Source organism: Adiantum capillus-veneris, chromosome 5 (assembly GCF_014529385.1).
Source record: "Adiantum capillus-veneris isolate H3 chromosome 5, ASM1452938v2, whole genome shotgun sequence".
Taxonomy (NCBI): Eukaryota; Viridiplantae; Streptophyta; class Polypodiopsida; order Polypodiales; family Pteridaceae; genus Adiantum; species Adiantum capillus-veneris.
Window position 1 is genome coordinate 20004466 of NC_140935.1, and position 72089 is coordinate 20076554.

The 72089-nt window shown below is 41.0% G+C and overlaps 2 protein-coding genes across 5 annotated transcripts; both read left to right on the plus strand.

Moving 5' to 3' along the window:
* The first annotated feature begins 13850 nt into the window (after positions 1-13850).
* LOC147456969 (uncharacterized) lies at positions 13851-17192 on the plus strand. 4 transcript variants are annotated; one of them, XM_086512031.1, is made up of 4 exons: positions 13851-13917; positions 15681-15687; positions 15825-15902; positions 17057-17192. In XM_086512031.1, exons 1-4 carry the CDS (start codon positions 13851-13853, stop codon positions 17118-17120), a joined length of 216 nt encoding a protein of 71 aa, XP_086368157.1. In that variant the 3' UTR covers positions 17121-17192. The 4 variants fall into 4 exon arrangements, 1 of the variants encoding a protein (XP_086368157.1); XR_015188060.1 differs by lacking the exon at positions 13851-13917 and having other exon boundaries at positions 15048-15687; positions 15830-15902; positions 17057-17120; XR_015188061.1 differs by lacking the exons at positions 13851-13917; positions 15681-15687 and adding an exon at positions 15048-15680 and having other exon boundaries at positions 17057-17101.
* LOC147456970 (uncharacterized) lies at positions 17171-22590 on the plus strand. Its single transcript, XM_086512032.1, has 8 exons — positions 17171-17781; positions 17860-18052; positions 20299-20555; positions 20664-20938; positions 21039-21101; positions 21282-21695; positions 21763-21884; positions 21978-22590. Exons 1-8 carry the CDS (start codon positions 17372-17374, stop codon positions 22074-22076), a joined length of 1833 nt encoding a protein of 610 aa, XP_086368158.1. The 5' UTR covers positions 17171-17371; the 3' UTR covers positions 22077-22590.
* Positions 22591-72089: the final 49499 nt, after the last annotated feature.

Consider the following 72089-nt stretch of genomic DNA (forward strand, 5'->3'; position numbering starts at 1 on the left):
TTGGCACTCCTCTTGAGATAATATCAGATAGAGGACCAGGTTTTAGAGGCGATCTGGTGGGAGAACTGATGAAAAAGTTAGGCATCACACGCCGACATTCCACACCATACTATCCACAGTGCAATGGTCTGGTAGAGAAGGTAAACGGAATGATTTGCAAAATCATCACAAAGCAGGTGAACAATCACACAGGAGACTCGGATAAACATCTCATGGCAGCTCTTTGGGCCTACCAAACGACGTTCCAAACATCACTAGGTTTCACCCCTTTCCATCTAGTATTTATGGTAAGGAGGCAATTCTACCCACTGAGGTACAGATAGCCAGCTTACGAGTCTTGGCTAGCCAGATACAACGCCCAATTTTAAATCTCCGAAATCACATTCTAAATCTGGAGAGGCTCCAACTAGATAGGGAAGAAGCAATCAATCACTATGCAGTGCAGGCAGAACGACGCCGGCTTACTTTCAATCAAGGGCTTAAAGAGAAGGGCCTAGAAAAAGGTATGTTAGTGCTGAGATATGACAACAAATTTGACACCAGGAAGGACAAGAAATTTCAACCCATATGGGAAGGACCATTCATCGTCAAGAAACACTATGACAACGGCAGCTATAAGCTAATGGAAGCAGATGGGAGAATTCACAAGACTAGAGTCAATGGATGGAGACTGAAAAGGTATTTTCTTAGGTTTGATCCAGAGTTCATGCTAGACATTCCAGAAGAGGGAGAACCCTCTAACTCCACAACTAAAGATGCAGAGGAAGGGCTAGAAGCATGAATGCCTCTAGCCAGATGGAAAGGCTAATGATGGTCGGTTTTTGAAACCGTGATCGTAAGAACCACACCCTAAGGAAGGGAAGGCTTGTTACCAAAAGAAGAAAAAAAAAAAAGAAAAAAAAGAAAAGCTCTTACCATTCACCATACCCCCCCTCTAAGGTTAACCACTAGCGGGGCGCCGCCAGTTTGGCCACACATCTTTCCATTATCTCTAGGAGACGAACCCCTCTCTCTCCTACTGCCCGACCCTGCCAATATTCTCTCCCTCTCCTACTCTGCCGCTGCATCACTCGGCCCGATTGGCGCATTGGTGCCTCTGTCATTTATCCCTGCAAAGGTCCTTTGACACTTTCCTATCATTCCAAGAACAAAGAGCATGTTCAGGTGCAAGTCCATAGCCACTTTGATGACATGGCATTCAAATACTAGATCGACAGATGATGTGATGTGGGTACCTGCTAACTCTCGTGCATGGAAGCACATAGAGGAAAGTTGGCCTACATTTAAGAAAGAGCCTTGATGTATCCGCTTTGGTCTGGCAATGGACGGAGTAAACCCATTCGGATTACGGAGTTTGTCATGGAGCACGTGGCCTATTTGTCTGGTTAGCTATAATCTTCCACATGGCTCGCTATCAACAAGAAGGGCCATTTGTTGTTGTCATTGATCATCCTAGTAAAGTAAAAAGCAAAGAACATGGACGTCTATCTGGCACCACTTATAAAAGAGCTCCAAATCTTGTGGACAGGAATCGGTGTGGTTGATATGTCCCAACCAATTGGACAATGGAATGTACATGTGCAAGGCATTCTCATGTGGACCATGCACAATTGGCCAGGCTTCGGTGAATGCTCAGGTAAGTGATTTTAAAACCCTGACACACATATGATTCATGGCTATGCAAACGCTTTTATATTCTAAATTTGTGATGTTTCAGGCTTGAGTTACTCAGGCAATCATGCATGTCCAAAATGTGGTCCTCGACTTGGCTTCCGCCGCTCGGAGCATTTGAGCAAGACAGGTTACGAGGAGCAGGGTAGATTTTTGCCTGAAGGACATGAGCTACATGGACCAAACATATGCAAACATGACATGGATACATTGAAAGTGAGCAATTGGAAAAACATGTGGCTGGAGAGGGGAGATTGGATGCCACCTGGAATGAAAAGACTTTCTATTTTCCATGAACTCCCGTACTGGAGTGACCTTCTAATTAATCATTTTCTCAACCCAATGCACATCTTCAAAAATGTGGGGGAGATCATATGGAAAACCATCACTGGAAAGAGGGAGAACAAGGCCCAAAGAGATGACTTACAGGCTGTGGGTCAAATGCCAGAGATGTGGCCTCGACTTAAACCCAATGAAAATTTTGCTATACCAAAAGGTCCATGGGTTTTGAGTCATGCAGAAGAGCAACAAGTGAAGAAGACTATATCTTCATTCAAGACTCCCACACAGTGCATGCAATATTTGAAAATGTATTTTATGAGAGATGACAATCTCATTGGTTTTAAGTCCCACGATTGGCACAAATCTTTATAGTTCATCTACAAAATCAGTGAGTTGGTACGCTGTATCAATTCAAAAGAGATAAGAGTAGACAACATCGATGCAGTACGCTTAAATGCTATTGAAGCAGTGTGCATGGTGGAGAAGTACTTTCCAACAAACATTCTTACCATCCAAATGCATGTACTTGTGCATGTGGTCAATGAATTTGCAGTTGCTGGGGTGGTCCATAGCAGGTGGATGTTCTTCTTGGAGAGATTTATGAAGACTTTAAAGGGGTTTGCTCATCAAAGGGCTCGACTCGAGGGTAGCATGGCCGAAGGATGGCTTGTACAAGAGTCTCTTGTCCTCGTCAGTGAATTTTTGGTCTCAATTGATCTAGAGATGCCCCGAATGTGGACTAGAGGTCGATGTCAAGGTGACAGGGGATGAGGCGCATGGACAAGGCATCATTAGGAAGATGGACATCACAATGCAAGAAAAGGTTATGAGATTTTGCCTTCTCAACTCATACATCATGCAAAAGTGTCTAGAGAGGTACAAAGGGGAAAAGCAACAACGCTTGACAAATCGCCTTCAATTCAAGTGCAACCGTGCCACTAGAAACCTTCCTTTTCCAGATCATCTTCAAAAACTTCTTGAATTTCCAAAATTGGGCGGTAGTTAGATGCGACACTCTCAAAGGCAAAGAGGAATGGAGTGTTGATTATTGAAGAGGAAGAGGAGATGTCAAGTGGTTGAGATTGGCATGTATATGTCACAACTTCATGTCCAAAGCTCCAATGAAGATTAGTTTGCTTTAATAACTTTTAGTCTGTTTCAATTTTGTGGTTGCAGTATCACAAATATGGAGCTTTGTGGTCGCATGGAAAACACTTCAGAGCGCAATGGATTGATGAACAAAGGGTCACTTTCAACAGTGGTGTTAGGGCAAGCTTCATCCAAGAAAGTAGGAGTAGTGCCAGGGATGAGAATACAGAGACTAGCCAGCTTGAATACTTTGGCTACATCCAAGACATCTTGAAGATTAGCTTTAGAAAGTTTGATATGTTTACCTTTGATGTGAAGTGGTTCAAACTTATTACCAACGGCCCTAATGCAACTGTGCGTAAAGACAAGAGTGAATTGATTCAAGTGAACTATAGGTGGGTGTGGATAGATGTGCGGGATACATTTGTACTTTTGCAGCATTGTGAACAAGTCGTGTTCATACATGATCCACTATGGACAAAAAGTGATGAGAATGATCTGTCTAAACCCTGCTGGCTCTATGTCGTTCAAGTTGCTCCACATAGCAAGCAAGTGTGTGAAGGATTGGACGTTGAGGTCAAAGAGGTGATTCATGAACAAAGCGCAGGACCGACTCCAACTTTAAGTTTAGATTTTGAGGTGGATGTCAACAGTGAGCAATTGTCTGAACCTAGAGATGAGGTTTCAAACATTGGCGACTGATGCAGAGAGGGACAAAGAAGTAGAGTTCGATGACGAAGATGTAGAAGTACAGATTGAGATAGACATGTTTGGTGCATCAGATCTCATAGAGGATGAGAGATTAACTAATGTTTTTTGCTAGGAACTCTTTTGTAAAACTCTTTTTATTAGTCTACAATACAATTTAGATGTTGGTATTTGTGTAGCAGTTTTGTTGATTTGTTATTTGTATTGATTAAGCATTTCTTTTGTAAACTAACGTATTTTGTGGGTGTTGTTTGTGTATGATTAGCCATGGCCGATGACAATGAGCCATACTCTCCTAGTTTTAGTTTTCTTGTCACTCCAATCAGCATGTCACCCGAGAAGATGGGCTTGTTTTTATCTCAATTCACACCAGAGCAGATTGTGATGGCATAGCACCATTGGGTAGCAGGTCCGTCTAGACCTACTACGGACGACCCTACGCCCGGGACTAGTGTGGTCCCTACATCGAGCAGCCCCACACCTCAGTCTAGTGTGCCCCCTACACCTAGGACTCGTCTGTCCCCTACACCGATGGGTAGTTCAAGAGGTGGTGGTTACTGTGGTAGTGATTCTACCGATGCGTCCACACCACCAAGAGAGAGTCCACCACTCTCTTCAGTAGATAGTTCACAAATCGGCACACCACGTACACCTTGGGGATCACATGAGCATGATCCTAGCAAGGTGTACAAGAGCAGGGATGGGATTGTTGTGGCAGATAGGGTTAAAAAGCCCATGAGACCAGAGGATTCAACACCTCTGTACCATTTAGTTTTGTCACTGTGTGAAGGAGGTTTGGGATAACCTTGATATTGAAAGAAAGAATTACATCATTGAGGCCATTCAGAGAGAGTACAGGCCAGAAGAGGGGTACGATCCAGTCTCGAACAACTAGATTTTGAGCGTGGCAAAGTCCACAATGTCACATCATCGGTCAAAGGTGAGAGACAGGTACAATGACGGCAGTCCCAAGCCGGCATGATTGGATGCAGAGGAGTGGGTGGGGATTGCACAAGAGACACAAGACAATCCTTAGAGATTTCAACAGCAGAGAGATACAGCCAGAGCACGTTTGGAGTCTGTTGGAGCGTCACATCTTGAGAGTGGAGGCTACGATATGCTTTGACATGAGTTTGTAAGTATTATACGTATGCTGTAAATTATTGATAATATATATGCTATTTGAAGATTTATCTAATGATTCAACCATAATTTTGCAGGAAGTTGCCGTGAACTGCGTTACGCCGAGAGAAGAAGTAAGGGTACAAGCATGGACTTGTGGCCCTTTTGACCCAGCTGCAGTAGGAGGGAGAGGATGTTGATTGGGAGGCATTACCATGAGGGTATTCTCACTCAGTGATTGTTTGCATATGTATAGCTTTGTAGTGCTTATGTTTATGGTTTATGCTTATGTTTATGGTATGGAACAGATGTTATGGTTAAGGTTTGACAGTCAACTTAAGATTATGGTTTTGCTATGATGGTATGGAAATCATGGTTATGGTTATGGTTATGGTTATGGTTATGGTTATGGTTGTGAAATGATGTTATGTCAATCATGTGATGGTTATGGTTTTGATATGATGGTATAGAAATCATGTGATGGTTATGGTTATGGTTATGGTTATGGTTATGGTTGTGCAATGATGGTATGATTGTTATGGTTATGGTATGACAAACAAATTATGGTAATAGTTATGATATGGCAAACACGTTATGTTAATGGTTTTACAATTTATGACTCATGGTTTAATTATGGTTATAAAATTTTTATGCCGTTATGTCATGATCAAGCTTTTGATTTTGTGGTTATGTTATTCTTACAATTTTGCTAATCTGTAAACACCCACTCTTTAGCGTCAAACTTGTAGGTGAAGTGAGGTTGCTTGTGCACTCTTCCTTTGGGTAGAGAGGGTTGTTTTTTTTTGCTGCATGTAGTTCCCATCCCTCTCTGGCCAAAAAAAGATTTGTAGGAGAGACCAAAAGGAGAGATGGTTACATCTCAATAGGGGTCCAAAAGGAGATGGTCTATCAAAGAGAAATATGCAATAAGCGCTTCTATACTTACCTTAGCAGGGGACCAAGAGGAGAGATGTTTATATCTCAATAGGGGTCCAAAAGGAGATAGCTTATCAAAGAGCAATGTGCATCTAATGGAGCTTGAAAGACCTTAGGGCTAGCTTCATTAAAGACCTCCAATGGTTAGTGTAAAAAGTCCTTTGACCTTAGGCAAGCTAGGACTGAGCTTGAGGTGGGAACCCAACCTAAACCTACCTTTGACCTTAGGCAAGCTAGGACTGAGCTTGAGGTCGGAACCCGACCTAAACTTGCCTTTGACCTTAGGCAAGCTAAGACTGAGCTTGAGGTGGGAAATCCACCTAAGGTGCTTGTCATGCTAGATGACTAAGGTGCTTGAGTTACTTGTCATGCTAGATGACTAAGGTACTTGAGTTACTTGTCATACTTAATGAGGAAGGTGCTTGAGAAGCTTCCTATGCATGGGGGGTAAGGTGCTTGAGTCAAAAAGAGACCCTAAAAACTTAATGAGGAAGCTGCTTGAGAAGCTTCCTATGCATGGGGGGTAAGGTTCTTGAGTCAAAAAGAGACCCTACAAACTTAATGAGGAAGTTTATTGAGAAGCTTCCTATGCATGGGGGTAAGGTGCTTGAGTCAAAAAGAGACCCTGCAAACTTAATGAGGAAGTTGTTTGAGAAGCTTCCTATGCATGAAAGTCCCAAAGTTAGGGGAGTCTTTGACCTAACCTTCCACTCACCCAAAGGGAACCCATTTTCTAAAAGGGCACATGGGACACATGTCAAACTCTCCCTATGCTTAACCACATGGTATGCTTGAATGCTATTGGTTGGGCTAAAGAGGGGTCCAATGAGCTTCTAGTTCCATCCAACAAATATCTAGATATTTTCAAGCTCTCTCTCTCTAAGTGGTAAGGAGGACACTTGTCCAAAGACTACCCATGTACTTGAATGCATACTACATGTGCTTGGATAGGGGGGAGAGGGGTCCAATGAGATTGAAACATGTGTAAAAGCTACAACTCACACCAAGCAAGAAAGGGGGGTGCTGGGGGGATATACACCACACACACACACTCATTTTGTGGATTCATTCTTACTTGGTGAAAGTTGAGGAACTCCACCTCCTTCTCCAAGCTTGTGAGAAGTGAGAGCCTACACCAACACTCTTGGCTATGGAATGCAAATCCAACAAAGATCCATGCTTCACTACTTAAGCTTGCCATCTTCTCCATCTTCATTACTATGCTATTATGTATGCTAGCAAGAAGAGTAATGATAAGTGAGGAACTATTTTTTTCTTCTATGAATTGTTTCTTCTTCCTCTTCCCTATCCTCATTCCCCGTGATCTCTCTCCACCTTCGAAGGTGTTTGAGGCCTTGGGATTGAGGCTTGGGATAGTCAATGCTTTGTACAAAGTTTATGTTATGCTTGTGATGCATGAAGCTTTCCATCTTCATTGCATCACCTAGGTCACAAGGAACACAAAGGTTGTATTGTACCAAGTCTCTCTTGGTGGGAGAAACTATAATACAAATGCCTATTGGAGGGGGGACCAACTTCGTATGAATCCGGTCCTCAAATATTGTCATGTTCCTGTAAAATCTCTCTCTTGCAAAAGTATTGTTCATGCCAAGTTAACCAAGTACCATGTTTATGTTGGTACCATCAATTAAGTTCACCCGCTATGCTCACAAAGTAATCTCACAAAAGTGCTTCACCTAATTTTCTATTTTCGCTACTCTCAAAGTTCATAGGCCATTTCCATTACATTGGTATCAGAGCATTTGGTTTCTCTTTTCTTGCTTAAGAAGAGAGATCCTTAAGTAGCCTATTATTGGTTGATTTTGTTTATATTAGGGTAAGTGGGACTGGGATCTATTATCAGTTTTGTTGAGCCCACTATGTGGGATATGGTGCACACCTCGGGAGCTTTGGACTTAATAATGGAGTCTTTTTTTACTTGCCTACGGCTTTACCATTATTGAGCCATAAGAAGTCCGAAAGGAGCTATCCCTCAGCAACTTTGCTATGTTAGACTGACTCCACTACTCTCTATAATTAACCAATTCAAGCCGTGGGTGTAGATACTTAAGTGCCTATTTTCAAAGGCTAAGAGGAGTAGCAACTAAGGTTTTGAGTTGCCAAAGCATACACTAAGTAAACACATAAGTTTAATTAACATGGCTGACAATAACCAAGAGAGTAGAATGAACATTGATAATTTTGATTTTGCACATGAAGGTGCTAATGATGATTCCCCCATGTTTGTTAATTACCTTGTTACTAGGTTTCAACAAGCTATGGGCAACCCCGCTTTGCAAGCCGAAGTTACTCGACAACTTCGTGCTTATGGGATTTCCTTTCCTCTCCAAGAGGAAAGAGAGCTTAGGAGGCCTCTTGATGAGACCTTCAAAAGAAGACTCTCTTCCATACGAGAGGAGGAATCCAAAGATCAAGAAAATAATGAATCCCTAAATTCCTCCGAAGATGTGGCTCCACAAAGATGGTGGTCTAAACGATTGCCAACTCCTCCCAAGAGGAAACGGTTAACCCATAGTCCTTCTCCTCGTCACTCCAAAAGGGAAGAGAGGAAACAAAGGAAGAAAAGGGCAAGAAAGAGGTCATCCTCTCCTTCTTCTTCACCTTCCTCCTCTACCGATGAAAGCTATGGCTATTCTCTTTGAGAATACAAGAGGGGAGGACATCATAAATCTTACCCTGCATGGCAAAGGTCACAAAAGCTAAAGAAGTTCAAAGAGGGAGAAAAGAGTATCTCTTTTCTCACCTATGATGGCACCTTTGGTGCTACCGACAAAGTATTAGCCTTCATCCAACAATTCAATGTGGCCTTTGGAGACAAGGACTTCACGGAGTCCTCCAAGCTATGCACTTCCAAAAATTGGCTCATCAATGGTGAGCTAGCCTTCGTGGCAACAATGAAGCCCCAAAGACATGGAAAACTCTACGAGTTTCCATCATGAAGCAATTCCTTGCAAGTGATGCAAAGGACAAAGTGCTTACCAAATGGTGAAGTTTAAAGATTCTCTCTTATGAGTCTATCCACAAATATGTGGACATGTTTTGGGATTTACATCTCAAAACTACTATCGTTCAAAAGATAGACTTTGTCGAGAAAAAGCAACAATTTTGTGTGTGATTACTCAAAGAGATGGCCGAGTATGTCAACTCTCAACGGCCTAGTTCTATCACCGAAGTAATCCACCACACCGTGGTTGCTTCGCCCATCAATTTCCAACAAGGTGCTAGAAGGAATGTCAAGCCCATGGAAAATAAAGACAAAAGTGATTTCAAGAGGAAAACCCCGGGGCAGTCACTTATCAAAAGACCCCTATATCACGTGCGTTCAAGAGGTAATTAATAATACCCCAATATACATACTATACTTACACTGTGAGCCTATTTAAAAAAACCCCACCCCCCTCTGTATGTATACATTTTGGTCTTTTAATAATCCTCTCCGGTTAACTCACGTGATATCATACACATTCTAAAAAGTGACCGCCCCGGGAGGAAAACCAATGCCCAAAATTCTTACCAAGGCTATTCCAACAACAACAACAATCGGTCCAAGGAGAAGGGAATTTACAAAGGTAAATATAAACTCTCTCCTAAAGAGCTAGGATCTTTTTGTAAGGACCACAAATGTTTTAAGTGTGGGGAGCAAGGCCATGGTTATCATCCTTGCCCCATGAGAATTGCCCGCAATGAGACTCCTAGAGCCTCTATGTTTGAAGCTCCAAAAGAGGATGCTCATTGCCAAGGATTTGTCCTTTCCTATGCTTAAGGAAAGATGCAAGAGCACGATGCCTTTATTTTGTTTGACCCTAGTTCAATTCACAACTTCATATGCACGGAGTTGACCACTAAGCTAGGCATACAAGCCCACAAGATAGGAGATGCATTGAAATCCAATGGAGCTATCAAGGGACAAGACGTCTCAGTTGCTTCTTTCATTGGAAAATTAAGGCTTCATGTCCAAAGCTATGTGGACAAAAAGGATTTATTCATCTTCCTCGTTATCATTGGGGCACCATGGTTTAACCTCATGGCTTCCAACATGAAGTTCCATGAAAGGAGAATCTACTTCACCTACAGGGAAGAGATCATATACATAGATGCTAATGAGTCGGGGAACACCATATCCTTGCAATAAATGGAATCAAGAGGAATTAGATTTGTCTAATTTCCTAAATGGATCCCAAGATGTTTTCATTGATGACATCCCTAGTGAGATACCTCTAAAATGCGGGATGATGATCATGCAATTGAGCTCCTACAAAGAAGCTCACTGCCTAACAAGGCTCCTTATTGAGTTTCACAAGATCAACAAGAGGAGATCATGAGGCAAGTGCATGAATTGGTGGAAAAAGGGATGGTGAGGTCTAGCTCCTCTCCATTTTGTTCACCATTGCTTTAGTGCAAAAGAAAGATGACACATATCCCATCTGTGTCGACTATAGTGCACTAGATAATATTACTATCAAAAATATATTCCCCGTGCCCCGCGGGTAGAAGATCTATTTGATAATTTACAAGTTTTGGCCTGACAAATGCTCAAGACAGGGGGCTATCGTTTAAGGAGCATTGCATGAGCGAGAGAAATCGAGGGATGGCACAAATCAAAGTGAAATTGAAATATATATGGATTTTGTCCTTGGAACACCTTAGATGAGAGAGCCACTTCTCACTACTAAGTAAGTCTAGATGCAATAATTTTTATAAGCAAAATCTTGCTATCTCAATGTTTTTCCTATTCGTCCTGTATACTTTTTTGGGGGGAGATAAAGAGACGTGCACGTATACACAACATTGTAGTCTCGCTGATATAAAAAGGCAAGCACCCTCAAAACATTCCAATGCTAACTTTAAGGATCGATCTAGTCCTGCAAATGATCCTTCAAATGTGGTGATTGTTATAAACAAAAGCTTGTTACTTCAGTGCCTTTTGTTTTCACTCTATCTAATCTTTTTTTTTGGGGCGGGGGGGGGGGGGGGGTGAGAGAGAGAGAGAGAGAGAGAGAGAGAGAGAGAGAGAGATTTACCCATGTACACAACATTGTAGTCTCGTTGATATAAAAATTCAAGGATCTGCAAAAGATTCCAATGCTAAGTATAAGACTCTAGTCCGCCAAATAAACTTACAAATCGATCGTCCTCAAAAAACTAAGTAGATAGACATGTCAAAAGCACTACACGATGATAAATACAAAAAGAGAAAATCTCAAGGAGCTATAATGCGTCTTCCATGCAAGGCTTGAAATAGCTCTATGTTTGATAGTGCAGCCTGATGCATAAATTGATGAACGCTTGCATCTAAACCAAGATTTCTCAAAAGAATGTAGTAGATGTGCTTGCAAGGTATGCAAACGCAAGACTTTGCATCACGTTTGACGAAGTCCTCAGAGGTGCATCGTGGAAACTGGCTGATAGTAACAGAGTATGAGATTCCTTGCACCTTAGACCCCTCTGTCTCCAAGAAGAAAACATGCACTTCATTTGGGAGTATTATGCTCTCTCAAAGGACAACTGCCTGCATTGTGTTTGCCAATTTTATCTTCTCCTTGAAATCTTTAGTGAGTTTGCTTTTCCATTTCACCATTCAACCATCCCTCTTTTGTGGTCTTGCTGCACTTGGGGGAGGTTGGATACGAGATCTTTGCTCAATTGAACCACCTTGTGAGTTATCACCTAGCACAAAACCTGCCCTTCGAAGGGAAGATGCCTCTTCAATAGAAAGAGATGTCCCTAAGGTGATGGGCCAGACTCCAGGTGAAGGATGGGAGGAGAAACAATAGATCCATGTACATTCCAAGAATGTTGTACGTTGGAATTGCAAAACCATATAAATTGTTCATGTGTACCACCTGGAAATTTTGTTCTACCCTTGAACCAAGGTGCTGGAACACCAGACAATGTAGCTCGTCCTTGCACATTAATCTCAAGTCCACATCTCTCACCTACAATCACAACAAATTAGTTTATACTCATCATTTAAAACCTTGAAAGCCTTTGCCTTACCTGTCTTTGGAATCAACCCAAAGCAACTCACTTTGGATTTGGAAGATGTTCTCCATATAGCCCAATTGAAATCTGCCACTTCACACTCATTGTTCAAGAGATTTGAATCCTAGCCATTGAGGAATGGACCTAGTGGTTGTAAAGGTACCATACTCAGGTCTATGGCTATCTGTTTCATGAATTGGAGTTGAAGCATCAAGATTCCTTTTCTGACGCACACTAGTGTTCTTTGTAGGCCGCCTCATGTACTAAGAGGAGGCCAAACCTGCTTCATCCATTGCAAATGCAGTCAAATCGATCACTTTCTTCTCCAAGGCTCGACTTCCATGGCCTCCCATTAATCTATATGCTATTTGTTTCAAGTTTGGACCAGTTCCCTGATATCTTCCTTCCATAAATAACTTGTACTTTGCACTTTGTTGCACAACTAATCATAGGTCTACTGCAGTGGCCTCACATTAGGAAAGAAATGGACTCATTTTTGGGCCTTTCAACTCTAGTGAGAGAATGCTCTTTAGACAATAGGAAGAAGGCTAATGTTACGTTGAAAAAACATTTTTTCTCATTTTGAAAATGTCCATGAAAACCATTTTGGTGAAATTGTCACTATCATCATAAAAGTAAGGCGCTCGATAATGACATCTGGCACAAGCGCCGAACGCCTTTTTATGACCCGTTGTTGCTATCCTATAAAGTGAAGTACTTGTACTTGTGCATCTCGCACAAGTATCAATCACCTTTTCATGAAGTACTTGCAATTTAAGTTCAAACAGATTGTACTTGATAGTGATTGATAGGTACTATTTAAGACTATGAAGGAGTCCGAACCAAGCGAATAGAGGCGCTTGAGGGGTCTCTGGGACCTCTATTCGCTTGGTTTTGACCTTATGTGGCCCTAGGATTAAGATATAGCACTTTTTAAGCCCACGGATGCATCCGGAACGTCCAAAAACCATATGATAGATCTTTAAAACGCTGAAATCTGACGTCTCTAGCTCAAGATATAGCATTTTTAAGCCTAGGGCCTCATGAGGTCAGTACCAAGCGAATAGAGGCCCTTGAGGGGTCTCAAGGGCCTCTATTCGCTTGGTACTGACCTCATGAGGCCCTAGGCTTAAAAATGCTATATCTTGAGCTAGAGACGTCAGATTTCAGCGTTTTAAAGAGCTATCATATGGTTTTTGGACGTTGCGGTTGCATCCGTGGCATTATTTTTGTATTTTGAAAACAACTCTTATGTGTTTTCTCTCATTGCACATCACATCACTCATTAAGATTCACAAACATGGAATTTTCTATACACTTAAGTTGGGCTCTCGAAAAGCATTTTGTACGAGCATGCATTTAAGTGATTGAGCAAACTTTTACGTATGTACTATGAGAAATAGAATTCCAAAAAAAAACTTTGGCATTTTTCATAATTACCTCTCTCTATGCTGAGTTGGCGTTTCTTACAGGGCCCAAAATTGAATCCAAGTTTCTCCTAATGTATAAAGAAACATACTTCTTTGCTCCATGTGCCACCCTCAAGCTTGGATTCAGATAGATTGGTTGAGGAACAAACCCTAGATCACCATGCTGAGTGAGAAACTGATCAGCCCAATGTGATGCTCGTGCATCTCACCATGCCAGCCATAGCTGCAAACTTTGTAGTTGTCCCTCAATCACATGATTGTGTGTCCAATAGGCTTGTATGGATTCCTGGAATCGTTCCCTTTCTATCTCAGTAGAGGTTGTTTGCCACTCTCTACACAAATACTTGTGTAAGTATTTGTGGTTGACTATCATCATCAAGTTGATGGGGAAATAGAACACTTTGTATGAATGGATAAAGACATCTTTGTTTTAGTCTTATAATTGCATCCAAGCCACAATCCCCTTGAACAAAATCCTTTCTTGTAGCTTGAATTGACCTTCTCACTTGTGCTTTTTGAGAAAGGGGGGTTACTTGCTCCAATACTTCATGCAAGTTAGTCTCTGTGAGAGTTTTGCTAGACTCATTCTGATTCTTCACAAATAGATCCATGATGATGTCTCTTGCAACTGACACTTCAATCTGTTTGCAAGAGGTAGAAGGATCAATGCTTGCCCGTAAGGACACTTTCTCTTTTATAGCCTCCTCCATCTTTTGAGATGATCTCTTACCAACAGGATGATGATGAAATCCCATGTGGATGACACATCTGGTAGTGTTTTTTTCTCATGGAATGCAGTAGTATATGAATGCTTCACAAGTTTTTATGCATTCAGGTGCTCACCACAATGTTTACAAACAAGATGTTTAGTTATTGAGTTTAGTGGCCCAACAGGTGGTGCCATTTGAAGCTTACCTTTCCATTGAGTCTCATTCACAACTCCATACCTGTCTACAAAAGCACAATCAATATTGTAGCAGCGCAAGTACCCACAACACTTGCTAAGTCTCACCATTCCTCTAAATGCATCAATAGAGCAAGTCTTGTATGTTTTCCAAACATGTCCATCAAGTCTTTGTTCCATTCCCCTCATGGTAGAACCATCTTTGCATGGTGGTAGCTCAAATATGCAATAGCCATTATAGTCAGTTGGAAGCTCTTCAATTTTATGAGTAGCTTCTGCTGAGGAGAATGCAACATGAAGGGAACTCAAAAGGGGTAATTTCTCTAGGCTTGTAAGGATACTGACCTCCATCTCTTCTTTAGGAGCTTCCAAGATTCATATTTTATAATAACCACCATTGTGGTCTTGGAGGCGGAACCCATCAGTTCCATCGTCACGTAGAACCAATGGTTGAGACACAACCAAGTCATTAGAGGATGTCAACTCTGAAAGAACCACTTGTTGATCATTCAATTGAAAATATTCTCTTAAAGCAGTCAAGGAAACCTCACAAAACTTAGTGTCATATCAAATGGGAAGAATTCTCTCATTGAAGCTGATGACAATGGAAGAAGGCATTGCGCAGAAAGACGAGAAGAAAAGAAAAAGACATTGTTAAGTCTGCTTTAAATACTTGCATATTTATAGTTTATGAAAACTTTAATGAAAGTTAAGTGATATGAATCTTCCTTCTTCACGGCGTATCTTGAGCCAGATTTTTTAGTTGTCAAAATAGTGGGACATCATTATTTATTGAAGAGCCAAATTCATGACACGGACAATTTAGCATTGAAGTGTGACACCTCAACACGGACACCTCTAGACTTGTGTTTCCAAACGCAACTAGTCTAGGTCAGGTGAGGCTCCGAAGCGAAAGTTCTCTGCGCATGCCTTGATGCGCTAACCAAGAGAGTGAGAGAGAGAGAGACTGCGTTGATGCCCTGATGCGCTAACTTGATGAGAGAGAAAGAAAGAAAGAAAGAGAGAGAGAGAGAGAGAGAGAGAGAGAGAGAGAGAGAGAGAGAATGCGCTCATGCATGTAGTTGCTAAAAATGCTGCATACAATTGCTCTTCTGCCATGCAGTTGCTAAATGTGCTGATTTACACTGCTGAAAACGCTATTGAATGCACTACTGAATGTTGATACCCTTGCTGAATGCTGCTCTTTTGCTGATACCCGTGCTGAATTCCCTATTTAAAGCGTTGTTGAATGTGTTGCTGATACTCTACTGAAAACGCTGCAGAAAACGAGGTTTAAGCTGACGAACAAAGTGTGAATGTATATTTGTATGTGAAAGTAACAGAGGATTTGAATGTATATTTGTGAATGTAGATGTGTTTGCTGAATTCCAACAAAGGTGTTTGATGAAAATGCTATGTATGTGCAAGTAACAGAGGACTTGAATATGTATTTGCGAATGTAGATGTCCTGCTGAATGCTCTGATGAAAGATTCCCATTTTGGATTCAATTGGATTGACAAGGATTGACAAAAAGGTGTAAGGTCAGAAAGCTCTATAATGTTTTTAGCACGGAGAGAGAGAGAGAGAGAGAGAGAGAGAGAGAGAGAGAGAAGTTAAATGAAAATAGGCATCAACTAATCATGCAAGAGAAGTTAAATGAAAATAATCATGTTTTCAGAGCAGCTTTGGAGCGTCTTTCAAGAAATTTCAAAGCAACTTTGGAGCGTTTTGCAGCAATTTCAGCTCCATCAAACAAGTAAGCCGCTGATTTTTATTTTTTGATTTGACAATGTGAATGCTGGGTATGGCTATATATGTGTTATTTTAGTGGTTTTCCTAGTTTATTTGGTTTATTTTGCTACTTATTAACTCAAAATTATACTTCAAATTACCCAAGAATAGGATAGCAAAAGTATATTGATCTTTTGTTAAGCAAGTTTCTTTGTCTAGTTTGGGAATGATGGATGCACTCACATGTAGATTTAACTCTATGCACACTTGTCCCAAGCACACTAATTCATCTTTGTTCACCAGGCTATTTTCCACAGCGTTTCCAAATGCTTCAGAAAACACCCCAGTGAGGAGGGGGCTTGGCTTGGCTGTAGGTCACCAAGCTATTTTCCACAGTGTTTCCAAACGCTTCTTAAAGCACCTCGGTGAGGAGGGGGGCTGGCTGTAGGTCACCAAGCTATTTTCCACAGTGTTTCCAAATGCTTCAAAAAACACCTCGGTGAGGAGGGGGTTTGGTTGTAGGTCACCAAGCTATTTTCCACAGCATTTCCAAATGCTTCAGAAAACACCTTGGTGAGGAGGGGGCCTGGCTGTAGGTCACCAAGCAATTTTCCATAGCGTTTCCAAACACTTCAAAAAACACCCCGGTGAGGAGGGGGTGAGGAGAAGACCTGGCTGTAGGTCACCAAGCTATTTTCCACAGTGTTTTCAAATGCTTTAGAAAGTACCCCGGTGAGGAGGGGGCCTGGCTGCAAGTTTCCAAATGTCTAAGTCGACAGCAAGGAGAAATACTTGTTCCTACTTTGTTGTTTATTCACTTATTTTTTGGAGTGAACGCTCATCTATTGCTTTAGTTGTGATATGAAAGTGCGTTATTTACCTCAATTTTAACAAATAATTAACTTTGCATGGGATTTGAATGGGCGATGATCATAAATGTCAATACTTCACCCTTATGTTTTTTATAGCATTTCCAAACGCTGTGAGAAACATAGCGGTGAGGATGCAATCTTCACCGCTATGTTTTTGACAGCGTTTCAAAAAGCTGTCTAAAACACAACGGTGAGTAAGTAGTCCTCATCATTATGGTTATGATAGGGTTTCCAAAAGCTGTCAATAGTGTATCATGAATGTATATGTTTCAAAAAAGTGATCTTATTTTATGTCTTTGAATAGCAGAGATCAATGGGTAGAAGTGGTAAGCATAAAACCACTAAGCCTTCAACATCCGAATAGATCTTAACAAAAATGTTAAGAAGAGGCAAGCCACTACAAGTGAAGTGATAGAGGTGAGAGCGGTCGAATTAATCCCTCTTCATCTTTGGAGAAAGAATTACCCGAGAGGAGACTCTTGAAACCATAGAAGATGATGATGATGATGGAAACAATGTACTTGTATCAAGTGATATTCAGTTAGCTACTGGTGGTGATGTTATTGACCGTTGCAGGGTATTGGCGGCAGAAAAATGCCCTCGTATATCCCTTTGTAGGTTTATGCCTTATGCCAAAGTGAGGGGCCTTCGAAAAGATGTCATATCACTGAAAACTGCATTCTCAAGTGAAAATGATATGCCGGAGAAAGGAACATTTATAGTCTCTACTCACCTTTGTAATGGAGAAGAAACCTTTGTCACAGATGATGTACGGTCTTTGTGGGATCCAATGTGGCTTGAGGTGGATATAGAGTTTGAGAAGGAAGTCTCATCTAAAAAAGAACTCAAGTTTATGTCAAAGAAAATGTTCTATGTATGGGAAGGGAATCATCGAACAAAATCTTGGATGGAGGTCATAGCCGAACTCTTTAAGGAGGACAAAGGAAGGCATGTGAGGGTGATGTGCACTCTCATAGATCCCAAAAAGGTTCCTGAGATAGCACTTCTTGCTTGTCTACAACAAATGAATGTGTAAGTATCTCTTTTTTGAATGCTCTTTTGAGTTGATTAAAAATATGTTTTCTTAATTTCTCTTCGATTTTTCTTTAGGTTGAATGAGCATGCAGTAATCAAACCATTGCTTAGGGATGTGCTTATAAACACTAGCAATATTTGTGAGAGTGATACAAAGCAATATATTGATTCTCTAAAGGCAAGTGAGATAGAACTAGTGACAAGTGGGAGAAACAAGGAGTCTTGGTTTCCATTTTCAAGAGGATACTTGGCAAGGCTTGTGTATCAGGTATTTTGTAACATTTAATGGCCTAAAAACTTATGTGTAGCGGAAATTAGCATGAACATAGTGGGCATTTCATTAGAATAGATTCCTAATGAGAAATTACAAGAGTGCTTGGGTGGAGAGAGCAACAAAAAGCATAACACCTAATTAGATAGCATGAACAATACTTTCAAAAGAAAGAGAAATTAAGCTATTGACAACAGTTGAGGATCGGATTTGCATGGAGCCGGTCCCCCCTCCAAAAGGCTTTGTATTATGGTTTCTCCCATCAAGATAGACATTGTACAATATAATTCTTTGTGTTCCTTCAAGACTAGCTAGTGCAATGAAGATGAAAGCTTCATGCACTAAGCAAAACACTTAGCAAACACAACATCAATTATCCCCGGTCGCAGACCCAAGACCTCACACACCTTCGAAGATGGTGAGAGCTAGCAGGGTATGAGAGTAGATTGAGAGGAAAAAGGAGTATCTTACAAGAAAGATGTACATCTCCTCACATAATCACTCATATTAGCATAGCTTAGCTTTGTAATTAGCTTGGTAGAGGAGATGAGCATGTATTGAAGCTTGGCTCTTGGTTGGATTTGCATCCACATGCCAAGAGTGTGTCGATGTAGGCTTCTACCTCACAAGCTTGGAGTAGGTGATGAGCTCTCCATTAAAGCTTGGGAAGAGATAGTCTTCTTTACTTCACACATAGACTGTGTGTGAGTGTGTGTGATAATGCCTTGCAAAAATCAGCCCCCTCTCTCTCTTGGGCGAGCCCTCTTGCTATTTGCTCTCCCTCTACCCTCATTGGGCCTTCCCATATCAAGCCAATGATTATTAAGCAGCATAAGTGATAGCCTTCTGACATGTGTCCCCCTTTCCCCTTTTGTGAGAGCTTTAGGTAATTTAATAATTCAACTAAACTCTTATTGGACCCCTTTGCCTCCTGGCCAATAGGAATCAGGCAAGCCATTGGGCTGCTGAATGCTCATTGGACCCCTTGGGAGACTGTCCAATAGTCATCTAGGAGACTTAATTCTAATTGGTTCTTTTATTAACTGTTTTAAATTAATTAAACTAAATTTACTCTAGCCTAATTCTCATTGGTCCACCTTCAAGGCCATCCAATACGAATTGGGTACACCTTGTGGGCATCTGGCCTAGGGAGCTGACATGTGTCCCTCATTCCCTTTGTGTAAAGGGAGCTTGTGTGTGTGTGTGTGTGTGTGTGTGTGTGTGTGTGGCTTTCTCTTTCATCCTCTACAAGCTAGGCTCGCCCCCTCCGATGTAGGGATGTGTAAAGACTTTAGGGACACACGCAAAGCATCGAATTCCCTTAAAGTTGACCTTTGGACACAACCTTTGAATTTTGGAACCTTAGCATTTTGGAAGTCCTAATGGGCTAAACCTTAGGGTCTTTTTACCCCATTGTTGCACATGGCTCTTTTGCAGATGGCCCCCCCTTTGGATCCCTATTTTCCCTCCTTTGGATCCCTAATGTGGCCGGTCTGCTAGCTTAACCAATATTCTAGCTTTTTCTCCCCTGGCACATCCCCATATTAAATGATCAGTTTAACATGAGAAAATCATTTAGGAGAATTAGATATTGATTATTATGACATATTTTATATCGTTTTCTTCTGTAAATAATGAAGCATACAATAATTGATCTTCACAAATTTGTTCTTTTTCTAAAGGTTGAACATAACAAGGATGTAGCATCAGCTATGGAAACAATTGAGAGGACTATGCCAGAAGCACAAAGGCTAGATGAACTAAGAAAAGAGAATTCAAAGATTTAGAAGCGAATTTTAGATAGGATTGGCAAGGTTTGTCAACTTTTATCATTAGATTGGTAAGATTTGCTTTTGCTTGTTATTAGTTACATGGTAATAGAATACATGGCACAGGTTTTGCTTTGTTTGCATCCCAAATTGGATGAGCAATGGAAGAAAACTTTGTTTGATCTTTAATTTGAGGGTAAAGATTCTTATATCACATTGGAGAAGCTTAGAATGCTTGTAATAGCAGAGATACAAGTTGAAAAGAGAGTGAGATTTCTAAATCTACTAGAGGCTCCTAGAATCACAAGGGAGCAATATCTGATACCTACAAGAGAAGCTGATTTTAAAGGGTAATTGCATTTCATAATTTTAGTAGATTGGTGATCGTGTAAGAGTACTTTATTTTGTTCTTAAGCTTTACACAATTCAATGTTCTTTTTTACAGTTGGTTGAGGAGAAATATTTTTGGATAAGGTTGAAAGCATGGCATCATCTTTGTTAGAGTCTTTGCTTGAGAGTGTGGAGGAACCACTAGTAATGCCTAATGATCCTACATCGCAAAAGTATTTGGAAAGAGTGAAGTTGGAAGCTCGCAAGCATATGTTTCAGGTTTCAGGAAGTAGGGAAGCAAAGGGAGATATCAAGTCTATCAAAGGTAGTGCTCTCCATGGAGACCCAAAGGAGAGCAAGTCTATGGATCTTGAAAAGGCAGGTCAAAAAATTGTTTTTAGGTAATTTTGTCAAAATATCATTATTGTATTTTTGGAGTTTGTGCAAATCTTATTTTCTTCTGGAGTGATGTACACTTCTCTTAGGTACTTCAAATACCTTGTGTCTAGAAAGTTGCTTCTTGAAATACCCTCCGCTTGCAAAGCTTGGTGTAAATTGGGCAATTCTTCTCTTTGTATGTATCCCATCACCATGCATGGCTTGAGTGAATGGGAAGTAGAAAATTGTCCTTGGTGGATAGATTTTCCTCCTGGCTGTCGTTTGGAGGAAGAAATGAAGCTGTATAATTTACATGCCACTAAGAAAGTCATGGGTTTGACTCATGAAGTGCAAAACGAGTCTACAAAAAGAGGACCTAAGCGCGATACAAATAGCTCTTCAATAGGTTTGTTTTTAATTGATATCTAGCAAACATATGTATTTATGGTGATGTGCTATTGGTTTTCGTTATTAATTTTATTGATTTTCTTTACGTATTCATGTAGAGAACAATGAGAAAGGCAAGGATGTAGAGAGTTTACAAAAGATTCAAGAGGAGGATACATGTGGTAAGTTGTGTTGAAATTCTTTTGTTTGTTAGTATTTTTGTTCACATAAGGTAATATCATAATATGTGAAATCTTGATATGGATAATTTGCAAGACACAAGTCTTGTTAAAGAGGTGGTTACATAAATAGGTGTTGCTTACACATACACATCATTGTGTTGTAATTTGAATAATTTGCAGGTGACATAAGCATTGCAAAAGAGGTGGTGACATACATTCGTTGTGGACCTTCCAAAATAGAGCCTCATAAGGTGGCAGTTGTTTCTTTGATTTTTGGATGTTGTGTCGGTGTCTACATCGAGATGGGTAGAGACTTTGAGAAAGGACAAAGAAATGAATCTTATGGAAAGTTGCATGAGTTTTTTTGTTTGCATGCCGGTATGAATCATGATTACCATCATGAAGAAAGAACTGTCAAGTGGGCTGCAGAACTTGTCTTTATAGACTTTCCTATAGGCATGGTGGGGATAAATGTTGGAGAGGATCTTCCTAGTTGGGATGTGTTGCGGAAGGAGCATGTTCTCTATGGGATCTCTATCGCAGCTGCTAGTCTTGACAATATTGGATGGCTTGTTATGATCAGCCCATTGCAAGGTACTCACTTTGCATAAGCTCTTTTTAATGTGTGTATGTTTTATTCTTATGTTTGGTGTGTTTGTAGGTCCATGTCTTTCTTGGATAGAGAAGCATGCATATTGTCAAGGTCTAATGGTTGCAAGGAGAGTGGTGATTGGAAGCAAGATTCCTTATGGAGGCTACATACAAATGGAGAACATCCACAATGTGAGTGTTTGTAGTAGCTTTGTGAGTGAAAAGCTCAAATTAGTATGTTGAATGGCTATGGATCAATATGTTCTACTTGAATTTGTATTGTAGGTGCGTTGCAGCATTCTCTTGTTTGTCCATAGAGTGGGCTTCTCTCCATCTTTGTTTATTGAGAATAGAAAAGATCTATTCAAAGCTCACTCATTGTGAAATGAAGAAGATTTTTGGGCTCATTATATGCCAGAGAGTAAGAAGACCCAACATCTGCACTCTTCTTGCTTGATTCATGGTGCCGTTCAAAAGAGCATGGGCTTTATGGGATGCATAATTTTCACTTGTTGTGCTCCAAGTGGATTGGTGATCGAGGTGGGGTGTGGCACAGCTCCAGTGTCACATGCTGAAATGATTTTAGGATATACATGCTTTGCCTTTGACAATGATGAAACTATCATTAAAGATGTGGTGGAGCCTGCTATGTTAACTAGAGAGAAGAGGCCAAGTGGATCAAAAGCTATAGAGCAACGAGGAGGGGGACAAGAGTTTGTAGTCAAGACAGTTAGAAATCCTTTAATGGAGGATGACTAGTAAGTTTTTCTCTTTGAACATCAGTAGCCTATAATAACATCTCTATGAACTATGACTTGCATGAGATGGCCCTTAGATTTAAGCTTTTTGTGCTCTCTTGATTTTCATGTCAAGTGATTATGATGTCTAGTTTTGATGATCTACTATCACTTTGTCTAAAAGAACTATGTATGTTATCACTAATCTTTGAATAACTTTTTTTTTTGGGAGTACACTTTTAGTATGCTTCCTTGTTATGCAGAATTGGAGGCTCAAGCAATGGTGGATCATGAGTCATGTGATAATGATTTTGAGGTCGTCCGAAGAAATAAACAAAAGAAATGTGATTTTATAGATGACAAGTGTGAGGAGGGTGACTGATCATTTGTTGTTTGGTAGTTTTATATAAAGTTTCCTAACATTAACTTGACACATGATTTTGATAAATTTTTAGTGGATTTTACTTCTTTTTTTTTGTTAGGAAACTTTGTAGTATTTTATCCTTATCATTTGGTTTAAATAAGTGGAAGTGAGTTGTTGTTACTTTTCATGACATAAACAAGTAATTCACTTATGACTTTAAGTTCTTTTGTGAGCAAAATATACTAGTGAGCTAAGGTCAAAAAGCTTTTCACATGTAAATGCTTGTGTGAGGTTTAGATTAGGGGGATCTTCAAATCTCGCTAGTCAAAAACATTCTATGGAATAAATCTCCAAAGATGGTATTATTGCTAATAAAAACATAAGTGCTTGGTATTTGTTCCTTAGTTTGGATGCTTTATTGGGTTTCCTTTTTCTCTAGTAGAGAATTTTGGTCTGGCTACTTAATTAGGTTTCTTTTTTATCATTTTTTAAAAAGAGGTATTATAAGAGTTCATGCAAGGTGCTTTATGCTTGTTCTTTGGACCAAACATGGAGAGATGCGTTGTTATTTTTCATAATATTCTCATGCAATTATGGCTTCAAGTCCTTTGTCAACAAAATACTTACTAAGCTAAATATAGTAGGAAATTTTTGTTTGGTTACAAGCACTTGTGGAGCATGAGTCATGCTCCACTAGTGCGATAATGATTTTAAGGTCATCCGAAGAAATAAATGAAAGAAATGTGATTTATAGATGACGAGTGTGAGGAGGGTGAATGATCACTCATTGTTTGGTAGTCTTGTATAAAGGTAAAGAAGATTTAACTTGACATGTTTTTGGTAATTTTGTAGTGGATTTTACTTTGGTTTTTATATTAGGCAACTTTGTAGTATTTCATGCTTATCATTTGATTTAAACAAGGTGAGTTCTTGTTACTTTTCATGCCATGGACAAGTAATTCACTTATGACTTTAAGTTCTTACTAGTTCTAAGCAGAGGTTGCCTTAAGTGAAATATCATGTTCTTTGCTCGTATTCCATTGCTCACTTCAAGTCTCTCGCTCACTTTTTGTCACTCGATAAGTGGAAGCACCCCTCTAGACGCATTCAAACTCATGATGGGCAAAAATCTTCAAGCCATTCAAATTCTCTTGAGGAGTACAAGCGACACCTCTAGGTAATCTTTCAAGTTGTGAGAGAGAATAAGTTTTTCATTAAACAAAAGAAAAGTGAATTTTTCATATGAAAGACTCAATATTAGGTCACATTATCTCTAACGATGGCACCCGTATGGATCCAACAAAGTTTTAGATAATAAAAAGATGGCGTAATCCAAGGAATCTAAAAGAGGTACAAAGCTCATAGGTATGTGTGCATACTATAGATGCTTCATAGAAAAAAATTCATTAATAGCAGGCCCATTACATGACTTAACAAAAAAGAACGTTAGGTATTCATGGACTGCAAAAGTGCAAGAAGCTTGTGAAGAAGCTTAAGGAGAATCTTATCCCTCAACGTGTGCTCACTACTAGATCTCTCAAAGCCATTTGAGGTCCAATGTGATGCTTGTGGTAATTGACTTGGAACTATTTTGCTTCAAGAAGGGCATGCCATAGCATATAAGAGTCAAAGACTCAACTTCGATAAGTGAGTATTGGGCAAATACGAAAAAGAGCTACTAGCTATTCTATATGCCCTAAACACGTGGAAACACTATCTCTTGGGGACTCCATTCATCCTACAAATGGATCACAAAGCCTCAAGAACTTCATGAAGCAAACCAAGCTCTCCGACAAACAAATGAGGTGGGTAAATTTTCTTTTGCAATTTAAATTTCATATTGCTCACATTGTTGGCAAGCACAATCAAGTGATCAATGCGCTTTCACAATGACCAAGGGTGAATGTGGTGTCTATAGCAATACAACAATCTATCTTTTATAATAGATGAGTATGCTACGGACCAAGACTTTAGGTAGTAATTACGGCCTTTGCATTAGGAAAAAAAAAGAACCATTCACCTTGAAGGATGGTTATCTTCCAAACAGCAATAGGCTATGTGTTAATCACCCATTCGATAAGAAAGTCATGTATGAATCCCATATTTCTCCTTATGCGGGGCAAAGAGGGATTCCATAGTCTACTCTTCGAGGAGTAGAAATGCATTTCTGCTGGTCTACCATGAAAAGTAAACATACAAGGGTATGTTTCAAAATGCGTGGTATACCAAAAGTTAAAATTTGATTGAGGGAAGCAACTTGGATTGTTTCAGTCAACAGGCCTAACAAGAAAACACACTCTATGCCTATCAAAAAGACTATTAAGGCACATCAAATGGCAACCCTCTTCAGATCTCAAATTTTCAAGCATCATGGCTTTCCAACACCCATAGTGTCGGACAAAGATCCTAGAATGTTCAGTAATTTCTAGAAGGGTCTCTTTGAGAATCTAGGAAGTAGATTAAATTTCTCTTTAGGCCTATCATCCACAAACGGATGACCAAAGTGAAATAATTAATCTAACAATTCTTGATATACTAAAAGGCTATCTCATGGAAGTAGATCAATGTTCTCAATGATAGAAGTACCTACCTCTTATAGAGTATGCATACAATGATATTGTACATACTTCTATGGGGAAAGTACTGTTTGAGGTTAAAGAAGGAAGATACAAAAGTCCCTTACTACTTAAAGTACATGGGAAGATCTTCGCTGCTGATGAATATAGTGGAGACCTACAAGAATCTTTTCCAAAGATTAAAGGGGTTATATCCATCTCACAGGAAAGGCAAAAAGGGTTGCTGCTAATAAGCACAAAAGAGCCTTAGCCTTTAAGGAAAATGATTGTGTCTTGCTAAAGTTCCTCAAGGCTCATATGAGGCATACTACGGGCAAGAGTCCTACGGACCACCAAGAGTATGATGCTAAAAAAAAAAAGATACTATGTTCCTTATAATTATTAAGCCAGTCAATGAGATGGCTTATCAATTGAAGTTGCCCAACCATTGGCTCATGCACAATATTTTCCATGAGAACCTACATAAGCCTTACAAAGGAGCTCCATCAAAATAAGCAATAGTTGCAAACCCTCCAAAAATTGAAGATCAAGAAGAAGTACTTCAATCTAAGTCCATTCTATGACATGAAGACAAGGTATTAAGAAACGGTAAGATTATCTGACGATATCTTATTCAGTTAAAGAATTATCCTTTTAAAAATGCTAAATGGATGCAAGGAACCTAGCTTAAGGATAATATGAACCTTGTCAATGCTTACAATGCTGCACTAGAGTAAGCATATGAAAATGCATTTTAAATGAGAAATGTTTTGTCTTATAAGACTAGTTCTCTTTTTATTCTGCATAAATTTAAAAGTATGCATGCTTAGAATCATGTTTGTGGTGACGACGTCCCCCAAACACCAAGTAGAACTTGTCACTCTACTTTGAAAGTATGATATGGACTAAAGAGCATACATTCTTGCGGCAGCTACATCTCCCAAGCACCAAATGGACTGGTCATTCATCTTGGAATGATGTCGTAGGGTAAAAAGGGATCCTCTACTCGCTAAGAAACATGGACTAATGACTAGGCTTTATCTTCTCTACCTCATAGTCGAGGACGACTATGATTTCAAGAGAGAGGTAATGTCATAAAATATAATATCTAACTTTACCAAATGATTTTCTCATATTAAACTGATCATTTAATGTGGGAGAATAAATGGGAACAAGAGTTAGAATAGACACACGTGCTTCTAGACTTATCTCAACACGGGACAAAAAGGAGAGATGGTTACATCTCAATAGGGGTCCAAAACGAGATGGTCTATCAAAGAGCAATGTGTAATAAGCACTTCTAGACTTACTTCAGCAGGGGACCAAGAGGAGAGATGTTTACACCTCAATGGGGGTCCAAAAGGAGGTAGTCTATCAAAGAGTAATGCGCATCTAATGGAGCTTAAACGACCTTAAGGTTAGCTTCATTAAAGACCTCCAATGTTTAGTGTTAAAAGTCCTTTGACATTAGGCTTGAGGTGGGAACCCAACCTAAAATTACCTTTGACCTTAGGCAAGCTAGGGTTGAGCTTGAGGTGGGAACCCAACCTAAACTTGCCTTTGACCTTAAGCAAGCAGAGCTTGAGGTGGGAACTCCACCTAAGGTGCTTGTCATCCTAGATGACTAAGGTACTTGAGGTACTTGTCATACTTAATGAGGAAGGTGCTTGAGAAGCTTCCTATGCATGGGCGGTAAGGTGCTTGAGTCACAAAGAGACCCTACAAACTTAATGAGTAAGTTGCTTGAGAAGCTTCCTATGCATGGGATGTAAGGTGCTTGAGTCAAAAAGAGACCCTACAAACGTAATGAAGAAGTTTCTTGAGAAGCTTCCTATGCATGGGGGGTAAGGTGCTTGAGTCAAAAAGAGACCCTACAAACTTATTGAGGAAGTTGCTTGAGAAGCTTCCTATGCATGGGGGGTAAGGTGCGTGAGTCAAAAAGAGACCCTACAAACTTAATGAGGAAGTTGCTTGAGAAGCTTCCTATCCATGAAAGTCCCAAAGTTAGGGGAATCTTTGACCTAACCTTCCACTCACCCAAAAGGCACCAATTTTTTAAAAGGGCACATGGGACATGTGTCAAACTATTCCTATGCTTAACCACATGGTGTGCTTGAATGCTATTGGTTGGACTAAAGCGGGGTCCAGTGAGCTTCTAGTTCCATCCAACAAATATCTAGATATTTTCAAGCTCTCTCTCTCTAAGTGGTAAGGAGGACACTTGTCCAAAGACTACCCATGTACTTGAACGCATGCTGCATGTGATTGGCTAGGGGGGAGAGGGGTCCCATGAGCTTCAAACATGTGTAAATGCTACAACTCACCCCAAGCAAGCAAGGGGCGTGATAGGGGGATATACACCACACTCACACACTCATTTGTGGATTCATTCTCACTTGGTGAAAGTTGAGGAACTCCACCTCCTTCTCCAAGCTTGTGAGAAGTGAGAGCCTACACCAACACTCTTGGCTATGGAATGCAAATCCAACCAAGAGCCATGCTTCAATGCTTAAGCTTGCCATCTTCTCCATCTTCATTACTATGCTATTATGTATGCTAGCAAGAAGAGTAATGATAAGTGAGGAACTATTTCTTTCTTCTATGGAATGTTTCTTCTTCCTCTTCCCTATCCTCATACCCCGCTAGCTCTCTCCACCTTCGAAGGTCTTTGAGGCCTTGGGACTGAGGGTTGGGATAGTCACTGCTTTCTACAAAGTTTATATTATTCTTGTTATGCATGAAGCTTTCCATCTTCATTGCATCACTTAGGTCATAAGAAACACAAAGATTGTATTGTACCAAGTCTCTCTTGATGGGAGAAACTATAATACAAATGCCTATTGGAGGGGGGACCGGCTTCGTATGAATCCGGTCCTCAACTATTGTCATGTTCTCTAAACTCTCTCTCTTGAAAAAGTATTTTTCATGCCAAGTTAGCTAAGTACCATGTTTATGTTGATACCATCAATTAAGTTCACCCGCTATGCTCACAAAGTAATCTCACAAAAGTGCTTCACCTAATTTCCTAATTCCGCTACTCTCAAAGTTCATAGGCCATTTCCATTACATAGTGTGTATTGAGGGAAGAGGGAGCTTCCCTTTCGTGTGGTGATGGCGAACCCCCATGGGGCGATGTTCTGGTTGTGCGCAGTGGTGCGGTGGCGGAGATAGGCCTGTTTTGGAAGAGGCCGGCGAGAAGGGGCGCCAGTGCCACACGCGCCCACTTGCGGGAGGTTGGTGGTGCAGTAAATGACATGGCAGGGGCCTGTTCCCGATCGCTGTTCCCGATCCGGCCCTTGAAGGGCACGTTTTGAAGGTAAAAGGGGGGAGGGCAATAGCAACATCGCTAATGCCCCCCTCCCCGGTGCATGGTTAAGGGGGCAGTCCCATGGAAAGAGGGAGAAAGAGCCCTAGGACTGCCCAGTGAAAGGGACAAGTAGGCAGTTTCTAGGCCAGCCAAGCAAAGGCAAAGGGCGAGGTGGAAGCCGGACCAAAAGTGAAGGAGGTGAGAGAAGAGAGAGAGAGAGAGAGAGAGAGAGAGAGAGAGAGAGAGAGAGAGAGAGAGAGAGAGAGAGAGAGAGAGAGAGAGAGAGGGCAGGACCTAGGAACCGAACAGAGGTGGTCAAATGTGAGGCCGAAGGGACAGTGCAAAGTTTGAGTAGCCCAAAGGGGTAAAAAATAAAAAAACGAAACGAAAAAAAAATCCTAGGGGGAAATAGCGACATCGCTAATGCCCCCCCCCCCCCCCCTCCCCAAGTGCAAAAGAGAGAGAAATTGAGCAGATGAACCAAGGCAGCTACCCCTTCCAAGAGATACCAAATGTGGATGCCAGATGGTCAAATGTGAGGGCAGTTTTCAAAATTGAAGACCCCCCTATAAAAGTCAAATTTTAATCAAATTAGGGGCTTTTTTGTGCCATTTGAAGCCTGGAAAGTGGAACTCTACGCCAGAGGAGTGTGCCTATCAAATCCCTTTGTATTTTTCTCGTGAAAATGGCCATGGTGATGGTGTTGCTAGCCTGTATACATGCTTTGTGAAGTGCAATCAAGCCACTATTGCCCCGTCTTGTTGTTGTTTCCCCTTCCCCCCTTCTCTTTCTCCTGCTCTGGTGTTTCCCCTCGGTGTCGGTTGCGTGGATGCGTGTGCCCCCCCCAGACCGACAGTGTTTTGTGTGAGAGAGTGAGATTGAGTGATTGTGTGTGTGTGTGTGTGTGTGTGTGTAAGGGTGGAGACAGACTGTGGCAGTAGGTGTGCATTGTGTGGTGGATTTGTGGAGTGTGTGAGCCTTGGGAATTGAGCAGGCGGTGGTCTGCTAGTGTGAAGTGTGTTTTCGAAGGTGTTTTCCGAGAGGATAGGGGTGTTGTGGATACCATGAGCTATAGAGAGGCCTTTGTTGTTGTGTCGGGCGTGTTCCCCCATTCCCCCTCTCCGATGTGAATCTACCTATCAAGCACCTATTGCAACTACTAAAGAGATTAAAGCCATGAAGATGGAGCTAGAGTAGGAAAACTTGCAACGACAACTCCTCATGACCGCATTTCTTGCAAGTAGATCCCAAAGAGAACAAGAAATCAAAGAGATTCAAGAGCAATTGGCCAAGTCTAAATCAACCCTCTCTACCCAATTGGAGATGCACACAAAGGAATTTCAAGCCAAATCATTGGAAATCAGTGCTCTCCACTCAAAGCAATAGTACCAATCATTCAAACATAGTAGCTAGTTGAATTTGAAAGCACTGACATGCCCCCACTGGACCTTCTAAGTACATCATCCAGGGAGATATTCTGGATACTGAAGAAGAAAAATAATCTACAAATGCCAGGGATGAGCTCATGATCTGTATAGAAGACATGCTAGAGAGGTCCCAGAAGGAGTACATGAAATACGAGTTGAAAGTGCTTCTGATTCTCAAGCCCATATGAGCATGTTAAGAAATTTTCCCATAAGATGGTGTACCTACCTTTGATGAAACGAGAAGCACTACTATAATAAAGAAAGCTACTGCCAACTTTGGAGCCAAATTCAAAAGGTGATTATGAAGATGTGCCAATCACAGCTGAGTCGGTACTACTCATCCTAGAGAGCCAGCCAATGTGGATACACAAATGATTTGAGAAAAGGACCGAGGATGAGACGACATACCAAAATTCTCCCCAGCATCTAAGGATCAACACAACATACTACCCAATCCCAAGACATTGATCTTGGGAGACATACTATACATGGAGGAAGAGAAGGCCATTTGTTCTAAACTATCCAATTATTTCGAAGCCTCTCCACAACCATAAACTAATGGAGGCATACATGGTGCATACTCTAAAAGTAGTGATCAATATGATGAGAGATGTGCCCGATTAGACCCACCAAGTGGCCCGCAAAATAGTAAAGATTATACTCACATGCATAGAGGCCTTTGAAGAGATTGACAAGGTAGAACACCCATGGGAGATGTTCCTCAAAGGCACTGAGGGCATCAACTAGAACATGAGACTGAAGCCCCCTCAAAGAACATCATTATGGGAATGTATGCATGGCTGATGCGCCTCCCATCCCACTACATGTAGAATTTTAAATAGGCCTTCAAGATCGGGTTTTTTGAGATGGATTCCACCATCATCAACCTCCTTGCCAAAGATATACAGGCCAAGCATGTTGCATATCAGAGTACACTGCTCAACTACATGTTCAAATATTTGTCCATCAAATTTGACATCATTGCCAAAGCCGTCAAGTTCAACTAGATCACGAAGACACTCAAAAGACAATAATTTGACTATTGAAGACTTGCACGAGATTGTGCAACGGCTAGAAAGGGGGAGTGTTTGGTTGATGCAATTGACAGGCACCCTCCTAGATGACCACACCTTGTCCAAGCCCCAAATTTTGATGTAATTCATCCTATTTTGTAAAAGAGTCCATGTAATTTTGAGCCTAATATTGTATACATTGAGTTGTAATATTTTGTCATGAGCCCAAAGCAATGTGGGCCAACCATAGGCCATTTGAAAATGTTGAGTATGGACCCTAATTCACCCCTTGTAATTTTTATTGTCAAAAATGCACATTTGTAAGGCCCCTGTTATGAGGAGAAGCCATCGTGCGTGAGAAAAAAAACAAAACGGCGCGTGCGGATGATGGGGGAGATCTACCTCCCCCCTTTTTTGTCAAATCAATGAACCTGGTGAAGGATTGAAATGGCTGGTTGATTGGCCGATTGGCCGTGGGAGGTAGTCAATGGCAGGGGGGCCGATCGAAAGTGCTTGAATTAATTTTTCCACTTGAATTCTCTAGTATAGGTAGTAGCTGCACATAGGTAGTATTATATCAGGTATAATGTTGTATGTGAATCCCCAAGGTGTGTACGCTCCAAAAGGAAATCTTTTGGTACTCTTGGAGCACCAATATAAGCTCAAATATAGTTTACTATCACCAAAGCAAGCACCATAGGAATAGTATATACAAACTCTTCAACCACCAATATATACTCATGGATATCCTAAAATACTTGGAACCATGAAGAATACCTTCACCCTGGGTATAAGCTAGCATGAGGTCAAACAAGTACTTCAAGTATACATAAAAGAAAACAAAGGTGCATTGGGCCAAAGTGCATAGACTAGGTACTTCAACACTATCAATTTTTTTACATGTACCTTGTAGAAATATATTATCTTGAAGGTTACCTAGAGTACCTACATAAAGATGCTAGTAATACTACCATGTCAAAGGGGTTGGTGCTCAAAAGCACCAATGTAAACTCATAAGTTCTATTAGGGTCCTCTTGGACAACCAATGTACATTTAAGGTAGTTCAAAACCACGTTTGTAAACTCATAGGTTCTTTACAACCATGACAATACATACTAGTAGGTTCTCTTGGGGTACTTGGAAGCTTCAAAAGTACCTTGATATTAGGCAGAGACTAGCATGAGACCAACATGTATTTCCATGATACAAACTCTAGGTATATAGGTACTTTAAATGCACTCTTTGAGTTACTTATTAAAGGATAAATTTCAAGGACTTATATACTTTGCAAAAACTGGTACTTCATAAAGTACCATTTATAGTGGCTCAGGTACTTTACTACCTAACAAAAGGTTTAGAAAAGTACCATGTTAGGTAGCGTGTTCAAGTTGCAATGACTTTAACCTTGTCTTCACTACATGTTTTGTTGAAATTTACTTTTCATTGGATAGGTGGATCTTTATAGGAGAGTCAAAATGCAATATTCACACATCAAGATCTCTGTCAAATGTTTGAGGGAGTGAAGCTTTAGTTTGTTCGCAAGTTGAAGGATAAGTACACTTGTTGCTTCATTGCTCACATACAGATGATATACCTCAAGGATGCATTCAACCATATGAAACAAAGCAAGACAGGAGTGCACATTGAAGGGTGTGGCTACAAGTGTGATGTATGCCTCACAAAAGAGGTCCTAGAGAATTGTGGAGCGGTTGGGTACATCCACAATAGCATCAATAAATTGGCTGAGATGGTATTATGTCCGGAGCTAGATGATTCTATGTTTCATAAGTTGTCTTGCTTGAAGGGAAAATGTGATCAATGTGGATGGATCATAGCGGTTAGTGCTCTCTCTAAAAGAAGAATATGAAAATGCATTCCAAGTTTCAATAAAGGTGTTTGAAGACATTGCTTCAACCCATCAAGAGGGCAAGAAGCACAATGATCTACTGGTCAAGTAAATGGGATTCAAGGATTTTATATCCTTCCTTAAAAATCATCTAACCACCTATATCAAACACAAATTTCTTCCCAGGTGGAAATCTTAGCAATTCAAAGATTACATTCAAAGGTTTCCTAGAGACTTGGTAGTTTGTGTTATAGACTTTGTTGAGGAAATGAAATCTAATCAATGCATTGGTACTCTTCACAAGTCACAATCTTGGTGTAAATCACCTATGTTTGGGATGAGGCTGATAGGTGTTAAAGTATTTACCATTTTACATCTCTGATGATAAAGAGAATGACACATTATTTTTGCAGCATTGCACATGATTGCATGAAATTGCATAGTGTGTGGCTACAAGAGCAAGGATTCAACTCCTTGAAGCGGCACTGTGTTTGGTCAAATGCATGTGCTTCTCAAATCAATGCATCCATTCCATTTTTCTTTGTGTCAAGGTATCCTAGCTTCTTTGATTTGATTAACATGATTTCAAGTTTTTTGTTTTTTCCTAGCCTTTGAGACGGGTCATTAATCTAGCTACTACTCTTTGGCTGGCATTGAAATTTTATGGCATTTCTTTACATCGATCCATGACAAAGGAGATCATGATGGACTGATGCAATTCCCAAATGGCTTTGACACATGAGTATTTATAACCTCTTGCATGGCACATGAAGTGTGCCAAGGATGTGATTTGTCTCTTGAAACACAAATTTTATGATGAAAACACCTAGTCAGAGGTGACTTGAATTTTGTGGGACATCAAAGCGGCTGATGTGACAAGCAAAAGGAAATGGAATTTTAAGTGAGTGAACGGCCACACTCATTGTAATGGAATATGGCTATATCATTGGCTATAGCGGAAATTGAAATAACAAGAGTGAGCATTTCCTTTAAGAGATTTCTTAAAGAGCATAAGAAGAGTAATTGATTCAAGGTAGCAAGATGAACATTACACCTAATTAGCATGGCATGAACAATACTTGTAAAAGCAAGAGAGAGAGAGAGAGAGAGAGAGAGAGAGAGAGAGAGAGAAGGTTAGAGAAATTGACAATAGTTGAGGACCGGCTTTATGTGGATCCGGTCCCCCTCCAAAAGGCTTTTGTATTATATAATTCCCCATAAAGAGAGACTTGGTACAATACAAGATTATGTTCCTTGAGACCTCATTGATTCAATGAAGATGGTAGAATTCATACACCAAAATTGTTCGCTTAATTAACTTGCAAAAGAGTTAACATAACCCCGGCCTCAATCCCAAGACCTCAAACACCTTCAAAGTTGGCAAGAGCTAGCAAGGAGTGAGGGAAGAGGAATAAGAAGTAACATACAAGAAATAAATAGACTCCTAACTCGTATTACTCTTGTAGATTAAGAAAGCATAGTAGCATAGTAATGAAGATGAAGAAGATGGAAAGCTTTCACTTTGGAGCATGGCTCTAGGCTGGATTTGCATTCTATAGCCAAGAGTTGTTGGTGTAGACTCTCAACTTCTCAAGCTTGGAGAAGGAAATGGAGTTCTTGCAGAACACACTATGAGAATGAGAGTGTGTGTGAGTGTGTGAGAGAGAGTATATGGTCAAGCACACCCCCTCCTTGCTTTGGGTTGACCCCTCCTTGTAGCTCATGCTTGAAGCTTATTGGATCATGTCAAGCCTAGCCAATCACAAGCCTAGGTCATTTCAATCTATAGAGGTAGCCTTTGGACAAGTGTCCTCCTTTCCCTTTTGAGAGAGAGGACTTGAATAAATATTGAACAATAAAATTAACAAACTAAATTTTCATTGGACCCCTTTAGAGGCCAACCAATAGGCTTTAGGCACCTTATGAGGGCAACATGGGGAGGAGCTTGACATGTGTCCTTGTTGCCTCTTTTGTCTTGGGCTTGCCTTGAGTGATTGTGTGTGTGTTCTCTCTCATGCCCCTACTTGTAGGTCTCTCCCCCCCTTGTGTAGGGATCTAGGTTGACTTTGGATAACCTCGCCCCTTAAGCACCTTAACCATGAAGCCCCTCAAGAACCTTAGTCATAAAGCACCTTAGTCATAAATCATGACAAGCACCTCAAGAACCTTAGTGATAAATCATGACAAGCACCTCAAGCACCTTAGTCATCAAGCATGACAAGCACCTAAAGCACCTTAGCGATAAATCATGACAAGCACCTCAAGCACCCTAGTCATCAAGAATGACAAGCACCCCAGTCAGCTCAAGCACAACAAGCACCTCAAGCATATGCTTAGCTTGTCTAAGGTCTAACATACCCTAAGGTCTAAAATACCCTAAGGGCTTAGGTCTAAGGACTTTTAACACCAACCATTGGAGGTCTTTGATGAAGCTAACCCTAAGGTCTTTTAAACGCTATTATCTAGTCATTTCTCTTTGATAAACCATCTTCCTTTTGGACCTGTTGCCTTCTCTCAATTTCATGTGCTGAGATAGACCTAAAAGCACATGTCTATATTCTAACTCTTGTTCCCGTTTATTTTTTCACATTAATAAATGATTAGTTCAATTTGAAAAAATCACTTGGGTTAGTTAGATATTAGATTTTATGACATTACCTCTCTCTTGGAATCATAGTCGTCCTTGACTTGTATAAGGTAGAGAAGATAAAGTCTTAGTCATTAGTCTATCTTTTGTAGCGGGTAGAGGATCCCTTTTTACCCTATGACATCATTCCATAATGGATGACTAATCCATTGGGTGCTTGGGAGACTTAACTGCCACAAGCATGTCGCTCTTTTGTCCATATCATACTTCCCAAAGTAGAGTGACAAATTTCTACTTGGTGTTTGGGAGATATCGTCATCATAAACATGATGGTAAGTATGCATACTACTCAAATTTGTGCACAATATAAAGAGAGACCTAGTATTACAAGAAAAAGCATTGATCATTTAAAAGAAACATTTACATTTGCTTACTCTAGTGTAGCATTGTATGAAAAGATCTTTGTAGGTCTCGGCTATACTCATCGGCAACGAAGATCTTCCAATGTACCTTAAGTAGAAAGGGATTATATATATAAATCCAAAACTCAAGTCTCAGGTGCCCACACACCTCTTCTTATTTATAAACAAAGTTTGGGTGCCCATACACCATAACAAGCTACCCATACAACTGGGCGACTCCCCTAGGATAAAAACAAGATCCTAACATTAAAGACACAATGACATGAGTGGAGTAGAGACTCCATACTCACGGAGGTAGCCGACTGCTCTGAAGCCACATAGATTTCATTACTGTCCATCTGAGAGAACAATATCAAAATGTCAGGGGTGATCTTGAGACAAGCTGTCCTAAAGATGGTCAACTAGTTCTTTCCTTATTCAACCAGTCTAAACAAATCATTTCTTTTTTATTCCTTCTTAAACAGATAGGCCTTCCCTCAATGATTTCAAAAAGTGCTTTCCTGTAATAGTATGGAAAGTTTTATTGTATGCATACTCTACAAGTGGTAGATACTTCTCTCATTAGTAGATCTACTTCTGTAACATAAGTCTTTAGTAGATGGAGAATCGTAAGGTTAGCTATTTCACTTTGGCCATCCGTTTGTGGGTGATAGACTGAAGATAAATTCAACCTTGTAGCTATCTAGATGCCTTTCCAAAAATTACTGGTCATTCTAGGATCTCTATCTAACATGATGGATGTTGGCAATCCATGGTGTTTCAAAATATGAGAGATGAAAAGGGTTTCCATTTCGTGTGCCTTAATAGTCTTTTTGACAGGAATAAAGTGTGCTTGCTTGCTAAACATGTCACCTATTGTCCATATTATCGTATTCCCATGGATAGACTTAGGTAATCCAGAGATAAAATCCATGGATATACTCTCCCACGATGAATTAGGGATTGGCAATGGCTGGAGTAATCCAGGTTGCTTCCCTCTATCATACTTTTTCTTTTGGCATACCACACATTTTGAAACATACTCTTATATATCCAATTTCATGGTGGGCCAATAAAAATATGTTTCTACTCCTCATAGAGTAGGTTGAGTCCCTCTATGCACCACATAGGGAGGAGCATTATTCATACATCACTTTCTCATGAAAGGAGTAAGTACCACATAGCATGTTTCCATGGAGAAGACAAGCATCCTACAAGGTGAATGGTTCCTCTTTATTCCCTAAGGCAAGGGTTGACATTATGTTCTTAAAATCAGGGTCAGTACCATACTTATCTACCGTGGAAGATAGATCATTGTGAGTTGCTATAGACACAGCATTTTCCCTTGGTCGTCGTGATAATGCATAAACCACTTAATTATTCTTACCTGTAATATGAGCAATATGAAAATTGAATTGCGAAAGGAAATTTTCCCACCTCACTTGTTTTTCAAAAAGCTTGATTTGCTTCATGAAGTACTTGAGACTTTGGTAGTGTGTTAGTAAGATGAATGGACTCCCTAAAACAGATAGTGTTTCCATGTGTCTAGGACATATAGAACAACTAGTAGCTCTTTTTTGTATATGTCCAATACTCGTTCATCGTTATTGAGTCTTCAAATTTCATATGCTATGGCATGCCATTCTTGAAGCAAGACTGCTACAAGGCAATCTCCACAAGCATCACATTGGACCTCAAATGGCATTGAGAGGTCAGGTAGTGTAAGCACTAGTTGGGAGGTAAGATTTTATTTAAGCTTGTCAAAATAATTTTTCTCTTTAGTAGTCCATGAATACTTAACGTTCTTCTTTGTTAAAGCATGTAATGGTCCTACTAGTTGAAAGAAGTTTTCTATGAAGCGTCTAGAGCATGTGCACATACCAATAAAGCTTTGTAACTCATGTAGTTTCTTTGGGTTAGGCCATTCTTTTATTACCTCTAACTTTGATGGATCCATACGGATACTATCTTGAAAGATAATGTGACCTAAGTATTGAATCTCTTGAAGGAAAAATTCACTCGTTCTTTGGTTAATGAAAAGTTTATTCTCCCTCAAATCTTGAAAGATTACCTTTAGATGTTGCTTATGCTCCTCGAGAGAATTGGAGTAGATGATGATATCATCAAAGAATACTCCAATGAATTTATGGTAGGGCCTAAATTTTTTCTCCATTAGGCTGTTGAGTGTGGCCGGAGAATTTGTCAAACCAAAAGGCATGACAAGATATTCATAAAGACCAAACATTGTGCAAAACGTGGTCTTTACAATATCTTCATTCACTATCCTTATTTGATGATAGCCACTTTTTAGGTCAATACTATTGGAGTAGATAGAGCTTTTTAGGTTATCAAACAGATCTTCTACCCACGAGATTTTGTTTTTTTGATAGTGATCGGGTTTAGTGCTCTATAGTCGACACACATACGATATGTGCCATCTTTCTTTTGCACTAGTAGGACTGGTGAACAAAAGGGAGAGGAACTAGGCCTTACCATCCCTTTATCTACCAGTTCATGCAATTGCCTCATAATATCCTCTTTTTGAGCTTGAGAAACTCTATAAGAAGGCTTATTAGACAGTGAGCTCCTAGGTAGAAGCTCTATTCTATGGTCATCATCCTCTCATTTTGGAGGTATCTCCATAGGGATGTCATCGATAAAAACATCTTGGAATCTATTTAGAAAATTATAAAACTCTAATTCTTCTTGATTCCTACCATTTTGTTTGGTAAAACATTAGCATTGTTTGGAGACTCTTTGACAAAAATCATATAATATGAGGAAACCAAGATTTTCATCGACTTGTCATAATAATCAATATCTCATTCTCCTAAATGATTTTCTCATGTTAAACTGATCATTTAATATGGGGAAGTGCCAGGGGAGAAAAAGCTAGAATATTGGTTAAGCTAGCAGACTAGCCACAGTAGGGATCCAAAGGAGGGAAAATAGGGATCCAAAGGGGGGGCCATCTGCAAAAGAGAAATGTGAAACAATGGGCTTAAAAGACCCTAAGGTTCAGCCCATTAAGACTTCCAGAATGCTAAGGTTCCAAAACTCAAAGGTTGTGTCCAAAGGCCAAGCACTAGGGAAATTGGATGATTTGTGTGTGTCCCAAAAAGTCTTCATAATCCCTACATAGGAGGGGGCGATCCTTGAAAATAGGGGATGAGAGAGAAACTCACACACACACACATAAGATCCCTTTACACAAAGGTAATGAGGGACACATGTCAGCTCCCTAGCCCAGATGCCACAAGGTGTATTCAAATCCTACTCGATGGCCTTGGAGGTGGACCAATGAGAATTAGGCTAGAGTAAGTCTAGTTTAATTAATATAAAAACACTTAATTAAATAACCAATAAGAATTAAGCTCTCTAGAAGACTATTGGACAGTCTCCCTAGGGGTCCAATGAGCACTCAACAGCCCAATGGCTTGCCTGATTCCTATTGGCCAGGAGACAAAGGGGGCCAATGAGAGTCTAGTTGCATTAATTAATTAGCAAAATCTCTCACAAAAGGGAAAAGGGGGACACATGTCAGAAGGCTATCACTTATGCTCCTGAAATCCAATTGGCTAAGCCTGGGGAGGTCCAATGGGGTGTCTGCATGAGCAAATAGCAAGAGGGGTTGACCAAGAGAGAGAGGGGGCTGATTTTTCAAAGGCAGTATTCACTTACACACTCACACAATCTATGTGTGAATCAAGAAGACTCTCTCTCTCTCTCTCTCTCTCTCTCTCTCTCCCCCCTTCTCAAGCTTTAATGGAAAGCTTACCACCTACTCCAAGCTTGTGATAAGGGAGGCCTATACCAACAACTCTTGTCTATGTGATGCAAATCCAACCAAGAGCCAAGTTTCAATGCATGCTCATCTTCTCTACCATTCTAATTACTAAACTAAGCTATGCTAATATGAGAATGTGAGGAGCTGTACATCCTTCTTATAAGAATACTCCTTCTTCCTCTCAATCTACTCTCATACCCCGCTATCTCTCACCATCTTCCAAGGTGTGTGAGGTCTTGGGTCTGATACCGTGAGGGAGTTTGATAAGTGTTTTGCTGAGTGCATGAAGTTTACATCTTCATTGCACTAGCTAGTATTGAAGGAACACAAAGAATTGTATTGTAAAATGTCTCTCTTGATGGGAGAAACCATAATACAAAGCCTTTTGGAGGGGAGACCAGCTCCATGCAAATCCGGTCCTCAGCTGTTTTCAGTTGCTTAATTTCTCTCTCTTTTGACGTATTGTTCATGCTATCTAACTAGGTGTTATACTTTTTGTTGCTCTCTCCACCCAAGCACTCTTGTTATTCTCATTAGGAATCTATTCTAATGAAATGCTCACTATGTTCATGCTATTTTCCGCTACACACAAGTTACTAGGCCATTAAATGTTACACGACTTATCAAAAGTAGGTGAATTTATCAGAGGTATAGTTTGACCTGAATCATTGGCATCTATATACATGTTCTTTTCCCTATAGGTGAACTAAATTCTCCTTTCACGGACCTTCATGTTGGCAGCCATGTGGTTGAACCATGGTGCCCCTATGATAACATTCTTATGTTGGAGAGGAGGGGAGATTAAAAAAAAAAATTTGTCAACGTAGCTTTGGACATGAAGCCTCAACTTCCCAATCAAGGGAGTAACGGAGTCTTGCTATCCCTTGAAATCTCCATTAGTAGTTACAATATCTCCCATCTCAAAAGCTTGAATGCCCATTTTAGTGTACAACTCCGTTTTGATATGAAGTTGTGAGTAGAGCCATGGTCAAAATGGATGAAGGCAACATGCTCCCTTGCCTTTCCCTAAGCATAGGAAAGGGATGACCATTTGCAATGAGCATCCTCTTTTGGAGCTTCGACCGTGGAAGCTCTAGGAGTCTCATTGCGTGCATTTCTTTTGGGACAAGAATGGTAACCATGCCCTTGCTCCCCACACTTGAAACATTTATGATCCTTTTGAATAGCCTCTAGATCTTCAGAAGAAAGTTTATTTTTACCTTTGTAAAATCCCTTCTCCTTGGTCTTGTTGTTGTTGGAGTTACCTTGGGAAGATTTTTGAGCATTGTTCTTCCACTTGAATCATTTTGGCCTTTGTTTTCCATGGGCTTGGCATTTCTTTTAGCCCCTTGTTAAAAAATAATGCAAAAAGCAACCATATTGTGGTCGATGACTTTGATGATAGTACTAGGCCATTGTGAGCTGACATACTCGGCCATTTCTTCAAGTAGTCCCACACAAAATTGTTGTTTTTTCTTGGTGAAGTCTATCTTTCGAAAGACTATAGCTTTGAGATGTAAAGTTCAAAACTTGTCCACATATTTTTGGATAGACTTGTTGGAGAGTGCTTTAAACTCCGCCATTCAATGAGCACTTTACCTTTGGCATCGCTTGCTAGGAATTGTTTCATGATGAAAACTTGTAGAGTTTTCCATTTCTTTGGAGCTTCACCATTGCCACGAAGGCTAGCCCACCATTGTCGAGCAGATTCTTGAAAGCTCATAGCTACAAGTTCATAGCTACATGATGTAGCTTGGAGGATTATGTGAAGCCCTCGTCTCCAAAGGTTGCATCAAATTGCTGGATGAAGGTCAAAACTTTGTCGGTAGCACCAAAGGTGCCATCATAGGTGAGAAAATAGATACTCTTTTCTCCCTCTTTGAACTTCTTAAGTTTATAGGACATTTTCCAAGGAGCATAGGATTTGTGATGTCCTCTCCTCTTGTATTCTCTAGGAGAATATCCATTGCTTTCATCGGAAGAGGAGGAAGGTGATGAAGAAGGAGAAGAGGGTGACCTCTTTCTTGCCTTTTTCTTTCTTTGTTTCCTCTCTTCCCTTTCAGAGTGATGAGGAGAAGGACTATATGATTTTTTCATCTTGAAAGGAGTTGGGGATCATCGAGACCGCCGTCTTCATGAAGCCACATCTTCAGATATTTACTTCTTTCTTGTTCAAAGGAATTCAGAGATTTACTTCTTTCTTGTTCATTGGATTCCTCCTCTTTCTTATGGGAGAGAGACTTCTTTTGGAAGTCTCAAAAAGAGGCTTCCTAAGCTCTCTCTCTTCTTGGAGAGGTAGGGATATCCCATAAGCACGAAGTTGTTGGGTAACTTCAACTTGCAAGCGCAGGGTTTCCCATAACTTGTTGCAACCTAGTAATAAGATAGTTCATCAACATTCGGGGCATCATCAATAGCACCTTCATGTGCAAAATCAAAGTTTTCAATATTCATTCTACTCTCTTTATTATTGTCAGTCATGCTAACTAAACTTATGTATATGCTACTTTGTGCTTTGGTACCCTTAAAAAACCTTAGTTGCTACTCTTCTTTACCTTTGAAAATTATCTCTCAAGCAGCCACACATGTCGTTTAGAGACTGTTGATTGGGTTTAACATTTCTCGGTTGATTATGGTTCCTGTTGAGCTTGCTAGTAGCTCAATAATGGTTAAGCCAAAGCAAGCCCCGAAAGACTCCATTATTAAGTCTATAGTTCCCAACGGTGTACCTTGAACTAAGTCCTTTTCAACCAAGATAATAGATACATGTCCCACTTACCCTCTTAAAATGAACAGTTCCAACCTTTCATGGACAACTTAAGTTTCTCTCTTCTTACGCAAGAAAGGAGAAATCAATAGCTCTGATACAAATGTAGTGGAATATGGCTATAACATTGACTGTAGAGCACATTGAAATAACAATAGTAAGAATTTCCAAAACTTAAAAAAGAGAGAGAGAAAGGGTTAGAGAAATTGACAACAGTTGAAGATCGGACTTATATGGAGCCGGTCCACCTCCAAAAGGATTTTGTGTTATAGATTCCCCCATAAAGAGCGACTTGGTATAATACAAGACTGTGTTCCTTGAGACCTCATTGGTGCAATGCAAAAAGTAGACTTCATACACCAAAATTATGCCCTTGACTAACTTGCAAAATCATTAACATATCCCCGGCCTCAGTCCCAAAACCTCAAACACCCTTAAAGGTGGAGAGAGCTAACAAGGAGTGAGGGAAGGGAAGAGAAGAAAGAAGGGCCACTGAATCAAAATATAGTGTCCCTCTTCTAAATGCAAAAATACCACTTGTAGTTCCACATCTTGCAGGATACACCACACAAGTTTGACTCACGTGGTTGAGAAAATCAAGGGGCGCCTCTATAGAAATGTCTCCCAATAGTGCTCAAGCACACAAGATCAGCACCACATATGGCATAAAATAAAACCCAACAAAACCACGACTCAAAGAAAAGTGATCTATTGGGAATTTACAAGCCCACAAAGTTGGCAATGCGCAAGCGTAGAGACCAAGGAAAGTGAGCACGAGAGAGAGAGAGAGAGAGAGTCTCCTAAACCAATCAAACTTGGCAATGAATAATCGCATGTGTATACAATGGAGGCAGGGGTTGCTTGTATAGCAAGCTCAGTAAATTTCCCTACCCAAGACTTTGACAAATAAGTAAAATAAACACCTAAAAGCCAAACTAAATAATGGGATCACATTGGGTAGTTCACTTGAGATGCCAGAACTTTTAACACCCTCTTGGAAGCTCATAGTGGAAATCAATAGTGAGACCAAGTTGATGAAGAAGCTGCCATGGACACCCAACACCGGCGGGGATACTAGATATACGTCGGTGTTGCTCTCCTCAACTTTGTACCTGAAAGCAATGCCATCTTGAGCATCGGTTTCCTTTGTAGAAACTTTGAACTATAGACCACACTACATCCAATAATCCCCATTCGTGAACTCTGAACACATCACGTCCAAAATGTAAAGCTCCAAGATAATGAACTATGGAACACATCCTGTCCATGATCCGACCAACAACAATGGATTGGTGTACTCATCCATAGTGTTTTAGACGTCTGATTGGTTCCCTGCCAGATGCATGTGCATTGAACTCATATAGGTCCAAACACCGATAAATTGAACTCCAACATAAGGGTCCAAATTAATTATAGGGGCATTCATTGCCCCTCTCTGCCACTCACAAGCCTCTCTCTAGCTGAAGCTAATGGTGACACCTATCATTTGACTAGAAATCTGACGTCGAGGCCACTGTGACCGCCACCACGTATGCCATGTCGATCTCCTCTGGCAAATATTTATTATCGTAATTTCTATCCAGCTTGCCTTTGTCGTTGTCTATCTGTGAGTTCTTGCTTTTGTCTTTGGCTTCAAAATTTTGAGCCAAACAAAGCATCGAGTCACATTCATGACAACTGTGATCATATCTCGTGGGTACCAAGGCCACTAAGTGAGTACTGGTAGTACTGCCATCCTTATCCAACTAACCTTTGCCGCTATCCTCTAGCAAACTCCTCCACTTGCTTTTGACTTCACAAACTCGAGCCAAATAATTTGACGGGTTCTTTGAGAACTGTGTCAGTGCATAGGCCGCTAAATGGAAGGTTGACGATCCATTATCCATAGCTTTTGGTTGGTTATGGTCTTTGTTGTCGCAGGCATGCTCGAGCAAGGGAGGGACATATTGAAGTTGCAAGATCTGTAATCGGGTACCTTCTCGCACTCCAAAAAACGTCCGTACAAACCAAGCCACAAAAGCTCCAAGCTGATTCAATTCCACCGCAAAGGGAACTCCACCTACAATGGGCTCCACACAATCTGCTATCCCTCTCTGAAATCCAAAACTCTATCGTCGATAGCCACTTTGCACGTTTGCCCTATGGTAGGCCTTGAATAAATCCAAAGCTCCACAATAAATTGTGCATAGCAAGGGCTAAGAGTTCCATCCAAGCCGATGTCAATCCGCTCCACGGCTTATGTCAAACTGCTCCAAAATTTACTATCCCTCTTTTAAGCTCCAAACTGCGTTGCTTCATCTCCCAAGCTACTTCACAAGTAGCTTCACAAATCTCCACTTTGTTCCCCTCCTTAGCTATTCCCAAATTTCTACGGCTCTTATAATTTGTCGGTTTTGTCCTTCTCCGCAGTCAAAGGCCACCCTTGCTGCTGGCTTACAGTGTTTCAAAACATAGGACAATAGTGAGAAAGACCATTGACGTCAAAGAGGGCCACCCAATGGTTGCCTAGGAGGGTTACACAGCAGCACCATCACAGCAGGCATTTCAAGATGTCGTCGGTTGCAATGTTGCAAGACCAAGAGATGTTGGACGATTAAAAATGCAAACGGAGGGGGCAGGGCGCCGTTGCCTAGAGCATCTCAAAAATTGAAGCTCAAGGGGAGAGTCTACTTTTGATAGGGGACACTAGGGACAACATTTTAGAACACTACCGCAAGAGTAGGGGGAAAACCACTGCCGGCTGGAGGTGATCCATTGCAAAACTCCAGTGGTATCTAGTTGGGCTCTTTTGGGGGGGCTTTTGGGATAGTGTTTTGCAACACAAAGATACCGTAGGAGGGGAACGATGAGGGTGCCAGTGATGGGTATGCTCTTCTCTTCTCTTGCCGACTGCTCCTTCAATCCAAGGGCTTCAAGCACTAAGCTCCACCAAGAATCTCTGATACCATGTCAAAGTCGGCAATGCCAAAGCGTAGAGACCAAGGGGAGTGATCACGAGAGAGAGAGAGAGAGAGAGAGAGAGAGAGAGAGAGAGAGAGAGAGTCTCCTCAACCAATCAACCTTGGCAATGAATAACTGAATGTGTATACAATGGAGGCAAGGGTTGCTTATATAGCAAGCTCAATAAATTGCCCTACCCTAGACTTTGACAAATAATTAAAATAAATACCTAAAAGACAAACTAAATAATGGGATCACATTGGTCAATTCACTTGAGATACCAAAACTCTAACACGCACGCCTTCCCAAAAGCCCATTGTGGAAACTAGGAAGCACTTGCACTGGCATGGATTTACAGCACACGCCAACCAATGCACTTAAGTAATAGAGATTCCCTCTTCACCAAATAACTCTTAAAAAACAAAATTTTGAAGTGTACACCACCAAACAAGGGAGCTTCCACAACCTACCATACACCAAATTGCCTACAAGCTGCCATATCTTGTGCCCTGCACGAAACAGACTGTATCTCCCAAACCACAACTCCAAAATGGATGCTTTCAATCCTAAAAAATTCTTTGAATTTTCTGAAACAAAATCTATAAAGACCACAAATTCCAAATCTATGCACCTCTATGTGCAAAATTGGCACGAACAGCAAGTTGCCATGGTCCGCCGACTACACTAGGCAAGGCTAGTCGAGGGCAAAAAATTGCATACAAACACGACAACCAAAGACCTGCAAAATTGTGATATTTTGCTGAACCTTTTTAAGTTTTTACATGATTTTTAGTTAAATACAAGCCTCACTTCAGGAAGCTCACTTCGGCACTTATATTAACCCGACAGCTGGCGCTACATTAGCGACTTGCACTGCATGTATATCTGCTTGCTAAATCAACCTTAAAAGCCCACAAAAAGATATCCATTGTGTCCACCTGGATCAAAAGGCCATATCACATAAGCACAAATCACATGAAGAAATACCATCCACAGCAATTCTCTCACTCCCAATATCAAAGAATAGACCATATGTAGAATCCAAGTCCTCTTTATGCATAAAGTATTCTCAACGGATACCACACACAGATACCCTTTTATCACTATAGCATGCAAAAAAGCATTTAACAACTCATCCAAAATGCCTTCAATTTTTACCTCAGCCATTTGCATATCCATCTCATTATCCCCACTCTTCGCTAAGAATCCATCCACCAATCCCACCACACCATGCTTGATAGGTAAGCCATCCTCCCTACATATCTTAGGCTCCTTAACAAGAGGATCAAGCAAGGTAGCATCAACCATATTCACATGAGGCATAGAAAGAGTATCTCCACCATTTTCCATATCTTCTAAAACCTCAATATTCTCTTTATTATCAATCAAGGGATGGCCACATACATCACTGCAAATGCAATCACAAGTCTTCATGGACAATCTCCTCATTAACAAGGTCCAAAACATGCTTAGTAGCATCATCATTTATTGGAAAAGACTTGACAATAGCATGCATTTGAGAGATCTCTTCATTCACTTGCATATAAGTGTCCTCATTGACTTGAAAATCATTCTCAACCTCTTCACATAAAGGAGAGGGATACTCAACATCCACTTTTACATCATTCACATGCTCATCTTTTACATTGGACACATCAACAATGACATCTACAACTTGATTCTCACCATGATAATTCTTTAAGACTTCTCTAATCACATACTTTTCCTTCTCATTAACTTTTCAATCGTTAGAAACATCATTTTTTGCATGTGAAAACACCATTGAGTGGCATAAACAACAAGGATGGCATGATATGTACATTATTCTCAGTATCTTTTCTCATCATATGATTTTTCTCTTTCTCAAGAGAACCATCATGATACAATATTGCACTAGAATCACTCTTTGTATCTACATCAATGCATAGAGAAACCTTTGGCTCCATATCACCCTGCAATCCAAGTTCTCTCAATCTCTCTAGCATCCTTTACTGCATCATGAAATGTAAATGTCCTTTTAAGCTCAACCTTTAACTTCAAATCAGCCCTCAAACCTTGCATAAACGTACATTTCTTAAGCATGAGAGGAGGAACATCATTTCCCAAAGCAACACACCACCTACTCCACAAAGCATTAAACTGCTTTACAACATCTAGCGCTACACTAGCGACTTGCATTGCATGTACATGCGCTTGCTAAAGCAAGCTTAAAAGCCCACACACGCTTTTCATATCGGGTATCATGTCCATATGTACAGATTTACAAAAAATGGGGTTTTGAAAATGCACCCAACAATGTATAAAGCAAAAGGTTAGGAAGGTAATACTAGGTGAGCCTAAATTAGAAGCATGAGAAGACAAGAAAATCAAGAGAGCCGAGGAGAGGCAAAGGAAAGAGTAGGTAGAGAAAGAATCCTTGAAGAATATGGAGGAGCAGCAATGACAGAGAGATCAGGAGGAGTGGGCAAGGGTAGAGGTTGAGAGATCCCACCTTGCCAATTTACAAGCAAGAGCAGAGGCGGAGAAGAAGGCAATGGAGGATAGGGCACGAGTTGCCCAACAAGATGCTATTGGGAGCTTAAACACCCCACCAAGCTTCCACAACATGTAAACAAATGTGCAAAGAAGAAAAACGACAAGTTGATTTTCCAAAGAGTACTAGTAGAACAAGAGGAAAGGAAAAAAAAGTACAAAAATGACTTTCCTCAATGGGCCTAAAAGTCAACTCCTCCACCACCACTGACAACTTAGAAGGGTCGGAGACAGAGGCCGGGAACAGTGGCTCTTATAGAGATTACAAAATATCATAAGAGCACTGAGTCCATTATCTCTAAAGTAGCCTTCTCTTGAGAGGCAAGAAATTTATGGGGGAGTGTAGTGATTGATTACAATAATACAACGTGTTTTCCTAATGGCTTTACAAGATGCCCTAAAAGATATATTACTATCGCTATTTCAAAACACTCAATCTTGTATGGTGCACGCCAAGAGTGGGCCATCAATTTAAGAAACGAGGGTTTCCTTTTAAAAAATTAGAATCTCCCCATGTAGCCACTCTTTTGAGAGTTGTAATCTTTTCATATACTATCAATGACCTGACTTCTCTCATTTGTTTCAGTTGAGCAATTGTTTGTTTGAATCGTGAATTATTTAAAATTATAAAATTTAAGTAGTTTAATTTAAGTGGTGAAGTGTGGAGTGGGTTATTTTTGGAAACACATGACTACAACGACTTCCATCAAAAGTCCCACTCATAGGGTCGTTGTCTAGATGTTGTTGGACAACCATCGGGCAATTTTTAATCAAAATAGGGCCAGGAGGTCTAGGCAGCATATGAAGGCTTGAGGGCACGCGATAGTACCCAACAAGGCTGGACAGGGCCAAAAATACCATTGTTCACCACAACATGCAAGAGGCAGTTTTGGAAAGTCGGGGTCGGGTGGGGCAAGAAAAGCCGCTCAGCATGCAAGAGGAAATTTTGTGACTTCAAGAGGCAATTTTGAAAATATGCAAAACTACCTCCTATGCACAATGGTACACTGGGGATTTTTTTGCCCCGTCGGATGATATGGCATCCCGTCAACCTCTTGTAGGCTCTGCCCAGCTGCCCTAGTAACCATGTTTTGATGAAAAATTTCCTGATGGTCGCCCCCCAACACCTAGATTGCAACCTTGCATTTGGGAGTTTCTTTTGGAATCTCTTGCAGTCATGCATGGTCAAAATTGATGTTTTACAAACAAAATAAGAAAAATAAAACATATACATCACAAAATAAAATTAAAAAGACGATTTAAAAGACTAACCTATTCCTATTGTATCTCATTTCATTATGGAGTGTTTTTCTTTCTGCAAATAACATCACCTGCTAATATGGGATGAACGATGGGCCTCATGTCAAGGGTTTGCATAGCAAACTTACCAACATAGTATGCAGTTTGCAAAACATTTTAAATAACATTATCTCTAATTGTAAGAAAAGCGTAGATAATCGTCTAGGTCTTAGAATGTTTTACCTCTATATCCTCATCCATTTCTTTGAGAGCTTTTCTTGTAAGGTTGATGCTTGAATGATCATCTCCATACACTGAAATCATGTCATAACTTGAAGATTTTAAACTAAATCATAGAATTCTAATAACTAAGGACCCGCTTGGGACTAATCTGGGGCTGAGATATGTTGAGGCTCAGGGGCACAAACACTCTCATTAGTCGAGATGCTACTCGGACCAGCCTCATTGTCGTGAGTGCACGTGGCCTTCTTGGCAATTACCTCCTCGCCCCTTTAGTGACTTTCACATGTTCTTTTTGAGGCTAAATCCTTTATCTTTGTGTAAAGGATGTTTAACCATTAGATAAAGTATTAAAAACTCAAAGCTCACCATGATAATTTCCATGACGTATTTTTCCCAATTTATTCAGTCCAATTTTCAAGAGTCTAAGGCGTTTTATTGGGTGATAATACTATAGGTAGTCCTTTTTGGCATGACATAATTATCATGGTTTTTGTCAAGTGCCTCCAATATTACCATCATTTTCTCCCACCTTTTGTAGGGAAAGATCATTGACAAGATTTTCTTTGCAATGAGCACCAATTTCTTGTTAGGTTTAAGCCCAACTTGGGTGGACACAATGTGTGAGCAACTTGTAAGTTTATTTAAAGGTTCAAGAACCTAATTCAAAGGTCTCTTTATTTTGTTTTCAGTCATGTTCTTATCTTCTTACCCTTTTTCTCTCTCGACTGCTCTCTTTCCATGCCATGTCTATGAGAGAAGCTATTGGCTTTCGCTGCGATCTCAACAAGTGGTATCATAGCTTTGGTGCAAGGTCTTGAAGGCTTGAGATGAGATGAGGATTCAAACAGGCTACATCAATGGCATGCACACATCTCGAAGGCTGACCTTGGAAGCCTTGGAGAAGTTGAGGAGCTTGGAGGTAGAGTAGCGATGAGGGTGGAGATTTGATTGTCTACACATGTGTCGTTGTGCACACACACACACACACACACACACATTGTGCCGACAAAGCTGGGAAAATTGGGCTCTCAAAGCAAGCCTCAAGAAATCTTGTCAAGCTATTATTTTTTTGGGAGTACTACATTGTGGTTGTGACTTATATCTATTCCACTAACATTGTGGTTTTTGCCTTGCAAATGGTCACTTCGTATCACTACACCTGGGTTAGTGACCTAGCTTGGGACCTTGCCATGCTTGCCTTTTATGTTTTCACTAGGTACAATTTTTGGCATGTGCCTCATAACCCGTACTTTGTGCTAGATGAGGAAAAGGAAGAGGCAGCTATAGAGGCACTAAAGGACGTGCAAGCTTGGGAGATTCAGCTCACAAGAGACGCGGCATAGATTGTAGTGATTCCTCCTCTACTATATACGACAATGGCAGTGGAAGCTACAATGTATGAGAATTCTTTTATTTGACAATACACCGTAAGTTTTTTCCCCTCTTTGGTGTTACATTAAAATGAGTATATACATTATTTGTTGCTTAGAGACATCTAACATGCTTTCTTAGCCTTGTGAGCACAACCAGTGAAAACCTGTAATAGACCATAGCAATAGTCAACAAGCTAAAGGTTGTCTTGATGCAAGGGTTGTTTCTTGTTTTGTAATTACAAAAAAATTGCAAGCTAAGCATGGCAAATGCCGATTTGGGCACAAAGCCCCCACAAGTGTTTTGCCATGTTTATCTGTTTATCAACATATGCATAAGATTAGACACTCCCCTAGAAAAAGAAAAGAAGTATGATGTTAAGAACTTCCCTCACAAATTATTAAAGCCCCAGATTGTTTTTTAACCCACTCTCATGAGGCTAACAGGTAAATCTAAACCCAAGGTTTGGGCGTAAATCAAAAACCCCTTGTGTTGGTGGCTCAGCAGTAGCACCATGTTGTGAAAAAACCTAAAACTCACAGTTCTTAGTACGCCAAAAATTGTGTGTGTCATGAATGTGGCAAGTTTAGTTCATGGAGGTGAATGATGATAGTTGCAAAAGTGCCAAATTTGGCTGAGGGGGCGCTTGTTGGGGTTCATACCAACTTGGGTGGATGCAATGTGTAAACAAATTATAAGTTTATTTAAAGGTTCGAAAACCTAATCCAAAACCCTCTTTCTTTTGTGTCCAATTGTGTGCTTATCTTCTTATCCATGTTCTCTCTTAGTTGCTCTCTTCTAGGTGCCATGTATGTGAGAGAAGCAATTGGCTTTCGTTGAGCTCAACATTTCTCCCCAATTACACAACACTTAATGTTATCTCCATGGTGGTTGACTACCTTGGTTTCCCATCCAATTGCAAGAAAGCGTTCACTACTGTCCCCTTTGAAAATACACATTGTTGGTGTCCTATGGACGCTCTATGATCAAAAGATATACACAAACGTATGAAGAGGCATAAACCATGTTACCATTGCTTTGTGTGACCCATATGTTCATGTCATGGCTGCATGCACATCCACCTCCATTCTCCTTTTTGCTAATTCTATCAATGCGTTGTCTATCAAGGCCATTCCAAACTCTCAAACCTTGGTGAGAGAGATTGCCATGCCCATTTCACCTAGGCGTGAAATTAATATTGCTATAAAAAAATATGTCTCATGAGGCAAGCTCAAAGGATGGATAACTAGCATATAGCAATTTTTCAAGTTCCAAGTGGATGGCTTCGAAGGTCCCTATGAGGGATTCTACCGGCTCCCAATCTCCAAAGTCAGATGGAAAAATATTTGCAAAAATGAACAAACAACATATATCATGCACACATTTTAAGAAACGTACTAAAGCTAAAAGTAGACAATACTAGTTCTTACAGAAAAGTGGATGCACAGTTTGCAAGAAACCTTAGTTGAGTTAATGTTGTCCCTAGCTTCAATTCAGAAGCTATAAATCCATGTTGCACATTTGCTAGCCCCTTACCATCTTGATTTTGCTTGAGCTTTATGATTCTTACCTTCCATTGGTGTGCTCAAGAAGCTATGTGTCTCAGCTTGAGACTTTGTGTGCACCTTTTGAACTTGGTTACATTCTCACCCACATAGATCATTTGTTACAACAGTAACCTAATAACCACTATCATCTCACACATAGCTACAAAAGACATAGTCGATAACACTCCTAGATCTTCAAGCATGTGATGATTCCATGGAAGGAAGTAGTATCACTTGCACAAAGAAATATATGATTAGTCCATGCACACATATGTTCTCAGGTACATAAAGAGCAAGGTTAGAAGGAATACAAAGACAATCAATGTCAGCACTATGCCCCTCCACCTACAAGTTGGCTAAAGGGGGAAGGAGTAGGGAAGCTATTGAGAAAGAAAATCCAATCAAGAGAGCTAAATGGGGAAGAAGGAGCATGAAAGTTGTTGAGGAAAGTAAATCCGAGAGAAGCTCTAGGAGTAGTATATGATGAAAAGAGGTGTGAAGTGAGGTTCATAGAGAAACGGAGAGATTCAACAGGTGGTGGCTACAATTGAGGAGAATGTTGCAAGGTTGAGGAGGGAAAGGAGGTTTCAACATCTACTCCAAAAGCCTTTTAAGAAGGGAAAATGATATTGAAAAAAGAGATAAACTTGCAAGGTGGAGTGGATAGAGGATAGAGATGGTACAATAGAGAGAAGGGGAGGAAATAACCATCACATTTTTGGAGGGACCCCCTTTTAGGGCGTGGAGAGAGAGAGAGAGAGAGAGAGAGAGAGAGAGAGAGGAAATTGGCAATCACTAGAGAGAGAAAAGATTGGTTTTTACCCCAAAATCTTAGGAAAAGGTTCAATTTTTTTCTTTTGTAAGAGATTTCTTTTTATATTGAAAAGAATCATTCCTTATTACCACCTCTAAGCCTACAAGTTTGACCACTCACTTACCATACACACCATTTTAATCCACATGGCATCCACCCATTTGTCCATTCCATACTTCCATTTTTCATGCCATGGCAAATAAAGAGGCCCTTCTAGACCCCATTCCTTTCCTAATGTTACGCTTGTATTAGAACAAATCTATGGAAACAATTTCTATGGCTTATTTACTTGGTTGGCCTATGCCAATTTTTTCCAATGAAGCCTCACTCTCCTCCATGTGGCCCACATATCTGATGTCAGATATTGAACCTCATTTTACGGTCAATAAGCAAGCCCCAAAGCTTTTCATATGTGTGACACCGTAAAATTTATGAGTTGTCTTTGTCACTAACTGCAAGCTTTACAATTACATTTCATACTATCTACAATGTTGTAGCTTTTTGCATTCAATTTATAAGTCGATTCTTTGTCAAAAGCTAGCACCTATGATCAGTCTATGACAATTACTTGTGAGGCTCTTGCAGTCAAATAGCAACTGCAGTACGCTCTTTTCTCTTATCACATACATCCGTGATAGTCAATACACGTGCAACGCTATCATTCAGCACCTACAACAAGTAATGTTTGTCAACCTTCGATTAAAAGACAATATTTCTCCATACCTAATAGCTACACTCTACCATTGCAAGCCACTAAAAACAGTAGGTGTGTGTGTATGTGTGTGTGTGTGTGTTGGGGGGGGGGGGGGGGGGGGGGGGGGGGGCGTTGCCAAGACCACTGCCACGTCAAAATACTAAATACTAGAGTTGAATCAATGAAACAAAGGTAGCTTGCAAGAAGAGCATCAACTTGGTCCAGCTTCACTAAAGCTATTAGTGTTTTTGATGAAGCTAGTAGATTTATGTGCTGATACTACGAAATTTGTATTATTTTGATTCCAATGAGATTTTGAAGATTCTTGATAATGATCTCTGACATGTAGCAAAGTGAAATGAAGGGGGGGCTTGTGTGGGTTTTGGTAGGCAATAAGATGACAGGCCTTGAGGTGGTAAACAACTCTTCCACCCGGCCATGCCGGGACTCTTGTGTCTTGCACAACTCTTCACTCTGCCAATTGAATAACGTCACTTATAGGCTTTGAGGTGAGTGCCAAAACAGGGAGCCAAGCATTTGTTGTTTTGACAAATTATTGGCAGAGTTCATCATCAACCTTGCCTAGAGAGTGAGAGGCAGGAAACCTTTGTTGAAAGCCTCAAAGATAATGGCAATGACCTTTCTGAGTACTTCATCAAAAGTAGCAATTATGTTGGTCTTATCCCTCAAAGTAACAATACAGACAAGGAGAATCAAAGATTGAGCCTTTGCTTGGTCACTTTTTGTCCTTGATGACAAAGGGAGAATGAAAGATTTGCAAAAAGAGCTTGAGCATGAGGCTATGTTGAAAGAAGACACGATAGCAAAAAGAACACCATAGCCAACACAATGGCATAAGTTTGAAAAGATGGCCTTAGAAGGAGCCACTTGGAAAAATTGTGTCCCCTCTTAACTATGGATGCTCAAAGATATGAACCGTCAAATAAAAACGCAACAAATGGCATGTAATTATAACAAAAAAGATTTTCCAAAGGGCTGTGATGGAGTAGATATGTTGCAACATATTGACAAAGCAGGCTCAAAACCAAGAAGGTATCTCTCTCTCTATGAATCTCTCTCTCTATGAATCTCTCTCTATATCTACTTGTCATTACCAGTAGCAGCCTTTGTCAGCCTGTCCCTTGACCTTTGATGATAAAGGAAATCTTGACCACAAAAATCGAGTGATGGAAGAGCCTAGAGTAGGAAGTTGTAGTTAATTTCGTCTCTTGGAATGCGTTGATTGCAAGATATTCCCTACATGGTTGTGGGAAGGAAGCTTTGGGCTATCTTAGTTGCATGTGAATAGAGAACCTTTTTCCCTATTTATATATTTATGCTTGCACCTTGAAGACCCATGGCCTTCTGCAAACCTTTACATGGGTGAGAGAATCCACGATGACATTGCTAGTGAAAGGGCGGTGGTAATGTGTGTGCTAGTCTCCATCCAACCGTGCTATCTCATAGCCTCCCCCTCGTGTACACATTGTCTGGCCATGCCGTGGCCTTGCCTGGAGGACCCATGTCCTTACATTACCCCCCCCTTGGAGAATCGTTTTCATCCTCGAAAATGAACGTAGGAAAATGTTTCTTAAGTGCGGAGACATTCTCCCATGTAGAACCTTCTTCAGGTCTATCTAGCCATTTTACCAACACTTGTCATCTGACATGATGTCTCCTTCTTCAAAAGTAGCAAGATGACGATGCTCATCTGCGTATTTCTTATATCGATCTTGAGCTTGCTTAACATTCTGTCGAGCAACCTAAAGCATGTCAAAAGGGTCTTGGAGAAAATCCTTCACTTGTTGTATCTTCTCCTTAGCCAACCCCACCGTAACAGGTGATCTAGGTTGAAATCCATACAAAAGCATTATTGGACTAAACCCCGTAGTCACATGCTTTGAACTATTATAAGCAAATTCCAGTATAGGTAAGTAGTCTTCTCAATTGGTTTGTTTCCTCGGGGGGTTCACTATATGTAAACCATCTATACAACGTGCATTCAAAGGGTATTTAAAAAACCCCTTATCTGTGAATCTTGAACTAATAAAACAAACCCTCTTTCTTTATGAACTTATGGTTTTTTTCCAAAGTGCAATAAAAAAACCCCTTATTTAAATATATTTATGTAAATCAAACCAAAATTTTTGAATTAGAAAACCCCTTATGTTGAACTCTCATGGTATAATTACATACATAGAGGTGGACCCCCCGAGTTTGCTTCTTGCTAACGTACGCTTGTAGCATATCCTCTAGCACTTGATTAACTCTTTCTGTTTGACCATCCGTTTTTGGATGATCAGCCGTACTTAGATTAAGTTTAGTTACCAACATTTGGAACACAGCTCTCCAGAAGTGAGTATTGAACTTTTGATCTCTATCACTAATGATACTAGCTGGAAGACCGTAGAGTTTATATATATGATCTACAAATATCCATGCTAATTCCGATGTCTTAACCATAGTCTTAGTGGGAATGAATCAACCCATCTTGGTAAGACGGTCTAGAATTACCCATATGGCATCATGGACACGATTTGTAGTAGGTAGTCCTACTACAAAATCCATAGAGATACTCTCCCACTTACCTTGTGGAATCTCTAAAAGATGTAAAAGGCCACCTACCTTGAGGCACTCTGCCTTATTAACTTGGCACTGTTGGAAGTTTAGTACTACTCTTGAACATCATGATGTAAGCCCGGCCAATAAAATTGTCGTCGAGCTAAGGCATACGTCTTACAAATGCCTGGATGACCAGCACTTGGATTATCATGACACTCAAATAAGATTTGGCGCCTAGTGTTTGCGTCCTTTGGCACACGTACTCTACCTTTGTGGAGTAAGTAGCCATCATCAATGGAAAAATTCTTCCATTGCTTAAGCTCTTCCTGAGTAGGGGTGGATCTCTGTGTGTTGGAGTTTTTATCTGTGCGTGCAGAGACATGTTGATCTGACTGTACAGAGACATGTGAGTGTGAGGGAGCCCTTTTTTAAACTGCACTCCATACATTAGCATATGATTGATCTTGTGCACACCTGCCATGTAGTGACTCTAAAATCCACTCTTTATTTCCTTAAAAGCAAGTGAATTAATCTGAGGCATCCGACTTAGTGCATATGCTACCACATTATATCGCCCCTTGCGATATCGTAGCTTACAATCATAATCTTGAAGGATTTTGGCCCATCTAGCTTTACGGCCCTTCAAGTCTGTTTGAGTAGTAAATCACTTGATACTCTCATGGTCAAAAACTACTTCAAACTTGGCACCATATAAATAGTGTCACCACTTTCGTAAAGCATGAATTATGGCATAGAGCTCTCTCTCATAGACATAATAATTCTATTGAGCTCTATCTAACTTTTTTCTTTCAAAGGCTATAGGTCTTCCGTCCTTGAGAAGTACCACACTAATTGCTTTATCACTAGCATCAGTCTCTACCACAAACGTCTTAAGTGGGTCGATCATTGCTAGGATGGGAGCAGCGGCTATAGCTATCTTGAGCTATTTGAAACTGCATTTTTGGGCTTCTTCCCAAGAAAAAGTCTTACCTTTTGCTTTAAGTTGATCCGTCATAGCAAAATCAATTTTGGCATAATCACGGATATACTGTCGATAAAATCCAGCCATGCCTAAAAATATTTGAAGCTCCTCAACCGTGTTGGGATGTGGCCATCGAAGAATGGCAGCGACCTTGTCAGTGTCCATTTTGATGCCAAAATAAGAGATCACATGACCGAGGTAATGTATCTTGTTTGAACAACTACAAGCTCACGTGTTGTATGCTAAGAAAATCAAGTACGATTTCTTTAAAACACTAATCATAAGTGTTCTATGTGCTCATCTTTAGTCTTACTGTAGATGAGAATGTCATCAAGGAAAACCACAACAAATTTTCCAAGATAGGGGCGTAAGACACTATCCATGCGTATCATAAATGTAGCTGCAACATTGGTTAGACCAAAAGGCATAATCAAAAATTCAGAATGCCGAAACCGTGTTCTAAAGGAATTTTTGAAGATATCTTGCAAAAGGATACGCACCTGGTGGTATCCTGAACGAAGATCTATCTTTGTATAGTATCTTGCCCCATGGAGTTGATCAAACAACTCATCCACTCGAGGCAGAGGATACTTGTTCTTGATGGTTATTGCATTTAATCTGTGATAATCTACGCACATGCGCATATTACCATCTTTCTTTTTTACCAATAGGATTGGTGATGCCCAAGGCGAAGTGCTAGGTCTAATGAAACCACGAACGAGGTAGTCAGCCAACTGACTCTCAACCTCCTTGGCTTCTTTATCACTCATACGATAAGGTGGTTTACTCACCGGTTTAGTGCCTGGCAAGACATCTATGCCATGCTGCACATCACGTGTAGGGGGTAAACCCAGTGGTAAATCACTTGAGAACACATCACTATACTCCGTGAGTAAGTGAGTCAGATTTTTTCGTGCAAAAGGAGAAAGTAAACTAGAGTTATGCTGGGATGGAGAATCTTGTAATTCTTGTAATGTTTGTTTTACAATAGTTGCACGTTGCTCTATAGAACTACAATTGAGAGCACTTTGCTTGTTAGATTTGTTAACACTTTGCTTATCATTAGAATTCTTTGCACTTTGCATACCATTACTAGAATTCACTGCACTTTGCTCTTGAGAATTCACAAGACTTGGAGACAAGCAGTAACACAAAAAGACTTCATCTATTAAATCTGCTTTCTACAAAATAGAAAGCTCGGCTATACATATAAGAGGTGCAAATGGTGTATTCTTCTCACCAAGAAAAAGCACATGTTTACCATTGGCCATGAAGGATAAGGAGTTGGGTTCATAACTAGTGTGCAATGTGTTTCCTAAACCATGCAGCCACTCTCGTCCTAAAATTACATCAACACGGTCCATGTTCATAACTTGGAAGTCAAGGGTCATCGTATGGTCTTGAACAATAAGCTCAACCCCTTGAACTACCGTGTCCCATACTTTTTTATCATTCCCAGACATCTGCTCCACCACATACTTGTGAGAACAAGGAGTCTGTGTAAGCTTCAATTTCTTGACTAGCTTATAGTTCAAGAAGTTATGAGCTGCACCATCATCCACTAAAATATGAACATGTTGTCCGTTAATAGTGACATACATGCGAATCAAATCATGGGGGTCAAAGGTGGGTTGCCACATTGAAGCAGGCACACAACTAGCCTTTTCTTTGCCTTGCAAAAGAGGACAATCTTTCTTGTTATGTTGGTCCAAAAGACATCTAAAACAGAAATTGTGTTTCTTTGCACGCTCAAAATCAGCAATGATGAGAGACCCACGTGGAGTATCTCGTGAGTGCTTAGGCTTCTTAGCCTCTTGTAGACGTGGAGAGGTAGATTGTCTCTTATTCCTCTTGGAACGTGTGGGAGATCTACCCCGCATTGGCTCTTAGCCACATTGCTCTTAGCAAAAGTATTCTTAGAGTAGGGAACATTTCCTTTCCTTTCTTGGTCATCATCATATCTTTGGGCATGACTGATGGCTTCTTCTAAAGTTTTTGGATGCTGGGTCTTGACATGAAGATGATAGTCTTTGTCAAGACCCCTATTAAAACCCCGTATCTTTTGAAATTCATCTAGACCTTCTAGTTTTAATATGATTTTCTGATACTTTGAAAGGTACCGTGTGAGAGAGAGGCCAGACATGCGGCATGCATCCCATGCTAACCAATTCTTATCTTCTTCATTGGAGTCCAAAAACTCTTTGGAGAAAGAAGCTTGAAACGCAGCCCAAGACGGAGGACGAGCATCTATTGGAAATGTCATCCACCATTTATAGGCCTTGCTTTTAAGAGATAGCCTTGTTTCCATAGCCGTCTTTATATCCGGGGTGTGTCTCAATCTATGCATATCACTCCATTTGTGTAAGAACGTATTGACCGCATCCTTGTTGCAATCACGCTCTTCCCCGTGAAACTCAGGAATGGTGATATTCTTAAGTAATGCATTGCTACCTTCTACATCTTTTGCAGCACTTGTCTCTTGGACTCCTTGAGTTGTGCAAGCTTGGTTCCCTTGAATCGTGCCACTTGTGGCTCCTTGAGCCGTCTATGAATTCATAAATTTCACAAGTAGCTCCGTAAGATTGGTAACATTTACATTGAGTACAGAGAGGTTGCTTTCAAGTACTCTTTGGTGATGTTCCAAAGTCTTGAAAGAATCCATATTTACAAGCCCATGATCTCCTAGATCATCATCATCATGCATATTAGTGTCAGCAACACCCGTGGTGCCCTGAGTTTGATCTATGTGCTCAAAATCAAAAGTGTGTGTAGGTGGGATATTCTCATTGGCCATGGTAAACACACACTTATGTAAAGAGAGAAAAAACGTCAACTTATACCTTGTGAAATTGAAGTCTTTGTGTTTTGTATGCTCCGCAATTTGTGTTGCATGCAAACTTCGCCTTGCGGGAATTGTAGCGCTTCACGTGTCGTTCATTGTAAGAACACCTTTGTTGCCTCTTCACAAAAACTCGTCGTTTTTGTGAAGGCTTTTTATCACTTTGAAGCTACCTCCTTGAGGAAAAAAGAATTTTTGGAGGAAAACTGCCTTCCTCCAAAAGTGAAAAAGAAGGGTGAAATTACTTCCTTGAAGTTTGAAGCTTTCCCTTTCCTTCTAGCTTTCCTTTAAACACAAGTATGCTATCTTTCCTTGTATAACAAGGGTCAACAACTTGATGGTAAAGTGTTGGCCTCTTACCCTCATGGGGTGGGTTCAACCCTCTTTCATGCAAGGGTTAAGCAGGCCTTCTTATGTGTGCAGACAACAGAAGCCTTGAGAGCCTCGGTGTCGTCCAGTTTGCCTTGGTCGCCCAATTTAGTTGTGCACTGTGGAGGGCGTAGATGGGGTGGCCGCGGTCAGTTGTCGCTATCTGTCCACGCGCGTTGCACACAGGGAACTGTGTCTTCTTTCTTTTTGCTACGCACAGGGAACGTTGCTGTCTGTGGAATGTGGGAGAGAAGCAGCGCGTCGCATGCACATGCAGCCCGCTTTTGCTCTCCTCCCAAAAATAGCTCGGATACCAGTGAAAGGGCGGTGGTAATGCGTGTGCTAGTCTCTACCCAACCGTGCTATCTTATAGCCTCCCCCTAGTGTACACATTGTCCAATCGTGCCGGTGGCCTTGCCTATAGGACCCATGTCCTTATAGCTAGTCAAGGGATATTGGATAAACATGTTATGCTTGACAATGCTTTGTCAATATGTATGCCAATTTTGGTGCCCTTACAAAAGCAGGTAATGTTTTTGAGCTCTCTATATTCTCTCGGAATGCATTGATTGATGGATATAATCAACATGTTTGTGGAAAGGAAGCTATGGGCTATGGATTGCCAGATATGTCCAACATGGCTGTGGCATTGGATTTTTCTAACCAGACGCTCGCCAAATGCAATCACCTAGGCTTGCACCTTGAAGGCCTTTGGCCTTACCAAAACCTTGAGACAATTCGTGATGAAATGAGAGGTTGTTGGAGAAGCATGTTGTGCTTGCCACTTGGCAATGCTTTGGTCAATATCTATGCCAAATGTGTTGTCTCTTGAAATGCAACGTTTGCAAGATATGCCCAACATCGCTATGGCAAGGAATCTCTTGGCTATTTTAACCAAACAAGATGGCCCATGGCCTTTCTCCAAATTCAATCACCTATTTTTTCACCTTGAAGGCCCGTGGCCTTAAGCAAGACCTCCATGCTAGAGGACTGAGTGCGGTGTGTAATTGAGGTGCAATCCCATTTATAAAAAATACACATATTGATTAGGGGTCATTAATAACATGAATATGTAGTAGGAAATGGACTATGGGGTAGGGCACGACTTTCATTTCTTATAAAATTTGGAGAGACATTGTGTCGACTCTCCATCATACTTCCATATGGTACTCATGTAGACCGTGGACTATCTACTTTCTTATTTTTAAAAGTTTTCTTAATGCAAAAAGTTTAACCAATGTTTTTCTTTTTCCTTCATAGCTCCCCATAGGTTGTTGTAAAAACTTATTCAAGTGAAGACATTCCTCGTAAGGTTAGTGCTAGGTCTTGATGAACAAATTGCATGCGCGCTTTACAAAAAAAAATAGAGGTTTTGATTTCAGCATTGTTTCACAAAATTCTCTTTGCTCATTTTGATTTAAATTCCATTTATAAAAAAAAAATTCTATCAAGAAACTCATAATATCCTATCGACGCGTTAACTACTATCACTATTATTTACACATTTACAACCATTCACACATCAACTGTAATGACAAGACAAATCAAGCAAAACTAAATTAACTCAAACAATTATTATAGTATACTATTATGTCTTGAGAGTTGAAATGACAACATGAATCAAGAAAAACTAAATTTACACAAAACCAATTAGGTCTCCCCAATCTCAGAAAAATACATATTAAGTGCATAAGTGAAGGGTCAATGAAAAGATAGATGAAGGTGGAAAGTCAAAAGATGAGTGAAGGTGAAAAGTCAAAAGACAAATGAAGATGGAAAGTCAAAAGACTTTTTGTGTCCATATAAATAGGTGTTCTCTGCTCTTTCATTTTTCCTTTAGCCTTTTCTTCTAAGTTCTAATTAGCGTTTTCCTCTCTCTCTCTCTCTCTCTCTCTCTCTCTCTCTCTCTCTCTCTCGCAATGTTGTATTCATATTTCTTAGGTAATATTGTTGCAAATATATGTGCTTTGTCATTGCCTGTCGTTATGTGCTATAGATTAACGCATCGTTTTTCTTGTTTTTGAAAGGAATCTTTGAACTAGGAGCACCTTTTACTTTTTTTGAAGCCATTAGGAATACCATTAGCCCAACTCAAGCGATTCCTCGGGACTAAATGACATGGACCATTTAAGGGGGGGGGGGGGGGGTGTAAGGGGATCGAGGGCAGAGAAGTGTGCGCACAAAAACCGGGGAGATCGCAGTCGTAGATGGACACTCAAAAACTAAACCCGGCCACAAACAAAACCCGCACAGCATCTATGTTTTAATAATAAAACCCAAAAAAAAACGGGCCATGGTAACAGCATGTGCGCGCGGGTGGGATGGTTACCCCATGCATTTTAATCTGGGCGACGAGGCCCTGGGTTCAAATCGATTCGACGTGGGTCTATTTTTTTGCATTGACTTGCCTCGAATTCCCGCACGTCCGGTTTTAATCTGCATCGGGCTTCCCGCATCCACTTCCGGGCGGTCATCCCATCACCCCCTCTCTTTAATGGTATGTGTTACTTAGTGTCATGGCAAGCGATTGATAGGGAACATCTGTGGCTGCGCCTGGCACAATCATTGGTCACTCAAGATGTACACCACTAACAAGTACTACAAATCATCACTTGCTTTACTCCGTGCAAAATGCTACAAGCAAATGATCTAACATGGAACCACTACGTAAAGTTCACTTCTTGGCCATGCTTTGTCCTATTGACAACAATTCTGTTGGTCAATGATTCAAATATGTGTTGCTTCCAACACGTTATGCATTTCAACTATAGGTAGTTGTACCTCGCGCCTCATGACTAAGTAACACCGAGAATTTATTGAAGGGGGGTGAGGGGATCCACGGCCTTGAAGTCCACGCACGAAAATCGGAGCAATTGTAGCCATAGAGGATACATGATGTGCGTGTGGGAGAGGTGGTTAGCCCATGAGATGCAAAACCTAGGGCATGAGGTCGTGGGCTCAAATCCAGGTGGGAGGGGGTGACGGAGTCTCCTTGACCGTTGAGCCCCTCAGGGGGGGGGGGGGGGTGTAAGGGGATCGAGGGCAGAGAAGTGTGCGCACAAAAACCGGGGAGATCGCAGTCGTAGATGGACACTCAAAAACTAAACCCGGCCACAAACAAAACCCGCACAGCATCTATGTTTTAATAATAAAACCCAAAAAAAAACGGGCCATGGTAACAGCATGTGCGCGCGGGTGGGATGGTTACCCCATGCATTTCAATCTGGGCGACGAGGCCCTAGGTTCAAATCGATTCGACGTGGGTCTATTTTTTTGCATTGACTTGCCTCGAATTCCCGCACGTCCGGTTTTAATCTGCATCGGGCTTCCCGCATCCACTTCCGGGCGGTCATCCCATCACCCCCCTCTCTTTAATGGTATGTGTTACTTAGTGTCATGGCAAGCGATTGATAGGGAACATCTGTGGCTGCGCCTGGCACAATCATTGGTCACTCAAGATGTACACCACTAACAAGTACTACAAATCATCACTTGCTTTACTCCGTGCAAAATGCTACAAGCAAATGATCTAACATGGAACCACTACGTAAAGTTCACTTCTTGGCCATGCTTTGTCCTATTGACAACAATTCTGTTGGTCAATGATTCAAATATGTGTTGCTTCCAACACGTTATGCATTTCAACTATAGGTAGTTGTACCTCGCGCCTCATGACTAAGTAACACCTAGAATTTATTGAAGGGGGGTGAGGGGATCCACGGCCTTGAAGTCCACGCACGAAAATCGGAGCAATTGTAGCCATAGAGGATACATGATGTGCGTGTGGGAGAGGTGGTTAGCCCATGAGATGCAAAACCTAGGGCATGAGGTCGTGGGCTCAAATCCAGGTGGGAGGGGGTGACGGAGTCTCCTTGACCGTCGAGCCCCTCACTGCCGCTTATTAAATGCATGGACTCAGGGTGCTTACGCAATGCCTAATCCCAACATCAAGCTGGCCAAGATATGGCGTTGAGTTGTGCATGGGTAGCAAGTACCCTTTTGTGTAGAGTTACACATTGAAGCTCCCATATGGAAACTTTAGCGTTGAAGCAAATCAGAAGAATGGTGCAGGTTTATGGTGCGTCCAAATCCCTCTCAGTTTTGGACATGCACTAGCTTCCAGCTTGGCCATCCTTCGGACTATATGACATGAGCATGGGGGCATGGGATCTATGGTGAGAGCATCGAGTGCCGTAGATCTTGTCGGCACCGCAAAAAGTAATCTCGGGTATAAAAAGTAATCTCTGGTACCCGTACCCGAGATTACTTTTGGTCACATTTGGTATAAGAGTAATCTCGGGCCCATACCATCACAATAAACACGCGGGTGCTCGTGGATAGGATATGGGAGTCGCAAAGTTGAGGTCAAGGGTTCGAGGGTTGGCCGCGAAGTAATCTCGGGTGCGAAGTAATCCCAGGTACAAAGTAATCTCGAGTACTGTTGGCGGATACGCCGCGACGGACGTCAGCACAACGAGAACTCACCTAACAAGATTTGTCAGCTAAGGACGAAGCTCGACCCGCAGGCGCGTGGAAGCAAGCATAGGGCGTCAATCTACACTCGACCGACTCTCGACTAATTCCTACAGAGGTCTCTACCGAATGTCTAAGCTATAGCCTTCAGAGTGCATAAGAGGAGATTTCCTACAACGATTTCTAGAGCCAAATACCCATCAAACGGTCTTGAAACGCCACAGAACTTGAAGGAGACCCTACTAACACCAATAGGTCGCTCTCCCTAAGGTCCATGAACCAAAATCCCAACCCAAAACACTCGGTGCAAAATCACGTAGGATATCTGGCCAAAATTTGCAGGTCGTCGTTTTCGAAAGCTAAAGTGTCGAATGTGTAGCTGTACTGAATGCGAACACGTGGATATGCTAAAATGCGAAAATGGATAATGTATGCTCATCGCATCACCAGATGAAGCTCGTAGGTCGAGCTCGCAAAACCGGACCGCACACGCGCAATGTAGGTATCGGCGCGTAGCTCTCATCGGGGGCAACACGTTGCACTTCTCGCACTCGATTCCGATCAACGGTGCATGCGTAGCGTCAAGATGAAGCTCTCACTCTCTCTCGTACACAGTACGCTCACTCACAGACTTAACTTTTTTAAAATGACAAAGGTTTTTTCATTAAGGTCAAAAAGTGGTATAAATACCTTACAATCTCAAACCCTAATGTTCCAATTTAACCATCTACTCAATCTAAATGTCAAAACTGGGATACAATCTGGAAACTTCTGTAAGCCCCAATATTTACAAAGGTGAAATGTCGCATTTTCTCAATAAATGGATAATTACAAAAAATAATAATTTGTCGAGCGGTCAATTTTCGTAGAGTGTGTCCAGCTTCTAACACTCCCCCCCTCCTTGTTCATGTCGTCCCCGAGATGGCTGTTGAGCTGCTTCTTCAACGTAGGCTTTCTCTCATCTTGAGAAGTGACTCATATCTTGCATGTTGAGCTAGTAGCATCGGGCCGAATATGTATGTGCTGATTGTGAAGAAGCCGGTGTAGAAAGCTTCTTCAAAGGCGTAGAGGTGGTAAGATGGTAAAAACATAATCCTTTGATATAATGCATGTATCACCTTGTGAGAAGGCTGACCAGACAGATCGTATGCACGTCTGTATGTATCTTGAAAGAATAAGATATTGTCTATCGCATGGCCTGGTTTGAAGGTCTCAAAGACTGCCAAAAGTGTTTTACAAATATTTCTCATCATGATGCAAGATAGGTCAGGCGAGCCAGTGAACAATTTGATGGTGCCCGTTAGGGTTTTCACCATGTATTGCTCACTTCTTCTCTCGCCTACCTTCGAGCCTGGCAGCTTCGGGTAATTTAGCCAAGTAGGTTGGCTTCTCTGCAGCAGCTCGTGGGCTTTCCACATCCTCATCCTTGGTAGAGGACAGAAACTGAGGTTATCTCTAATCGCTTTAGGCGCCTCTACCAGATGGTTTACATACTGGGGATATTTTGTAAGCCATGCCTTTCTCCACATGGGCTGAGAGTCTACTATCAGCTTGACCCCTTCAAGTTTGGAGATGTCTGCTTTGTACATTGGCACAGTTGGCTCTTCTCTGATCCGCTTGTTGATCGTGGCAGCTTCATATTAGAGCAGAGGATATGGGAGAGAGGGTTGTAGCCATTCACGCCAAAGGTTACTGGCATCTATCTTCTGAATAGTCATTTATTTGAACACTCTCTGCTCCCACTCCAATGCTTCTTTGGCTGTGTCTCTGACTGCCGCTTATATGGCCTTTTTTGCAGCTTCTCTTCTTCTTCTTGTGTCAGATCTTGTGGCTCTTGTGAGGGTCCTACAAGGATTTCCTCTTGCATGGTGGTGTCCACGGGATCTGCCAGATTCTCTATGTCTATTCCCTCCATGGTTGTTGGCCAATGCCAAACTGCTGCTCTTTGGTTTTCTACTAGCCACTCAGCTCTTCTATCTGCTTCTGAAATGTTTTCTTCTCCTCTTCAGCTTGCTCTCCCATATTCACAAGGAGGTCATTCAGATCTGCATTTATCTTTTCTGCCTCCTCAAGCTTTCTCTTGATGGCTTCTAGCTCATTCCTCATGGCCTGATTTTCTTCCTATAAGCAGTTTTGCATTACCAATGACCCTTCGGCCAGCATCAGCCTTTGCCGCTTCTCCAATGTTAACTCCTTTTGAAGCTCTTTCATTTGTTCTTCATATAAATCAGTCTCTGAAGTAGTGTGAGTCGAGCTAGTAGCTCTGACTCTGGCAGGAGATGCCCGCAGTCGTTGGATGGTTTGATCTTTGACTTTAATTTGGTCTTTTAGCTCGATGACCTCATCCTGGCTTGCTTCCTGCTCTATCTCTACCTTCTCTTTGGCAATCCACAGGGCTTCCACCTTCTTGGATTCTTCAGCAAGTTGCAGGGTTAGGTTGTCCCTTTCCCTCTCTGCATCTGTCAAGGACTTGCCGATTTTCTTATATTCTTCTTCAGCTCTTTGAAGTCTTTGATCTGCTGCCTGATTTTCTTGTTCCATCTCCTGGCATCTTTGTAATGCCTTGGCCAGACTAGCTTGCAGCTCTGCTTCTTTCTCTATATGCTCTTGGCTTTGTCATTGTAGTGTGTCTACTTCAGCCTTGATCTGCACTTCAGTGGTTTTGAGATTAGATATCTCACTCTCCGTGGCCATTGATTTTTCTCTGAGCCCGGTTAGCTTGTGCATCACCACATCCCAGTCATTGGTCGGTGGCTGTAGGTCCACTGTATCAGTGGCCATCTCTTTTAGTTCTACTAACCGCAGGCTCTGCATCGGTTCCTTGGGCCTTGTGCTTGCCAACTCAAATGCCACAGTGGTTGTCTCTTCTCTTGAGTAACCCGTAGCTCGTAGATCAAGAAATGTGCTAAACCTTCTTTCCTCTGGCTCTGGCTACTCATCTCTGGTCTTAGCTTCTTCTTTCTGCTCTTCCCCTTTGGTCTCTTCTTGTTCATCAAATTTGTCTAGCTCCTCCTTTTGTTGGGTTTGTGGAGGGCTAAGAGAAGGTGGTGATGGCGGTGGGCTGGATTCCGGGGTTGAAGGTGGAGTTGGTGGCTTTCTTTTGAAATAACTGTTTGCCTTTGTCTTTCTCTCTCTCTCTTGGCCTTCCTGCTCTTCTAGCAGTTGCCGTTGTACTTCATCCACTTCTTCTTCTGTGAAAGGGACATTAGGAATATTTTCTGTTGTAGCATCCAGTATTTCAAAATTCTTGATGTAGTCTTCAAATTGATCTTTGTGCACCCTTTGGGATGATCCCGACATGGCTTCTAGTGAGGGCTTCCACAGCTCCCTCAAATCTCCTTTCAGTGCTCTTTCAGCTCTAAAGCTTTCCATTAATCTTTCTAGCCGCGCCGCTTTCTGTGACTTGGTTTCCTTGACCGGCACTTGTACACTTTCTTTCTTTCCCTTCTTCGGCTATGGCGGCTCTTCTAGCACGGTCTCTAGCCGGCGCCTTAACCTTGTGGCTACTCTTGGTGCCTTGGGCGGTTCCTCTTCTTTATCTTCTTTCAGCCTTAGCCAATCATTCTGAGTTGGAGGGTCAGGCCAGTTTCCTTTGGCGTGCAATGCCCCATAAACCACTTTTGTTATCAACTCACCCAGCACAATGTAGGTGGGATTTTTGTTGCTCATCTTCACAGGTTGTCATGGATATAAGCAGCATAATTGATCATCTTTGGCTTGCGCTTCTGCATTGCCCAGGTTAAGGTGGTAGCAATGGCTCCAGGCGGCATTCTGTACTTCCGTGGCTGCTTTGTACACATATGGAAGTACTGGTTGTACAGCTGGCTCATGATAGCCACTTTAGGGTTTGCAATGTTTTCAAAGGTGTAGTTGTTCTTCTTTTCTGAGTACACCTTGACTTCATCTCTTCTCTTGGTCACACTATCCCCCTTGTTGGAGAGGTCTAGTGCGGCTGCCACTACTCTCTCTGTGATTACAATCATAGTGTCCGGCTTGCCCTGCAGATCAGTGACTCTGGCCACTCCATCTTCTTTGATTCTAGTTACAAACTCCCACACTCTTTTGATTTCGATTCCCACTGGCAGAGCTTCAAAGTAGTTATGGAGATCTATCTTCTCTAGGTATTCTCCCATCTTGCTTCTGACAAAGTCATTGAGCTCCCGAGGTAGCATGGGTAGCTCTATTGCATTTCCTTCTATATCTTTGAACATGCCTTGGTAGATCTTCAAATCATTGGACTCTAGTAAATCCTCCTGAATCCACGTGCTGGTTGGCTTTAGAGTTCCTTTTGGGATGACAAATGGCTCCACTTCTTCTAAATAGTCTTTTATTGTCAATGTGCGGCTTCCATAGATCCTGTTGCACTCAGTAGTCCGAAGTTAGCGTTTTCTCCATATTAGCTGAGAAACTGATTTCTAACTATCCAAATGACTTGAAAATTGAAAATAAAACTCAAAAGGAACTTAGGAAACGCTGCATGTGCTCACAGTATCATACTGGCCAAAATTTATCATTTAGACATCCTACACGTAGGATGTCTATTTCATCAGTTTTTGGTGAAACTTGGCAGGCTGGTGGCCCTTCGCCTGTGCAACATGGCTATGCGATTGGAATTGGGTTTGGGCATCAAAAAGTGCATTTTTGGGCATATTCAAGCTTTAGGCTCACAAATTGGGTAGGATGTCCACAACAGGTGGCAAATGATATTCAAATGGGTTGAAATTTGATATATGAGCTTCTTGCACCATGGTAATGGCTCCATAATGTCATTTCTTGCACAGTAAGTCAAAATCATGCTGGAGACATCCTATGCGTAGGATGTCTTTTTCATCAAAATACCTTGAGATTTTTTTTGTGGATAGCTCTTGACATGTGGATCATGGCCCTGCTCTTGGATTTTGATTTGGACAAGAATTGGTGTTGGTAAGAGCATGTGTAGTGTTTTTGGGCTCAAAAAATGCATCTTGGAGGTGTTGGGGGCCAACTATGATGGGAATGGCTTGAAACTTGATATATGGGCTTATGAAGGGGTAATAAGGAGATATGGAGTTGAAAAATACCATCTGGGGGCCAAAAATGTCATTTAGACATCCTACGCGTAGGATATCTATTTCATGTTTTTTTACATGTGACCACACAGGTAGGTTGGCAATGTGCTCATGAATGTATTGTGCAAGTTTCATCTAATTTGGACAAGTTTGGTAGGTCTAGGACCCATTATTGCCTCTATGCCCTGACTTTGCGTTTTTTGGTGTACATGAGGTCAATCTTTGTCCAAATGTGATGAAACTTGGTGGCTAGCTTGTATAGGCTATTCAAAAACTTTGTGTGATGAGAGATGTTGGGGTTGTTGCCTAGAAATTTCCTTCGCGTAGGATGTCTCCTGATGAAATTTTTCTTGGAGGTGCTACTGGTGCCTGCCATGAGCCCCCTTGAGTCCCTTTTAAGCATTATTTCAACAAAAAAATCAAATAGATAGAAAGAAACTCCCTGTGTGGGTTTCAGAGCCTCCGAGCCGTTTTCAGACTTTTGGAGTGCTTTTCGGCGATGAAATTTCTTGATGTTGGTCTCCATAGCTTCCCGGTCCTTGGGGATCCTTGCCATATGGTTTTTGTCGACTTTGGCTCCACCGGAGCTCCGTTTGGCAATTTGTCGCTCTAGAAGTGCCCGTGGTTGCGTTTACATGTCTTCGATGACTTGTGGTGGTCTACCACCATAGGACTTAGTTGTTGATGGTCTAGGAAAGCCGCTCGTGAAGTTTGGTGGCAAACGGACATGCGGTTTGGCCGCGAGAGCTATTTGACGCTTTGTGTGTCTGATGCCGTTTCTGAAGTTCAGTGCCGCTTTGGGTCACCGTATGGTCATGTGGGCTATATAGACTTGTCGAGCATGTCGAGATTCTCCTACCCATGAGTTTTGGTAGCATTTGGGCACCTTTCCGTCGATTTCCCATTTGGTGGCCTCTTGCGGGGCTCTAGGAATTAGAGTTTTTCCCGATGGTTTTCTACTGCCTTTGGTCATCCAAAAGTGGTCTCCTATGCTAGGGTAAACTGCCAATGAAGTCTCATTGCTTTTGGGTTAGCCGTTAGGTGGTCACTTCTACCTGTAGGTCTCTACTGCTCGCTTTCTGTGTGAACCCTACGGGGACCCTACGCTAGTTTTCGCGACAAAACAACAAACATGCGTGAAAAGCTCAAGGTGGTGAGCCTACCTCTCATGTCTGGAGCCTGTTGGGTGGTCGTGCGCGTCGTAGAAGCTGCTGGAAGTCCCGTTCACTCTAGGTGGCAGAAGCTCTAAAAGTCAATATAGCCCACATGTCAAAAGTCAATAGTGGAAATGAGCTTAAAATGAAGTGAAAATTTCTTATAATGGGGGTCCCCGAACCACTTTCCATGAAATTTGACATGTGTTCCCAACTTCTTGCGAGAGGCGGTTTAGGCTCAAAAATTTCTCGATTTGGACTCCATTTGCCCAGTTTTCGAGAAATTTGACGTTTCGATCAAAATCTGGCAAAAACACGCTTTCCACTTCATTCTCATAATTGCACCCCCATTGTACCATAGGTTGTCCTATAGTCATTGATCATCCCCATATTTTTTGTTCTTCATTACAACCGTTTTTTGCCTGCTTTTTGTATTTTTGAAGTTTTTCTGCCGAAAATTAGTAAAATTAAAAGGAAAATAGCAAATTAAACCCAAAAAATCCCCAAAAATCATAATATTTCAAAAACATCACCGCAAAACACTATATACACTCACATGCAATTTTTATGGCCGGATTTCTCCGTTTTACCAATATTTTGTCCCAAAAATGGCTATTTTTACTTATATACACACACCTAGAGGCTTGATTTGGCGTTTGGCCCCATATACTTGTAGATTCATGATGTATAAGGGCATATGTACTTGGGTTAGTCCAAAAAAATTTGCAATCAAATGACAACCCTCTAAAATAGTCGAAAAACATGCCCCTTTTTTGCTCTTTCTGCCATTGGGTCCGCA

What these genes read in the sequence shown, in the direction of transcription:
- LOC147456969 (XM_086512031.1), top strand. Translation starts at nt 13,851, where the DNA reads ATGATGATGTCTCTTGCAACTGACACTTCAATCTGTTTGCAAGAGGTA. An exon ending in ATTTCAGCTCCATCAAACAA is followed by an intron (nt 15,903 to 17,056) that starts GTAAGCCGCTGA and finishes TTTGAATAGCAG; the next exon opens with AGATCAATGGGTAGAAGTGG.
- LOC147456970 (XM_086512032.1), top strand. Translation starts at nt 17,372, where the DNA reads ATGCCTTATGCCAAAGTGAGGGGCCTTCGAAAAGATGTCATATCACTG. An exon ending in TCAAGAGGAGGATACATGTG is followed by an intron (nt 21,102 to 21,281) that starts GTAAGTTGTGTT and finishes AATAATTTGCAG; the next exon opens with GTGACATAAGCATTGCAAAA. An exon ending in TATGATCAGCCCATTGCAAG is followed by an intron (nt 21,696 to 21,762) that starts GTACTCACTTTG and finishes GTGTGTTTGTAG; the next exon opens with GTCCATGTCTTTCTTGGATA.